Source organism: Lissotriton helveticus, chromosome 11 (genome assembly GCF_964261635.1).
Source record: "Lissotriton helveticus chromosome 11, aLisHel1.1, whole genome shotgun sequence".
Classification (NCBI taxonomy): domain Eukaryota; kingdom Metazoa; phylum Chordata; class Amphibia; order Caudata; family Salamandridae; genus Lissotriton; species Lissotriton helveticus.
In genome coordinates, this window is record NC_136072.1 from 533,865,207 (window position 1) to 533,937,295 (window position 72,089).

Genomic DNA, 72,089 nt, shown 5'->3' on the forward strand with positions numbered 1-72,089 from the left:
CCGACGCCTCGAATGGTGAATCACGCATCCTGGTGTGCCACACATTGTTCTAATATGAGAATGTGTTGTAATTGTTTAAATGCATGGAGGTTCTATTTGTGTACTCATGATAGAATTGTGCGTACTCATGATAGAATTGTGCATACTCATATCACGGTTGTATGTCAATACAATGCGGTGTTTACACCGCACTACCATTACAACGCTGGTTTTACAACGCAAGTCGTTACCACGACTTGCGCTGTAGGGTGCCGAACTTAGGAATAGTAAGATTTACTATTCCAACACCAGCCTACGTACAGTAGGGAAGGTGTTGGAATAGTAAATCTACTATTCCTTAGCCTAGAGCGCCCTCCAGCGCAAGTCGTGGTAACGACTTGCGTTGTAAAACCATTGTTGTAATGGTAGTGCGGTGTAAACACCGCGTCGTAATGGATGTTCCCCTCATATGACATGTCATTTGTTTCCATCCCAAGGTACACGTCGAACATACTGAACAGTGAACAATTCCTGGTTCAGTATTGTATATTTTACCCTATCACGTTTTCATCTTGCGTTTGGTGCACTTAGTTTTCACTTGTTTGCAGTAGCTACATCACCGACCCTGACAAAAGCTGTGACACTATTTTAGGTCTACCAGGCTGAAACATGTTGGTTTTGTAAGAGCGCAGTGGCCTTAAATCCTGGCACCTAAACTACGAGCATTATTTTGGTTTTAATCCAGACACTGGGCAGCTGCATAAAGGTAGCAATATAGCTGACCCTTTAGCCAGTTTTAATCACTTTCAACCACTTGTAACATAGCACTGCACCTTTTTCACTTGCACTGAGTCTTCATGGGGTTTTAGTACGCCCACCCTCCCTATCAAAACATCCCTGAGCTCCTCCCTCGCAGAGGGGGTCGTAGCCCGCCTTAGGACTAGGGCTCACGTGAGGAGGTACCCCCATGATGAAGCATGACACCTCTTGTGTGTGAGGGGAACTGTCCTTAAAAAGAGAACCCCCCCAGATATACACTTCGATACATTGAGTCACATGCTAGACCTCCCTACCGACTCGGAACCGGGATTTCTTTTGTGGTGTGATACCAAACATGACCAGGTTCGGTGCAGCCATTTGTATAGTTAGACAGCACGCAATGACCGATATCCACTATGTCTTAAATGGCTGACCGCACTTACAAAGCCTGGAGATTCAACTCCAGGGTTTTTAGGGGTGTCCAGATCATGTAGGGCACCCTCACACATATAACCAAGCACCCTGCCCGTATGACTGTAAGGCCTACAATAGGGGTGACTTATGGGTCTTAAGTGCAGTGATCTCAGATATAAGAAAACGTATATCTGTCATGAGAGGTGCAAGCACCTTCTCACACAGGCTGCAACAGCATACCTGTAGTCAGATTTCAGTGTACTCCCTTGGGTGGCACAATACATGCTGCAGCCCATGGGAGACCTCTGGTATACCTATGCCCTGGGTACCTTAGTACCATATACTGGAGACTTTAGGTTACACATGTAGCCACCTGTGGAGGTACCAAAGTACTTACCAAAGCCATTGTGGGAGAGAGAGCACGGATGCTGGGGTCCTGGCTAGCTGGATCCCAGCAAACTACAGTCAAAACATACTGGCACCAGGCCAAAAATGAACAATAAAAGAAAGCTCCTACTGTCTTACACATGGCCAGATGGCAGTGGTGGCCCGGAAGCCTTTTGTTTAATAGAAACAAAAGGTTTTTTTCTGAGGGCAGGTGAGGGAATGGAGTACTCACAGCACCTTGACCCGGCGGAAGATAATGTGACTCCAAATCGATCTCCAAGTCGGAGTCCGAATCTTGAACCGAAAAGGATCCTTCCTCCTCGGCAGCTGAAGCTTCCTGATCTTCTTCTGGTTCAATATCTTGTGGTCCGAAGATATCGGGCATGTGCTCGATTTCACGCCTCTGCATCTCTATGCATTGTGCCAGAGGGTCCTGCAAGGTCTTTTTGGATCGAAACGACTGACAGGTCTCACAATCTTCTTTGTGCTTGGGAGATAAGCACAGAGTATAGACCTTGTGAAGGTTGGCCCAAGGGTACTTGGAATGGCACAGAGGGCAGAATCAAAATGGAGACTGTTCGTTCAGCAGAGTACCATCTGACTACCTGACAGATCTGACAACTAGAGGGCAAGAGTATGCAAAGCATGTGTATTGACAGCCACACATGCCTCGAACCATTACTTACCTATGAAAACATACCTTTGCGATATTTTTGTCCTCGATACTCGACAATATTTTGTCCACACAATATTTTGTGTAAATACCCCTCGGAACTGGCCTGGATGTGCTATAGCGAGAAGTGAAAATGGCTGTAAAGCATCAAGGATCACACATGGAAACCATCTCATCCAATCTAGGTCTTCATTGCCCCCAGATCTTCCTGGGAGGCTTCCATCTACATTGGAATGACCCGAATGACCTAGTCGTGAACAGTCTTAAAAAATTCCTACTTGACCTCAACCTGACTCAATTCTGCGATAGCCCAATACACAACTTGGGCTTGAGCCTTGATCTAATCGTCTCCAACCCCGACACCATTCGGATTGAATTGAATTGATAACCCGCTGTGACTGGTCAGATCACTTTATCACCTTCCTCATACTTGAACGAAGGAACACCCAAAAACTTCAACCCAAGAAATTGAAACACTGGAAAAGATTAATGCAAAACGCTAACATAAACAACCTCATATCACGCAGCAATCTGTCCCTGTCTCCACACATGCTCATGGCAGATGGCCATGAACTCACCAATCACTACAACAACTCCATGCTAAACGTTCTGGATGCAGTTGCCTCCCTTCAACTAAAAAAAAAATCCAACAAAGACTCCAATCCTTGGTTCAATGACTGCCTAAACTCAGACAGGCGCAACTTAAGACTAGCGGAACAAGCTTGGATCCTCTCCATCTACTAAACTCCTCAAACTTTTGAGTGTAAGTAGGAGTCTGTACAACAAACATCAGAACTGCAAAAGCATTCTTCTTCAGAAGCCAACTAGACAGAGCTAGAAATCGCCCCAAAATGCTGTTTGAACTGATCAAACGGCAATCCAACAACACACCCATTCAATCGACAATCACCGCCAGTCCCCAACCTAATTGCGAGGACTTTGCTGCCTTCTTCATTGAAAAATCCAACAAAATTGAATCTGATCTAAGGTCTGCCTTGCTCGAATTATCATCCTTAACAGACTCCCACCTAACTCCTCTTCCTACCTACCATTCCCCTAAAAACAATGTGCATTGGAATCAATTCTCAACCTTCAATGACACTTCCATTCTCAACATTCTCTCCACCCTGAAACCCTCTAATCACTTAAACAATCCCCTTCCCTAACATTCCTTTAAATAAATGATGAGGCCTCTAGTGCCGCTCTGGACGAAGATCATTAATGCCTCCCTACTTCAAGGTGAGATCCCAGACTCCCTAAAGTTCGGACTAGTTCTCCCCATCCTCAAGAAACCTAAGGCGGACCCTGAAGATCTGAATAACTTCCGGCCAATCACGAACACCCCTACTCTGGCAAAGCTCATTGAGAAATGTGTACAGGTACAACTATGTAACCACATTTAGGAATTCCAGCTACTATATCAATTTCAATCGGACTTCCGTCAAGGCCACAGCACCGAAACAGCCATCACTCACATAGTTGATGACGCGCTTACCATACTTGACCGGAACAAATCCTGCCTAAAATGATTTGCCTCCTTTCTCCATAATAGAACACAGAGAATTAAATCCAACCAATCCCTCTCCCATCCCAGTCCCTGCACCCTGGGGGTGCCCCATGGCTCCTCGCTTTCACCCACACGTTTTAACCTATTCATTGAACCCCTCACTGAAATCCTTAAAGCATCTAACATCCAATACCACATGTATGCAGACGACACCCAGCTGTACATGAAAATCTCCTCGCCTGACGATATCAAGTCACTCAACGGAACCTTACACAAAACCCTCAACTGGCTTACCTTCAACCACCTCAAACTTAACACCCTCAAAACGGAATTCTCCTTATTTCCAAGCCCAAGCAAGCACCCATCATTGAGGAATACATGAAAAATGTGTCTGCTCTCAACTGCACAACACCTATCATAGACTCTAGGAAATCCTTGGGTATAGTGTTGGATAGGAACTTGAGCTTGCAGGATCACATTAGTGCTTCTTCAAAAGGAGCGAACTTCAAACTGAGCATCCTAAGGAAACTAAAACCTTTCCTCCCCCCCCCCCATGACCTCAAGTCCGCAGTACAAGCATTAGTCATATCACGATTGAAATACGGCAGTGCAACACTCTGCGGTCTGCCTAAGTACAGACTGGCACCCCTCAGAGCCTCATTGAATGCGGCAGCCAGGCTTGTCACAGGCTCCAAGAAGTACAATCACATCTCCCCGGACCTGAAAACACTCAACTGGCTACCTTTGGAAGCAAGGATACAGCTATAACTTGCCTGCATGATCCACAAAGCCCTTCACTTCAACACACCTTTTACTCGCAAAAAAACTCAAGCTGTTGGGTGGTGCACATACCTCCAGGAGCACTAGAACCCTCCTACTTAAACCAAAGAAATTTAAAAAAAATCAAAAACATACAACCCGTTCATTCTCAGGAATCGCCCCAAGAATCTGGAACGCCCTTCCAACGGAAATGAGACTGATTCCATCAACAGTGTCCTTCAAAAAGGAAATGAAAGTGCCACTGATGAATACTTGCCTGTCCTAAAGTCCAGTAGGAGTCCTGAGTCACCTCATATACTATCACGCTGATGACTTTCTCGCCTTATCCTACTAATTCTTTTGCGCACTATTATCTCGTTATGTAACTATTGCTATTTTTATCTATCATGTCGTCATGTAACTATTGTTATTTTTGTCTGTCATGTAACTGCTATTTTTGTCTATTGCTATGATTCTGCCATGATTGCCCCCGCTCATTATGTGTCGCATCACTCTGTAAAGCGCTCTGATACCCTCTATGGTCATGTTCGCGCTATTCAAAACTTTCTAAATAAATAAAACATGAAAGACTCATCTTGAACTATGATTTCCAAGTAATCAAAAAAGTGACAATGAGCTGTTAGAGAGGTCCAGCACCCATTCTCATAGAAACAGGACACACAAAAGAGGGGTGCTGTACCCAAGTGGAAGGGGAAAAACCCAACTGCACAAGGGTGGATTAAAGGAACTAAACAGAAGAACTCGGGAAAGTGGGTGGGGGAATCCCAGTAATCAGATCTGAATGGCCTCGTACACCCCAGGGGGTGTAATGCTTCATCCTACGCCGCTCCTAGTCGAGCCGGTGCTGCAATGCTCAATGGGTCCCTCAGTGGGGGGCTCTTTAGCGGAGATCTTTTGATCAAGCTGTATGGTAAGTGCAAGTGAGGGGGTATGGGTGCTCAAGTGAATTAAAAGAGTCTAAAGGAAACCCGACAGATTTAATCTAATGGTCCCCCTGATGCAGTAAAAACAGTGAGGCCATCTGTAGTAATAATGTACTGAGATAGCTCAAAAGGTCCACATGTTTCATGCCTCGATGCCAGGAGGGTCACTGCCATTTCTTCAGGACTCTTAGCCACTTGGGTGCTCATGACGAGGTCAGCTCGTCATGAGCCACGGCGCTTCGGTGCTCATGATGAGCTGAGCTCGTCATGACCGCGCCCGTTCCGTGGAAAGCTCGCATGCTGGGCTGATTCCCCTGCTGTGCTGAGTGTTCTATGGGAACAGGTGTGGCCATGACGAGTCATGAGCACCGAAGCGGCGTGACTCATGACGAGCTCACCTCGTCATGAGCACCGGGGCGCTTTACGCCCCCTCCCCCTGCCCCCCAGCACAGCGGGGAGAAACAGCCCGCACGGAAGGGGTTAATTCACTTGAGCACCAAACTACACCCATACACTTCCATTCACCATACGGCTAGATCAAAAGATCTCCGCTAAAGAGCCCCTACTGGCACGTCAAGCATTGCAGCACTGGCTTGACATGGAGCGGCCTAGGATGAAGCATGACACCCTCTTAGGTGTGTGACGACATTCAGATCTGATCATTGCGGTCTGCACTACACTTCTATCCACGTTTCACCTCGCTACTGAGACTAACATTTGTGGCATCAGTGTTTTTACGGAAGAAAACAGTTTAATATCACACCCACAACTAGCGAACTAGGTACAAGATCTACGAGACTTTTACAACCCTTCAAAATGTGTAGTGCTGTGTGGAATTCGTTGTATCCCGTTATGAAGATATTCCTCTGAGACGTTAATGGAAAAAAAACACAAATATATATGTAAATCGTGGGGGAAAAAAAGACACAAGATGATGTTGGAAATATGGAGAATTTATTTTTACGTCCATTAAGATCCAGGTGTTCACTACGGTAAAAAGAGGAGTCGGACATGCAAGGACAATGTACAAGCTGTGGGGGGGGGGGGGGGTGAGGGCGGGTGCGTGCGCGCGAGGGGCAGCGAACCCCTCCGTAAAACGTCAGCTCACGCTGAAACGATGAAAAACTGAAATAACACTGAAAAAACATGAACGAACGTGTGGCACAGACTGAAGCCCCCTGGTGGTCACGTCGCGCACTGCACCTTAGTGTTTGAGGCCAGCAATGATTTTTGGAAGAATGAACAGTTCACATTTTTGGAGAATTGTAAGGCCAGGCTTCACTTGGGTTCCATCCTCTTGGCTTCATTTCCGGAGAGGGGTCGGGAGGTTCCAGAGCACGCCGTGCGTTAAACGGCAAGTTCAAATCCCAAACCGACCTTGTGGCCGCCGGCAGTGACGTTCTTCCCTTCCACAAGGGCGGACAGAGTCAGCTTCACACCTGGAAGCAAGAAACAACGTTTAGACAGCAGTCGAAACACGACAGCGTAAGAACAGTCTAACTCTTGAAAATATCTGGGCAAATCACACTTAAGATTGCAGTAAGACACAATGACTCCTAGAAGCACATTTGTGGATCAGTTCTCATGTGCGTGCCTGCTTTTACCTTTAACAGGCTTTCACACCCTTCGGGCTATGGCTCGATGTGTTGTAAAGTTATACCCGGGTTATTAAATATATGTAAATGATGATGCAAACGTGGCCAACCTTTGGAACTCATTATGTTTTCTGCTCTCGAGAAGTTCACATTCCAGCCATGTATAACACTTACAGATTATATGACTGCCTTTATAATGCCTCAAGGTGATAAACGCTGCACCTATAATCTGACACTACCCTTTTAAACTCGGGATTGTTATATTTCCGCCTCTATCATCTTTTGTCCCTCTTAACTTTTTTAAAAGAAAGAACGACTGACCAATTGAGCATTTACTAACTGGCCATTGCATGCAATAAATGCTTGCCATTTCTCACATTTACTTAGAAAATGCAACAAAGAAATCAGAGTAGCACAATTACTAGAATTCATAATAGCAGCAAGGATTTGCAAGTTCGAGTATGGTGCAAACGTGTTATGAGCCTCTAATGACATTAAAGAAATTACAATGTACGAGAACGTGACTCAGATTCCAGGCCACAAAAAAAGCCAATTTTGACTTAATAGAGAAGCACTACTCCACCCTCTGATACAGTCTAGTGTGGGAACATATGGCCAGAGCGAAATGAACAGCTATTGTTAACATAACGTGTAATTGTAAAGCGCACGTTCAACAGATGTCTACTCATTTCATCGACCTCGGAAGAATGATAGGCTGAGTGGACCTGCCGGGATTTGAACCTGTGACCATGAGGTCAAACACAGGCTCCTACAGTAGACACCTTTGTCCACTAAGCCACCACACTCGACACCATTCAGTTTTAAAATACTGCAATACCTGGAATAAAAGGTGTTCGACTGCAAACTGGGTCGCTGGCAACACATGCGGATTGCTAAACTAGATAAAACACTTATTTCTTAAAACTGGGGGCAGTGGTCGAGGACTCCCTAACATTTCAGGGAGAACAAACTTTATTTGAATCATAAGACAGGTGTATCTGTACATCTTGACAGTCTACCAAAACTGTGGCCGAATAGTATAAACTATGGCAGTTTGATCCATAGCATAAAGAGTAATAAGTCTGACGGCTGCAGAGAAAAAACGACAGCTAATAAAAGGCAAGTGAATCAATAATTCACACTCTTAAGCGCTGTCAAACGTCAGATCCGATTGTAACAATCAAATAACATTAACAGGCTATCATCGAACTTCGTCTTCCCATGTGTGGCACTACGAGTTGAGATGTGCAAGTAGTGTCCCAGGTCTCTCGACCCATCCAGGTGACATGGACATGGAATGGGGGTGGGGGGGCATTTGATAAGTAAATCCTCTTATATGCTCAGTGTAATTTGTTTTCTTGGATTTAAGTACAGCACTCAAAAAGAGCTTTTTTTGTAAAAAAAATAAGGTTCCCTAACAATGGTAAGTATAGACCAGTTTTTATGATTTTGTGGGAAATTGATGTGAATTCTTGGGCAAATTCACATTTTTCACAGGATTCGTATCCAGTTACCAAATTTGAAAATGAAAAAAGAAATGCCGGTGAGATGAGCATGCAGTTCTACACTCACGATTCAACTTTATAATTTCCATTACTTGGGCAAAGGCAGCTACACCCTGTAGCACTCCTTAAAGGAGCTTTCCTAGCAGCTCCTGATAAGGTTTTTTCTACAGTTCGTTACACCTGAGGCTTATCTTCATAGGCAGCTCCTGAATGCTATCAGCAGCCAACAAGGTAGTGATTTGCGGGAGTATCCGAACTCAGTTAATTAAATGCTGTGCTGTGGGGGCGAAGAGGACTTGGCACAAAGTTTATTGACTGACACCTGTGATACTAGAAACCATGCCAAAACCACCTTTTCCTGGAATCCGCCTGCGGAGTGAATACTGGACCCAGAAATCGCTCCCCAGGCAAACATTTTTTTATAAAAGCAGATTTTTCCTGTTAGAATTTCGTGGAGAAATTTTAGCCAACCTCAGTGGAGACTGAGTCGAGGCCAAGTGCCCAAGTACCTTAAATCTTGATGTCCTAGTTATAGCACAGTCCTTATAATGTCTATCAGGTTACAATCCTGCCACTGTTCCAGTATTGCAGCCCCTATATCATTTTAGAGGTTATAGTCCCACCCTTGTAACCCACCCACACAGGCTACAATTCTGCCATATAACCTTCAAAGTTGTATTCACGTGTCTATTATCTCGTACATGTACATTCCTACATCCTCCTCTGAAAAGACATTTAATAAAGAATTGCAGGCCATGAAAGGTGCACAGATTATCCACAACTTACATTTGTCAGTATGACCAAAGACACACAGAAAAAAGCAGCCCACACAGGGTACTCATGCTGAAGGAACAGCGTGTTTCACAGTCACATTGTCCGTTATGGGGACTATCCCCATGTTACCCATACCCTAAAAGAAGAGTTACCACCAACCCAGTCTACCCCAAGAATGTAAACTTCACCTGCTGCCAGCTGTATTCTTACCACCCAAAATAAATGTAAAACAATCCTTACCTGGCCGCAAGACCCGAGTGAAGCCGATTCCAATAAGGCTGGCGTTGTTTACTTTGGCCTACAGAACAAAAGAAATAAATAAAAATAAGAAACGCTTACAAAGGAACCGAACAAGCACACTCTTAAGGCATGTCCCAACTCACCTGAGTGGCGGGAGGAAGATAAATTTAGAATTTGTTGACACAAGTAGTGAATGAGATGCAAGCAGGCCTCCAGGGAGAGGGAGAAAGGACAAGCAGACATGCCAAGCTAGCTGTGAGGGCTTCAGAGATCTGTACTATCCCTCAATGCTATGGAGGCTACTGTTTGTGGCTTCATTTCTAGAACGCTCAGTGCCTTACAAAACCACTCCTTAACTCTTCCATTCCGCTCCTCTCCTCCCAGCAACACAGATGTCCACCCGCTACAAGTGCTCAACTATTCCCCTCAAGAACTTAAGCTGCAAGGTGACCATCAGTGCGGTCCCAGAGTCTTCATCTAAGCCCCACTCAACAGTTATCTATCAAGGCACACAATGATTGGCCAAATGCTGTACAGCCCCACGTTGTGCTTACAGAAATGGAGGTGTCTGCATCCAGATGGTATTTGGCTGCGATGCCAAAGCGGGTGTTGTTGCTTCCGGCCGTCCACGCCAGATTCACTGACGTCTCAATTTGGTCGTTAACCTTCTGGTAGATGGAGCCTCCAAACTCGGTACCGTCGTTCCTAGTTCAGAGACAGTAGGACAGAGTTAGGCAGTCTGAAAAGATAATCTGGTCTCTCAATGGCTTGACGCAACTAGTAGGCGCAAGCCCTGCTGGGATTCCCAGATGAACTGCTTTAAACAGATACCCAAGAGTGGTTGAATATAATAATTGCTTACTAGAGACTTAAAATACAGCAAGAGCACAGTCCGGACCAGTGTACACATTCAGCTCAATGCACCATACAGGGCCTGGGGAGCAGTTTATCACATGCCCCCACAATCCAAAGGGCCAAATGCATAAAAAGAAGCCAGTACAAGCAAACATACATCCAAAACCCAAAGAAGCAAACAGCACACTGTCAGCAGGGCCCAACATACATTACATCACCAACCCAAAAGAACAAACACAACACAAGGACAGCATCGCCCAGCACACATCGCAAAAACACAAAGAAGCAAACACTGCATGGCAGAGGCAGGCCCATGCAACACCGACAAAAGCATCAACAGGGCACAGACCAGGGCTGTAGACCAGGTAGGCATCTAAATACAAATTGACTAAACACAAACCATCAAACGCAGCATAGCACACATGATCAGTCGGGCCTGGCAGGCATCCAAAGACAAGATCAAGCTAAAAGTAAAAGGCAGCAAGTCCCAGCAAACACTCAGAGACCAAACGACCAGACGCAGCCCAGGGGCGTCAGGGCCTGACAACCACCCACACAGCCACTGAAGACATTATAGCCAGCCATCCTCTAATATACATACTAAATAGACAGCAAGAAGCTACAGGACCCAAGAGATGCTCTCAGGCAAACACACCATAATGAGCAGCGTGAAAACACATTAGCTCGGCATAATCAGACAAAAGAAAACAAGGAAATATGGGTTGCCACAGTCTTGGACAACAATCTGCCAACCAAACATTATGCAGGCTGCAGGCTAGGTAGAATTTCTCCAACCAAAGCAACAACATAGCTATACACAAGCTGCAGAACCGACCGACAGCAGATGGTTCACCAAAGGCCAGCGATGCTTGCCGGCCTTTGAGGAGTGTGTGAAACCGTTCAGTTGTATTTATTTAAAAACACACGCCGTCCTGATGTGTCTTGGCCCTTTGCAAAGTCACTATGAACTACATAATAATAAAAGGCCAAGATCAAACAATGAGATGCAAGCAAGTGATCTGTATGTTGTGCACACATCACTGCAACAGAAAAGCAAGCAAGCATTGCAAAGTCAATAGGTTTGGTGTCTGTCAGCCAGCCTTTTGGCAATGCTTGTTTTGTTTAGTCATTGTTTTTGTAAAATGTTATTTCTCGGTGAAGCTACTGGACCCCCTCGTCCATCAATCCAGAGATATGTCTAAAACCAAACATATTTTTCGTTCTAAAAAACACACATTGTGAAAGAGCAGAATGCTCCCTACTCGCAGTGAAGTTAGCTACAGGCCTAACCCACTGCCCCAGGCTGTGGTGGACGGAAGCAGCATGGGAATGACACGAAAGGAGCGGAGATAGATATATATATATATATATATATATATATATATATATATCCAGACCTGATGGGATATCTTATCTCTCCGTCTCAAGAAAGAGCAGGGCACACCCTAGTGGAACTGAACAAGACCTTTCCTGGATCCCAAACTTGAGTCACACAGAAGACCACTCTGTGACCCCATAATTTAATACTATCTAACATCTGCCCACATCACCCCATCCGCGTCTTCTCATCCTCGCAAGGCCTGCCGTGGCCTGCTTATCATTGTGTCTCACACTAGCACTTCAGACATCCCATTCCCCCACATCGATAAACCCCAGATAACTCCGTCAGTCTTTCCATTGATGAATCCTGATCATTACACCCCTTTCACTCCTAGCTCTATGTCTTACTCACACATTATGAAACAGATCATGGTGCTCTACTCATATGAGACAATCCTGGGACAGAACCGGTTTGCCTCTTTCCTGGATACAAACCTAAAATCCTAGGTGTCTCCAGCTCCATGGCTCACTATCTCCACAGCCCCCGATACCAGATCAATGTCGCAAATCATGCTACATAAACAGAGGCTGTGTACTCTCCAGACTTCAAAACAATACCCCAGTCCCATACCTACCCACTGATAGATGGACACCTCTGCTCGATGCCTCACTCCTCACACACACACCCAACATCCCTTGACCCCAGCTCTACGCCTTATTCCTTCCGCACACCCTCACCAATAGACAATGCACTGCATATCAACCGGCAGTTATGTGGTATTATCACACGAGGGAAGTTCTGTGCACCCAACCCCCCCAAACTGTGTGCTCTACGTCCCTCACAGCCCCAGACTATCTTCCATGCCTTATGTCCCACCACATCAAACTGGACCCACAAGTCTGTGTAATGCCAATACTCACACGTTGGTGTGCAGCTGGAAGTCTCCAGCCTTGTAGCCCAATGCAACATTATTCTGGGCCAACCTGGATTTCGCCGTATCAAAGGCCACCTGGTAGCCAGCCAACCACCCTTCATAACCCAGAACAGCCCAGCCATGGACGGTGGGGCCGGCCATGTCGAGGTCGATGTCACAGCCCAGGTTGGCATAATCCCTCTTGTAGGAGGTCTTCAACTTGCCGCTCTTCTTCCTGTTGACAGAAAAAATGTGTTACTCTGCAGTGCTCCACACAGACCCCATAATATTCCCAACCATGGTATTTTAAAACATTCTGCAGTAGTAACACAGGACACAGTTTTGTGTCAAACAAAAGAGAAGGTCGGGGACCAGGAAGTAGCCCCTTAATGAACAAACGATGGCTTAAAACATGGAAGGAGCCAGCAGGCTGCCTCTTCTCTACAGGGGACGGTACTGTACCATTGTGTATGTAGGAGACTAGACAACGATGGCGCACAACAAGTATGTAGCTGAGACTGACAGTCAGTCATAGGCATCCACATCAAGAGTAGATGTTCCGCAGGAGTTCCTCTGGCATTGTCACAATGCAGGTTCCCAAACAATGCCAAGGAATACCAAATGGCACAGAAAAACACCGCCCAACGCAGCACACCATCGTCTTGCTTTTGGCACTTCAGTGTTCTTGTTAAGCAGTCATAACAAATGATATTCAACAGTTCCCCAAACATTTAAAACCCAACAGTCCTGAGGCAAGTTTAAGCAAAATGACACCTGGTCCGACTCAGACTTTCCTGCTCTCAAGCCTCATCCACCAAACGTATAAGGTGCTGCACTTCTACCTATACCTAGTTTGGTGTAAAGTGCCACTCTTCATTGGATACTGCAGTCCTGTTAGCACCAGCTTCGAAGACAGTGTTCCCTTGGATGGACATGCAAACAAGATGCATGATCTGGCAGCTCATCTGCCTTGGCAAAGCCTAGTCTACTTCCTACACACAAGTTTCATGACGCAAACACAGCCTAGACCATGTGAATGGGTCATGAGGGATCAGAAATGCTCGGACACTGATGAGGTGATGCTGCTACTTGCCTGACCAGCTCCAGATGCGGTACCATTGTCCGACACAAGTCGCACTTTCAGCATGGGGTGGTTCCTCTTTTGCGGTGGCGCCATTACTCCACAACACTCCCCATAACAGGTTGAGCCCAACCTGGGGCATTGTGTGACCCAAGATGCCGGAGGAAACCCTATGACAGACCAGGCCACCAATGGTGGGTGAGGGTCCCACATCTATAACATCTATACAAATTGAACAGCATAGAAATTATTTCCTAGTGTGAGTCGTTTGAAGGCATGGGCAAAGAGGATCTAGCCCAGGGCCCCCGTTTTTGATCAGGGCCCCCTACCAGAGGCTTCTCATCTCTTTGCCTGAACTATCCGCCTCATTCGGACAGTTCTGCCTTGATAATCTGGATTGTTGCAGAAACATAAATGTCCATTTCTTTTAATTTGTGTTTTTAGCAAGTGGAGACTGGGTGCTGTGGGAGTTCATTACAGATATTTTGCAGATACATGTTTTCAGCCCCATGCAACATCTGTATCAAGTTTTTTTTTAAACTAAATGTTTCATTCAAGAGTAATAGAAGGGGACTACAGATACTATTCTTAATAACACTACTAAGCTGCAGTTGTACCACAACATTGAAAACTCAAATGGTACCGTCTTGTCGGCCCGTACATGTATTCTGAACTTTAGGGGCCAGACTTACTAACACTTTGTGCTGGGTTTGTTTTACCTTTATAATGCAAGCCTAGCACAAAGACTTGTGGTTGCATTTACTTTCAGAGCATATCAGGATTTGCAATGGAAAGATGGAACCAAAGTAACTCAAATACTTGGTGTAAAGGCAACATACCATGGGTGGTACATGGGCGTTCCCATGCAGCCATCCATGGTTTTTGATGCAAATCGCTACCTACTAACAATTTTACACACTGACTTGCACCAAAACATTTCTACTTCCTCAAGACAGGAGTAACAGAGGAGAGATGTTTTATTTATTCATACCTTTTAAACTGAATGCTACATTGTACATCACACAAACAAAAGCAGGACGAGTATTACAGCATCGTTGTTGTACTGGAAGGATTGCCTTCCAGTACAAAACCTATACTTGATAGAACCCACACATTCTTGCTCTGTAGTGCAAGGGTGTGTATGTTGGCGCGCAACAGTTGGAGAGAGAAAAATAACACTACATCTTATTAGATATGGTGCTGTTTTTCGCACTCCCTTTGACACGACGCAGCGCAACTTTAGTTGCGGTTCTGCGTTGTATCATACTTTAGTAAATTCCCCTATAGATGTAAACACATTTTGAAATATGGAGTGGCGTTTGGCACATATTTATACTTGTTTTTTGTGTACTACTCGTCACACACTACATATTTCACCACATTTATAAAATGACATATACAAGCCTCCATCAAAAGAGCTTCTTGAAAAAAAGCTGTTAGAGGGTTGAGTGTCAGATCCAGTTGATTTGAAGAAAGTTGACGCTGTCAGACATCTAAATTGATAGACAGATGTAGCCTAAGAGATAGAATTAATGCTCGAGTCTGGAAGATCTGTGCAACATGTGCAGTAGGTTTGCTCTTTGGGATCTTGTTTTGCACAATTGTTGTAACCAGAGGGATGGATTACAGTCTTGAGTTTAGATCTTTACAACCTGAGGGATTGCTTCCAAGACACATGTAAACTTGTGGAATACATTATTTTGTCATGCCTGCGTCTGCATTAATGTGTGTGTAACTGGAGAATTGTTTTTATGACAAAAGCTGGAAGGTGTAGGATCTGTGTTATGTAAGAAAAAAAGCTCAGTTTTCTAATTTTGGAATCTGTGACATCTGTGCCGATCCAAACTAGTAAGGTCTCAAAAAAGGTGCAGAATATTAGCAAAATAAAGAAACTAGCACAGTTAAGAGTAACATCTTCCTGAAACTATTGCAATACACACCACATCAATTACTTTAAAAAAATCCTTAATGCCTCTCTTGGTTTTAATTCACGGATTTTTAAATCTCTCTCCTATATTTGAGGAGCTATAATTGCACTATTACAATGACTTTTTCAAATGGTATTCCCTCTGGATTAACCAGGAACCAGTACGGGGAACTGTACCTCTTATTTATACCTCTTATTATGTGTTAATTGTTCTGATGTGAGCCCCCAAAATATGTTTTTGCCCATGGCCACAATACTTATAAAGATGCCACTATCTATTAACTATCCAAAGAGGGCATGTGGAAGCAGAAAATTGATGATAAATTCAAAGTTCTTTTGAACAGGGGCCCCCAAAATAATTCTGGTACAGGGCTCCTAAAGATGTGAAGAGAACCCAGAGTGTTGATTCACTATACTCTATTGATATACTGTATATTCTCTAGTGAGGATCTATGGTAGGAACCATAATCTTCTCTCACCCAGTCTATATACATGTAGTTTAGACAATGCACAGTGGAACATGAATCCAAACTCCCTACTTGAGTGTCAAAACAATGGTTGCGAGCAGTTGGTCGCTACGTGGGATCTTCAGTTGTGAGTCAGACTCGTTGTCATTAGTAAAAGCAAGGGCATTAGATTAGTGACTAAAATGTACCTGATTGGCTCACACATAGAGCTATCTCAGACATGCTCTTTCCAGTTAGAAACAGTATATATAGAACACATTCAGTAATCAACATTCCAAAAAAAGAAGGGAACATTGTCACTCACTTCCAAGCTAGCTCCACTCAGTACAAAGAAACAGAGCCATACTTTGAAACTACCTGGTCAAGATTTAGTTAGCACGGAGACCCCCTACCCATAAGTATGCCATCTGGCATCAGAGAGGTGTGGTTTAGAGTCAGGTCAAACGTGAATTTAAACTGCAATAACTTAGAGGTTAGCAAGAAATTGCAAAGGTTTCTCTAATAACGAATGTGGGATCAGTCAAAAGTCAAACTACTAAAAGACCTGGGTTTATAACAATTCTGTGCATCTATTGGGTGGCAATTGATGCATACTTGCTCCGGTAAATTCAAGGACGTTAAGGCATAGCTCAGAGACGATGCAGGCTCCTCACACCTGAAGTGCTGGAATGCACTCTGCAGATTTCCAATAACCTAGATGGCCAGCCCACCTGCTATTTTTTGGGTACTGGCCCTGTAAAGTGAAAGAACCTTGTGGCTCTTGTGCATCTCAATCAAGAGTGCCATTGCACAGGCTATAGTTCGCTGCGCCTTGTTTATCCTTTTAATGAGACGGCTGCTCCTCTCCACACTTAGCAGCATAGCTTTCACAGTTTTAGAGAACAGGACTCCCCAAGAGGGCTTCCAAAGGTATGGCCTGAGAAGTAGTAATGGGGGAAGACTGCTAGAAGGATGGTGTCAACTACTGAAGCTATGTGTATTGGCTTTTCGGAAACCATAGGAATTCGGCTCAGGCCTCTTGTTGGTGTCGACAACCAGCACAACACAAGGATTGAGTGGGTGAGTTAGATAATCTCAGGCAGAAGTAGGCAGCAAGATAAAGAAGAACATTGTCCCAGTAATCTACAATGACCTTAGGTCGCAGAGACTGGAGCTTAGTGACAGAAACAGACAGGCTCGCACTCCCACAGGGAATGAATGAGACTCCATGAATGGGAACCACCACCACCAAGTCCTGAAACAGTTCTACTTTTTACAAATCAACAGATATCAACTCGTAAGGCTTGTAAGGCTAGTCTTTGCAACAGCGGTACTGCTAAGGGCTGGATCTTAGCTACCACAACCTGTATATTGAGCCATGAAGTTCATCATTTGAGGAGATGAAGGTTTCAGTTGATCAACATGACAAAAAAACGTAACTTAATAACTTCTTCAGGCAACAACGTAGTTACCATTTGCTCTTGTGTTACGAAAATTCAAATGAGTTCAAATTCAAATTCAAATAAGCTTTATTCGGTTATTAAATTTAAAACCATAAAAGCAACAGAAAGAAATACATACATGCAAAACTAACTCAACAGTTCATTACAAGATTAAAAGAAAACTGACTATTTAAAACAAACTAAAATAATTTAATCAAATCGACTATTTCAAAATAATAACCCAAGATACACAGAGTCCCCTTTTTCACCAGGTATTATGATTCGGTGCTCGGGGGCCAGGGTAAAAATCATACAGGTCCCAGATACAGATGGGACCATCTCCAACTGTGGGCTGGGTAGATCTTAAATAAGTGGCAATGTTCCTGTGTTTAAATTTAATTAATATCAAGTCCCCTGGAATATCTTTAGGCAGCAAACCTAGCCACCTCACCCTCCTAACGCTCAGGATCCCGCCATCTAGGGCAGGTGGTAACGGTCTATTGTTTTTGAGCCAGAAAATGCCTTTATTTAGCAGGTCCTGGTGTAATTCACGTTTGCCCGGAGTGAGTGCAGGGACCCCAGAGAGAACGGTGACATATGGGGCGGCTTCAGGGGGTAGATCAATTCGATGCCTTCTTTCTCGAGAAATCCTAGGAACTCTGTGAAGGGCATGTCCGGGATTAAAAGTAGCATAGCGGCCACTTGGAATGGGTGTTATAATGGGGGAGTCAGAAGTTTGAACTTTCCTGGGAGCATTGTTCATCGGCTTTTCATGGATGTTAGTGAGAGTAGAGCATATGGATGTAATAGTATTTTCAGTTAGTGGATAGGTCCTTGTTACAATTTTTTCAATCCTGGTCAACCTATCCCCCAAATCATTGATTTTTGCAACCAGCGGTGATAAAGCAGAGTTTAGCAATCGCTCGATTTGAGCTAGTAGGGTCGATTGGAGGGGGGATGCAGAATCATTTGTTCGAGTCCCAGCCTTATCCGACGCTAATAAGGTTGGGTTGGGGGGGGGATAATAATGGGCTACAGCACATTTGATCGGTGTTTGATAGAATCTGATTGGTATTGTCTATTTCCTCGTCATGATTACTTTTACCGGTTAAGCCACGGGGCAGTATATTAACTTGAGAGAGGATTGTTTCGGGGGATGAAGGTACATCCAGGGGCGTACAGATTATTTGATCAGTGTCTCTGCTCGCTATGGGGGGGGGTTGGTGCATCCGGGACATAATTTGTGCCACACAGGGCATTCAGCTCTTCCCAGATGGACATAATAGTTGGGAAACAAAAGCCCGGAAACAACAGTAGCAAGTTCAAACAGTTCAAAACGGTAAAGATTAACAGAATTAAACGTCTCTGTACCTCCTCTTTTGATGAAGCCAAGTGGGATAGCCCGGCCCGTCCTCCTCGGGTCCTCTGAGGGCCACAGAGGGCCCGCCCTTTGCCCGGGCTTAGCCCGGCGTCCCGCGAGGCGGAGCAGAGCGCAGCTTTGAAGCGCCTCCTGGCGCACTGGTGACGTGTCAATGCAGCGCCGCCGCTGAGGCTGCCGGGAGGTGTAGTCCCGGGGCGGCGGCGCTGTGGTCAGCAAGAAATGACTCCTGGCGGCGGCGGCTGCAGTGGGGGCCTCCTCGCCTCCCCCCTTCCTCAGGTAAGTGTCTCCCCCCGCTCCGCCGAGCAGAGCGCAGCTTTGAAGCGCCTCCTGGCGCACTGGTGACGTGTCAATGCAGCGCCGCCGCTGAGGCTGCCGGGAGGTGTAGTCCCGGGGCGGCGGCGCTGTGGTCAGCAAGAAATGACTCCTGGCGGCGGCGGCTGCAGTGGGGGCCTCCTCGCCTCCCCCTTCCTCAGGTAAGTGTCTCCCCCCGCTCCGCCGAGCAGAGCGCAGCTTTGAAGCGCCTCCTGGCGCACTGGTGACGTGTCAATGCAGCGCCGCCGCTGAGGCTGCCGGGAGGTGTAGTCCCGGGGCGGCGGCGCTGTGGTCAGCAAGAAATGACTCCTGGCGGCGGCGGCTGCAGTGGGGGCCTCCTCGCCTCCCCCCTTCCTCAGGTAAGTGTCTTCAAATGGGTTTAACCTGCACAAAAACCGAGTTCTGTCTTATTACAATGAGAATTAAATATTACTGCTTACCCTCACCTAAGATGAGCTAAATGCATAAGGGTTTTCGCCATCTCTCTCCAACTAATCTCTAGGTTCTACTCTGGGCTTCAACATCTCACTTTCCCGCGCAGAATAGTTAAATCTGTCAACTGTCACCTTCACTCACTTATAAAGATGAGACACTTACAATTGTCTATCCATCTGGAAAAGGCAACACCTGCTTTGTCATTTCTCTACTAAACTTTGGAAATATCATACTAGTAGGCAGACCTCAGTTTCCACACGCCCACTAAACGCAGATCTACAATTCCACAACCAGTCTTATTTACAAAAGATAATGTGATCACGTCTCATCTATACTAGCAAACTTGCACTGGTAAGTCATGGAAATTAGGATCCAATTCCAGATCTGCTGACTGGTGTATAAAACTATTCACCTAAACAAATAACCCTATTTAGCCTAATTACTCACCAACTCAGTTAAAGAGAACTCTGGAGCAAGAACTCCTTATAGCTGGTAAAATCGACATTTGTCAGACTTTGTTCGAGGGGCCACGGAACAGACAGGAGCTACTGAGCCCCAAACAAGATGGTTGGGGTTGTTTGCCCCTGGGGTCCACACCACTACCTGCAAACTGGTAATCGTTCTCCATCCTGCTATTGAGCGATCCTGCTATTACCATTCACCAACCCTCTAAGAGTTCAGCCAAAGATTAGACTCTGGTGCAGAAGACTCAAAAGTTGTCACTGGTTCCTGGGGCAACTCATTTAATTGTCTTTAATGTTCTTGTTTCACATAATCTCAAGCAGGCCTGCCTGTGCCTTAGTCTATTGCCCCCTTTGTAGGCCCAGTTTACTTGCTTTGTTCTCTGTACTCAAGGCAATGTGATGGATGCAGATTTAACAATAGCCCTCAGGGCTTGAATCTTTTCTCTTGGCCAAGCCATTGCAGCAGCCTCACTCAGGACAAGGTTTACAAGGCCGCCTCAGGAAGGCAGCTTGGGCAGCGGCACCAGAGTACAGCAGCACGGCCATCATGTTCGACTGCAGTCCGGCGCTGGACTGTGGAAGCATCCACATAAAGTTCTTTGCGGTGGTGATTTTAGGGGCAGTTGCAGCCTCTGGGATGAACAGGATTGCCCACTTCAGCTTCGACTCGTATATGTCCTTGTCCTCGGCACCAGCAGAACCATTCTCTCGAGCTTGTGGCGGACTGCCTGCCTACATGGTAGGACATGCTCTGGTAATGTCTTGGTGCAGTTCATGCCTGAACTGCGCAGAGACCACATTTAAAGCACTGATCTCTCCTATATTGCTCTCATGGGTCGTCCATTTTCTCTGGGGCTCCTCAATCCAGGAACACACCTGGCCTCTCCTCACCAGTCTCTCTTCCTGCAGGGTCAGGCACACTTCCTATCAGGGTCAGGCACACTTCCTATCTCATCAGGCAGGCTTCTAAGTTCTTTAGGCAGACTATCATCTTATCCAACAAAAAGTGTTGATTTCCGGTGATGTCCACACACATCTGGGAGACAGGCTGTCAGGCAGACACTAGTCCTGGCTATAGAGCAGCTCTTAAGAGTACTCTGTGGAGCACTCGCTTCCTTGGTCAAGAAGAACTTGGACTGGAATAAAGTGGGATGGTTTGGTTCCCAATTTAATACACCTTTTCCAGACAGGGGAGGTGGATCCAGTGTCTACGGCTTCAGGACTGGTTTCGGTTGTTCTCTTTCAAATGTCCTTTCCGGGCTGCACTCTAGGCATACACTTTGAGCTAAAGCGATTTTTCTCACAGCAGACAGTAAGGGGATGGCTCAAGCAGGAGTACTCAAAATAGGGGCAACATGCACCTGGCTGTCACAATCCTTCCTGCAGCAGTAATAACTATAGGCAAAAGGATAGGCTCTCCCAAGAAATGTCCTTACCACGCACAATGGAAAATGCATTTCTACACCTCACTCCTACCATTCACCACATAGCAGTGCTCACAAAGGATTAATGAGCAGTTCTTTGCTAACAAGGTCCTTGGGAAATTTCTAAAGGTAAGCTGGTCTTCATGCTTTTCGCTTCAGTTTTAGGGTCTCCGCCCACAATAGTGCAGGCAATATACTTTAACCTTCTGAAGAAACTATATTCACTCTCCATCTTGTGCCATGCTGAAATTAGGGGCATTCAAAATAGATCCCACTAATCCCAAAACAGAGACAGACAGACAGACACACATTAAACACAAATGGTTCATATGCACACGGAATGTCAGAGCATGGTTCTGAGTTTCACATATAAGCAGTACTTTACATGAGAGTGGTTAGTAGGCTACACAGACAGAGAAAAAAGTCTGGTTGTATTACAGGTTCACAATACACGGTGCACTACCATGACTGCTACTTGTCATGCACCCAGTGTATGGTCAGTAGGTCTCAAGATAGAACCTAGACCTCACATTGCCAGAGACAGGCCTATGCCTCTACACACAGACACACTAGATTAGCGTGACGTCAGAGCCAAAATAACTAAAGATACCAATTTAACACACAGCCAGGCATTCAGGGCAGGGGTACACACCTTTTTAACATGCAGAGTACAGTCCCTGTCCCAACAAGATTTACATCCTCATTAGCCCAAAAACCCTTTACAGAAGCTGCAACAACTCTATGGGACTAGCAGTTGGTTCATTTAGAAATTCCACACATTTTAATTCCCAGACACAATTATGATCTCGCCGTTTTCAGCCCTTCCTGAAATATCACAAGTATTTTGTTGTATTCAATCGAACCAGTAAATCATTGTTTTCAAATACTTGTTCTTTAACCTGCTACAAATTAGTGATAAGATACTTAGATCTCAATAAATCTAGTTATGATATTCTTATGCAGTGCTGCTATTTGAAATAGGTAAATAAAACTGTTCAGTCTTACTGTTTGGTGTGAGGAAACAGTGGCTACCCATGACTAGGGAAGGGGATACACTTTAGATGCACCCTCACGAATAAGCAGAGCCTTGTGCTTGGCTGCTGAACGTCAATAAAAAGGTGGAGTAGCTCCAGATAATTCAGATTGTTGAGTCCACTGGGTGGTGGTGAATCAAAGAAGGCCAGACACAGTCAAAGAGGGGCTGCAGGATACAACTTTCACTGTGCCGCAAGTACGTTTGTCCCTCAAATATGTTTTTGCTACTTCTTTGACATTTTTGGATTTGGAAGCAAGTTTTGGATGCAATGAGAATTAAAGTAAAGTAATGAATATGCTACTTACCAGTATGCATCTGTTCTTGGCATGTAGGGCTGCTGACATTCATATCTATAGCATAGATCGCCGCCTAGTGTTGGGTCCGGATGATTGCACATTGTTGTCCTGGAAGAGTCTTCGAAGTATCACAAGATAGGTGGCTCCTCCCCTGGACTACAGTGCGCATGGGCATCGACTCCATCCCCAGATTGTTTTTAGCCATTGTGGCGAAGATGGAGTGTAACAGTGTGAGCAATGACCATGCTAAGAGTAAGTGTAAATTCTGCAGCCGCTACAGTCGCCGGGGAGGAGGGTGGGCGATATGAATGTCAGCAGCCCTACATGCCAAGAACAGATGCATACTGGTAAGTAGCATATTCAGTTTGAGGCATGTGGGCTGCTGAATTCATATCTATAGCATAGAATATACAGCAGTCCCTCCATTAGCGGCGGCCGCCTGTGCCAGCTGCAGACGTTTGAAAAAGTGTTTTTAGAACAGCCTGCCCTACAGCTGCTTGGAGTGCACATCTACACAGTACTGTTTTGTAAATGTGTGTGGGGTAGACCATGTGGCTGCTCTACAAATGTCTTCTAAAGGGATATTTCCAAGGAAAGCCATGGAGGCCCCCAACTTGCGGGTGGAGTGGGCTCTTGGGGGGATTGTTAAAAGTGCGCTTAGCCTTGTGATAGCAAATTTGAATACACTTAACGATCCACCTGGCTATACCGGCTTTGGAAATGGGGTTGCCCTTGTGTTGTGCGGAAAAGGCAACAAAGAGTTGTTTCGTCTTCCTAAAATCTTTGGTTCTATCGATGTAGTACATCAAAGCCCTTTTGACGTCAAGAGTGTGGAGCATTCTTTCTGCCACTGACTCAGGATTTTGGAAGAACACAGGCAGTTCAATAGTCTGATTGACATGGAACTGTGAAACCAACCTTTGGAAGAAATTTAGGGTTAGTGCGCAGCACCACCCGGTTGGAGTGAATTTGTATGAATGGCTCCTGTACAGTGAGCGCCTGGAGCTCACTAACACGTTGCAGTGACATAATGGCTATCAGGAAAGCCAGTTTCCATGTTAAGAACTGAATTTCGCAAGAATGTAGAGGCTCAAAAGGTGGACCCATCAGTCGGGTGAGGACCACATTAAGATTCCATTCAGGAGCAGGTGGGGTCCTGGGAGGAATGACTCGTTTGAGCCCCTCTAGAAAAGCTTTAATGGCAGGCACTCTGAAAAGGGAGATAAGCCGCTATGGCGGATAAATGTATTCGAATGGAAGCATATGCCAGATTGCATTTGTAAAGATGTAACAGATAACAAATGATGTTGTGCGTGGACGCATCAAGCGGGTCAATGTTGTGGTCTACGCAATAAATCACAAACCGCTTCCATTTTGCTGCGTAGCATGCTCTGGTGGTGTGCTTTCTTGCCTCCCGTATGATATCCATGCAGTCAGGAGTCAAGTTGAGGTAGCCAAACTCTAAGACCTCAGGAGCCAGATCGCCAGATCGCCAGGTTGAGCTGTTGCGGATCTGGGTGCTGAATGTCGCCATGGCTCTGTGTCAAAAGTCTGGGTGTGAGGTGCAGCCTTTGATGCGGTACCACGGAAAGTTCTAGAAACGTGGTGTACCATGGTTGGCGTGCCCACGTTGGAGCAACCAGGATGAGCGTCATCGAGTGTTGCCATAGCTTTCGTGCCACCAGCGGTATTAGAGGTGTTGGGGGAAAAGCGTACGCAAATTTGCCTGACCAGTTCATCCATATCGCATTGCCCTGCGACTGTGGGTGCGGGAACCTGGCGGCAAAGCTTTGGCATTTGGCGTTTTCCCTTGTGGCGAACAGGTCTATCTCTGGATGACCCCACTGCTGGAAGTACGGGTGGAGTACTGATGGATGTATCTCCCACTCGTGCATTTGGTGGCTGTACCTGCTGAGCAGATCCGCCATCTGATTGTCCTTGCCTGGGAGGTGTTCCGCCATGAGGAAGATGTTCCTCTGAATGGCCCACTTCCACATGCTCTGAGCCAGATGAGAGAACTGTGGAGAGTGTGTACCTCCTTGCTTCTGAATGTAGTACATGGCTGTCATGTTGTCCGTCCGGATCAACACGACTTTGTTGCACAGATGTACCTTGAATGCCTTCATTGCCATGAAGATTGCCATCAGCTCTAGGTGGTTGATGTGCATCTTCCTTTGCTGCGTCGTCCATAGTCCCTGCACTGTGTAGTGGAGCACATGAGCCCCCCAACCCTGGAGAGAAGCGTCCGTCGTTAGGATGATCTGTGGAACAGGCTCCTGGAACGGTCGGCCCTTGCAAAGGTTGTGTGGATTCCACCAATGCAGAGAGTTGTATGCACGACCGGTCACCAACACTAGGTCTTTTAACTGTCCGTGAGCCTGATTCCACTGACGTGCCAAGCACTCTTGAAGCAGACGCATATGTAGTCTCGCGTGCGGGACTATGAAGATGCAGGAGGCCATCATGCCTATCAACTGCATGAACACTCGTGCTGGGAGCGAGTGTTGCGGTCTGAATTTCTGTATTAGCAATTGAATGCTGTTGATCCTCACAGAATTCGGCTGCGCTGTGGCCGCCAGAGTATCTATTATCGCGCCCAGATACTGCCGCACATGGGCTGGCTGAAGGTGTGACTTTGGATAATTTAGTGAGAATCCCAGATCGTGAAGAAGGTGAATGGTATGGGACATGTTGGCAGCGCACTGCTGGGCCGACTTTGCTTGGACAAGCCAGTCGTCTAGATAAGGGTAGACGTGAACTTTTTGCCTCCTGAGGTGCGCAGCCACTGTCGCTAGACACTTTGTGAACACCCTGGGCGCTGTGGTCACTCCGAAAGGGAGGACTTTGAATTGGTAATGCTGATTCTGAATGGTGAATCTTTTTATTTTCTGTGTGACGGATGTAGTGGAATGTGAAAATATGCATTTTTTAGATCTAATGTTGCGAGGAAGTCCCCCTGATTGAGCAACGGAAGAACCTGCTGCAGCGTGAGCATATGAAAGTGTTCTGAGAGAATGTACTGGTTTAGGGGTCTGAGGTCCAATATGGGTCGGAGGGACCCGTCTTTCTTTGGGATCAAGAAGTACAGGGAGTACACTCCCGAGCCTCTTTGTTCCACTGGTACGAGCTCGATTGCCCCTTTTTGCAGCATGACGAGCACCTCTTGCTGCAATAAGTGCAAATGCTCTGTGGACATAGGACGGTGTTTTGGGGGGATGTTGGGTGGAGTGGATGTCCAGACAATAACCGTACTGGATAAGCTTTCTGACCCACCTGTCTGTGGTGATGGATGTCCAGACTGGCAGGAACTGTTGGAGTCTCCCCCCGACTGGTGTTGTATGGTCGGGGAGCAGTGAGAAGGCGTCACTGTTTGTTGGCGGCGGAGGATCGGGAGTTGTTGTTTCCACGACCTCTGCCCTTGGCGCTGTTTCCGCGATAGCCACCTCTACTCTGTTTGTTGTATGAGGTTTGTTCACCACTTTTAGTGTACTGTGTTTGCTGGGACATCTGGCCTCTGGAAACACCTCTATTGCTTGAGCGACGAAAAGTACTACCCCTGAACTGCTGGGACTGGAGAGCCCCCATAGACTTTGCAGTCTCGGTGTCTTTTTTGATTTTTTCCAGGGTGGTGTCCACCTCAGGTCCAAATAAGTGATCAGGGTTGACAGGCTGATTTAGGATGGTGGTTTGTATCTCCGGCTTGAACCCGGAGATTCTGAGCCAGGCCTGACGCCGCAACATTACACTTGTGTTAATGGCCCTGGCCGCGGTGTCCGCTGCGTCCAGTGCACACTTAATAGAAGCATTTGAGATGAGTTTCCCTTCTTGAATGAGCATCTCTGCTGCCTCCTTATATTCATCTGGCAAGTGTTGTAACAGGGTTTCAAGTGTATCATAATGTGCCCGGTCATATCTGGCCAAGAGTGCCTGCGTGTTAGAAATGCGCCAGATATTGGCCGCTTGAGCCGCCACCCTCTTCCCTGATGCTTCTAGCACCTTAGATTCCTTGTCAGGGGGAGAAGCATCACCAGTAGTTTGTGAATTTGCCCTCTACCGGGCATTAGAAACTAGAGAGTCCAACAGCAACTGGCCCTTGATGTAGGTAGGGTCGCCAGGTGCCGGCTTGTACTTTTTTTTTCAATTCTGGGGTTTATAACCCTGGCACGTGTGGGTTCTTTAAAAATGTCTGCAGCATGTTTTAAGACACCCTTCAGCATTGGCAGAGTCTTTACGGTCTTTTCAGAGGTGGAAACGGTGTCAAACAGAAAGTCTACTTCAATAGGGTCAGCATGAAGCTGGACGTCATGATTCTTGGCTGCCCTCTCAATAAGCGCATTAAATGCTGCAGAATCCTCAGTAGAGGAGGTTTTGACAGTATACACTTGAGTGTCTGGGGCAGTTTGTGGATCCCCTGGGTCCGCAGCATCTGCCCATGTGTCATGCTGATCTTCAGGATCAGTGTCGGCAGGGTAGTTGTATTCATCATAGTCACCTTCCCCAGCCTCCACATCCGAGTAATTGGGCGAGATTGGAGCAGTGTCCCGAGCACGTGGATTAATCAGTTCAACAAGAACTGGGGAATCTGTGGAATCCTTTTTCTTCTACAAAGGAATTGTGTAGGACTCCATAGGCTGTGCCGGTGTGATCTTTCGCTTGTAGATGGAAAGTTTACCGGTGTCGGCGTCGATAAATTGTTCAGACTGCTCCTCCAGTAGGGGTTGTCGATGCTTTGTGCCTACAACTGCAGGGGTAGGCTTCGGCTCCGTGGATACCTTCATGGACGCCTTGACGACCTTCTTGGGCGCGAACGCCTTCGGCGCTACTTTTGGCGGCAGCGTGAACTGAATCGGCGCCGTCGACTTTTGCGGTTTGGCGGCAGGCTTCGGGGTGGAAGTATCCTTCGGATCGACTGCGGAAGCCTTGTCCTTAATGCACTGCAAGGAGTCCGACACCTGCTTCGTGAAGGATGCGGACGGTGTCGCCGAGCCAACAGGTGCTCTCGAGCAACTACTATGTGCGGACTCGACGGTAGCAGTACTTTTGGCCTTGTCCGGCCGACGTGGATGATCGACAGCTTTTGGAGCTCCGAGTCCTTTGTCTGTGTCGACGGCCTTTGGCGTCGACGGCCTTGACAAGCGCTTTCGGTGCCACAGACTTCGTCTCGACGCCCTTGAGTGACTTCACCGGTTCGACAACCTTCTTTGGCTTAGTCAGCACCGACAGGTCCGAAGACCTGGAGCCGACCAAGGCGACAGGCGCTTTCTGTTTCGACGGCGCCTCTATCACTTTTGGTTTTGTCGAGACCGAAGCTTTCACTTTCGGTTTCGATTTGACCAATGGCGGCTCCGTAAAAGTGTCCGTAGCCGGGCCCGGAGGCGAGACCGTGAATCTAGGTGCAAGATCTTGGGTAAGGCCATGTGGCGATCCCTCGACCTGAGCCTTAGTTATTGTCCGAACGGGGCATAGCTCTTCGCCTGAGCTATCTTCCGTGGCCCCATAGGCCTCATCGTCGTCTCTTACCTCGTCGACGATTTCTTCTGCATTGAGCATTTCTACGTCTGCATCGTAGTTGGAGTCGATCTCTGCCGCTGGATTGGAAATCGGCTCTCGATCTTCCTGCTCGTCTGCCTCTTCTCCCTCGGTATCGAAAATGTTCATCGGGTCAGGTGTCGTCTGCTGGGCCTCCTGGCGCGCCACGCGCCGAAGTCGAATCGTCTTCTTGGAGCGAAAACGAGAACAAGCCATACAGTTGGCTTCATCGTGATCCGGCGACAGGCACTTGTTGCACACCGGGTGGACATCGATGTGGGGATTCTTCGAGTTACACACGGGGCACCTTTTGAACGGGCTCCGTTCCATGATGTGTCGTCGAATAAGGCTTGTTGCGTTGGCCGGGCCTCGAGCACCGAAGAGCCACGCGACTCCTCTGGATGCCCGACTCGGGAACTGAGCCGGTACAGAGCTGGGCACCGAATGCAAGACAATACCGACGATATGGGAAAGGGCTTTGGGCCGAAAAGAAAGTTTTTATCGAATCCGAACTTGAGTGATCAAATATGCATCCGAACCCAATGGCGGAAAAAAACAATCTGGGGATGGAGTCGATGCCCATGCACACTGTAGTCCAGGGGAGGAGCCACCGATCTCGTGATACTTCGAAGACTCTTCCAGGACAACAATGTGCAATCATCCGGACCCAACACTAGGCGGCGATCTATGCTATAGATATGAATTCAGCAGCCCACATGCCTCGAACTTTAATGTTAGCTCATGGTGTTCTTTACAGGTGGTGTGAGAAAATGTCTCTTTTGACATGGCTAGCTTCCACTTTTTGCCTGGACATTTATGTGGTTTCCATTTTAGTGCTCAGGTACCTACCAACCAGGTACCCTTTGCCAGTGCTTCTTCACTAAAACTATTTCCCAATTGCCCCTTCAGTCCCCTGTAAGTCCCTGGTAAATGGTACCCAAGTTATTGGGACTGCATAAGGTCCCACTAGGCACCCCTAACCTAGGCCAGGCACTGCCCACAGCATGCTTGGCCCGGTGCAGACAAAACCACAAAGTCAACATGGCACACTGCCTGTGTGCCATGCCAACAAGCACTGTCTAAGGTATAGGAAAGTCACCCCTCTAGCAGGCCTTACAGCCTAAGGCAGGGTGCACAATACCCCAATTAAGGGCATAGCTGCACGAGTCCATTCTTAGATATTGGAAGTGCCAGGGAAGTCATAGGGTACATGGGCTGGAAACTCGACAACTCTAGTTCCCCAGCACCATAATGGCTTTTCTGAACCCAGGAGTGTTTGGTACCAAACAACTCCGCTCAAAAAACCCACACCGATGGCAGTGTGGGATTTACTGAACTATGTACTCAGAGGCGATTCCTCCTTCAGTGTGTGTTTTTAACACATTAGGGATCCCGAAGAATTAGTGTATATTTCTGGAGAGGGATTCACAGCGATCATGGGTAATCTCAGCAGACTGCAAGCAACTTAATAATCAGCCAATTATTTCTAGCCAATATTACAAGTGGAGTAAGGGCTTCTTATAAGAAATCCTTCCGATTCATGGCAAAAGTGGCCTTCGGAAATCGCAAGGTTACCTGGGTTTGCGCGGTCAAAAAGATTCACATTTGAAATCCTAGGCTCTGGTGCTGTAACAGATACCAAAGCTCAGAATGGAACTGGATGGGGAGAAGTTTTCCTCTTTAAGCTTCTAGGATTATACACCAATGCTACAACATTCTGTCAGCAACTTAATTACCTTGAGCTGTACTTCAGACACAACTAGTTAATTACAAAAGTCAGGTCTAGACCTAGCACAAAGAATCATCTGTCATTCTCAGTGTCTAATATACTATTCTGATGACTTTCAAGGGACTACGTGAATCAACTCTCAAGAGAGTCACAATACGGTAGAGATATAGGCAGCATACATCAAAAATTAGCAAAACAACATTTAATTGGACGCTGTCCAGCTGGTCCAGTATCTCATGTGGAAATCATGCACTAGAGCTGAAGTTCAGTCTTTCTGCCTCAATCATAATGTTCTTTGCAAAGCTGGTGGCATCAAGTATGAAGACTCACCCAGTGTTGGGAACAAATGTTGCATCAAAGGCCAGCTTTAATCCATTCGCCAACTACAGAGAAAAGATAGTCTGTTACACTGTGTTTCATCTCATTACAATCTGTAGCTAGCATACCCTGTCACACCTAGATCACACACTGCAAGAGTAGCCCCATAATCCAAACACATTACATTCAAGGTATTCCCTATGACCGTGCAAATCTTCCTCTTATCGAGCTGCCAGCGGCCATGTTCCACGCTTAACTCACTCTTCCGTTGCCCTCCCTAATATTATGTTCCCCCACGGCATGCGTTTGCCTGCTCCTCTGCAAATATACCCACCCCTATGGAGCACAGTACTATTCAGACATGCTAATCCACAGAACTCTCTATTCTCCACGTGCCTGATGACCATCAAGCGATTGTCACATGAACTGTTGATATCTCAGTCCTCACGGACTAGTTTGCTTTTCTGACCTGCTCTTTCCCAGTTCTTTATTAATGCTAATCTAATTCACTCCTCTCCATCTTGATGGACTGTCAAATGCGCTACAGTGGCCATCTTCTTGCCCAATGGCTGACAATCTATTCTCAACACATTCCCAAGATTTCCCCACACTCCCCACTATCAATCACTGCAGTACTTTTTTTTGCTTACTCTCCAGGGTCTCTTTTTCAACCAATAACTGCAGGGACGTTTTTGCTTGCTCTTCTGAAGCTTTTCTCCCTAAATGCCAGTGACTAGCATGTGGTGATCACGTGTTACTTCATGATCCCATGCATCTCAATGGCTAACATGGTCTTCTAGCCTCGTCTTCCGTGACCCTGTGCATCACCAGTGCCCAGTGTGCTGTTTTGACCTGTTCTTTCTTGCCCTCCCAATCACGATAGCAATCATGCGGCTTTGGGCTGGTATTACATACGCTGCATCACAGCAGACTACAGTTCATGACTCACCTGATCTTCCATGGCTATCTCAGTGGCCAGGGTGTTGTCTGTGTTCCATTTCTGGGTGTAAGTCGTCCCCATTTTCTCGAATTTGTATTTGGTTTCTAGCTGGCCTGTGGCTTTGCCAGTTTCAATGTTAGAAGAACCAAAACTTGTGAATTCCTGGCAAAAAAACAACAAAAACAAATTAAACGAAGACAAGATGCTATTACACACCGATCATTGAAGCAAAAATCAACACAATCTTCACAAACATAAACTGGTTCACAGAACGAAAAACTGCAACAATGACATGCTTCTCACCTGAGTGATCTGAAAATGGGTTCCTTGCTAGCGGATAAAAGCTAGCATGATGCAATTCGCCATATATTCGCCTGGATGCAACATTATAGAAGAAATAAGAGCTTGTGTGGTGCTTTTTGGGAGTTCTGCATTGTGGTGCAAATAAACTAACTGAATCTCCACTCCTCCAGACCACACTGAGGATGTAGAGGGGCACTCTGACGAAGATGTGGATATATGGATTACAAATGGCAAAAGGAATCTGGACTTAGTGTGTTTTGCAACATACTGACAATCACTGGCCCGGGCACCTGTGTTGTAAATAAAACAGCGGTATTATTAAGCATTAGCTGAAGCCATAATGCATCAGTCCAAATATCTAGTATAGGGATTTCATTTTGTATTTCGAGTCCACCATTTTCATGCCCTACATTGCCATGTGCTCAATGTTCTGATTGTCCTACCTCTCTGCCAGTTACACTGTGGATTCTACCTAGCAACAGTTATTATTAGTCCTTCTTGAGAGTGTAGCGCATGCTCAGCAGAAGTAACAGTTGTTCCTTATTAGCATAGCCCTCCCATGTTCTAGAAATACTGTTAGCTCCACCCACTGATATATTTGGAAATGTCCTTACGTGGTTGTAACCTCTGTCTAAGCTGTAAACTGAACCCCTTCCACTGTGTATAAAAGGGGCCATGTGCTTGTATTCAGTGTGCTACTCTGTACAATACTGTAGAAGTGTTGTGGAGGTTGTATCACCACCTTTAAAGGTTTATTAAACTATGTTTTTGTATTTCCAGTTTCCTTGCCAACTTCATTTGTAAGTCTAAGGACTTTGTACACAGAAGGGCGAACCCTTTCGGTACCTTTGGGCCTTGCTGAGGCCTGAACTCATCACCTGTACGTTGTTCAAGAAAATTGGAAGACCATGACCAAAGTTTGGAGAATGAGGAATCAGACTGAAAAACCAAGGACTCTTGTTCAAATAAGATGAGCCCAGTTCATCCAATCAAAACAAAGTGAAGGTAGTCCTAGCACTTCTCACATGGGTGCTAGGCGGAACAGAGGAAAAAAACACAACAAAAACAGAAGAATTAAACTCCTCCCCTTAAGCTGAACTGTTTAAGGACGTGCTGAAGATTAAGCACTGGAAAAGGCAGAGTTGGAATTGTTAGTTGATCGGCCAAAGAGTTGTATACCAGTAATGGACCGGTATAGACTTGTTTTTTATGTTTATCATTCTTTTTAGGCTCTGTATGCGCACAAGAAAGGAATGTCAAAGCAAATTCTGATATTGTTTAAACTGCAGGGGTGTGGAATTTAATAACATATCTACTTGTCCATGGGACGGGTGGCTTCATAAATCTACTTGTCCTGTAACAAAATCCGTTAGCCCCTTTTCTGCCATGTAATGCTGTAACAGATTATGGCAGCAATCTTGTTATAAAAGAGCTCAGACATAGCCTCTCTGATTATGCCAGGATTCATGGGAATCATTCCCATATGTTGCCACGTTTCCGCAGATCTAAATACTGGAGCTGAAGGTAGTAGCAAGCAATCGTTCCAGGGTTGTAATGCACTTTTGAGTCTGTGCAAACCTACTAACTTGCATGTTGTAAGGGTTTTCACCAACTCTTTTCTAATCTTTTCCCATATTGAGAAGGGTTGGAACTTTACTTCTGACAATGGCAGATGTGAAACTTCTTCAGGGCTGGGCAAAAACTGGAGGAAAAGTGAACTTTCAAACACTCAGATTTTTGCATGAGCAAAACTACACAAGCATATTTGATCATGCTAAAATACAGGTCACAAATATTTTCTACGAGTACTATTTCTAGGCCTACTTCTGTAAATTCCTTTGAATTCGTGAAAGTTATCGATCTCCTCTTAATGCAAAGACAGATACCATGGGTGCGCGTTTGAGACTTTCTTTAATAATTGTACCCCTAATTAGATCTGGTGTTAACCATGACCTTTTGTGTGTACTAAAATGTTGGCTCTCTCGGTCTATCGGCTGGTTTCACTGTGAGTGAAAGCATTCTGCTCTTTCACAAGCAGCATATCTGCACACACAGTAGTTTTGTTCAGTGCCAGGAACTACTGTGGCAATGTGTGCTTTTTGAGACCAAAAACAATTTTTGCTTTTGCCAATGTTTGTTATAACTATGAGGCCGAGCAGCTCCCACACCAATAAGGTTTTACATAAACCATGCCAAAAGAAGTCGCACATTAACAAATCAAAAAGGCTGACCACCAATTTCAGACCTGTTGGCTTTGCAAATGTTTGTTTATTTTTTTACACTGATTTTCTGTTATGAAGATCTTTGGGAAATACTAGCAAAGAGCAACACATTTTACCAAACGATGCTGCGCGGAAATGGTACCTAATATTTTACAGTAGTTTAGCTACTTTATTTTGAAAGCTAAGACTCATCAATCTTGCTTTGGAGCTTCTGCAAATATTTGCATCGAATCAGAAAGCATTCTGGGAGAATTATACATAGCCTCATATTGCTAAACTTTCAAAATGTGTGTACACATTTTGATACTGGAACCACTGTCAGTGGTGCAGTCCGATCTTTCAACATTTACTTCGAGCGCTCATCCTAATATTAAAGGCTTTGCATTCATGAACCATAAATACAAGTTTGAACAGCTTTAACACATGGACACAAACATTACCTTAACTGCAGACAATGCCCTTCCCTTATCCATAATATGTTTACTGTAAACTGGAAGCCAAAGGAGTTGTGCTGTAGGGTTGGGCCTACTTGTCCCAAGGACAAAATACACATTAAAACGTGTTGCCTTTGACCCAAACAATATGTCCTGGGCGTCAGGCTATAGGAATTCCACATCCCTGAAACAATGGGTTTACTTTGAAAATTATGTTTTATCACCTCTTTACAGTGCCCCATTCAGAAACAAGAGCAACGTGGGATCCTAAGTAACACTGCTACTAACCAAGTGGTAGCAAGAACACAGAACACGACTGACTGAACTGCCAATTGGAGGATTTGGACAACAGCTCAACTATCTTTCTGGTCAAATGACTTTGGGAGTTTGATGAACTCCAGGGTGCTCTAATCTGGTCTAGTAGTTCTGAGGGACAACAGTCCTAGTGGCACCTTCCGCGTCTTGTCAGACCTAAAAAGTCCTACTGCTAACTGATCCCCCTTGCACTTTCCTCATTTAGATACTCATAATTCTATGTGCCCCGTGTGAGCAGGAGAAAATGGACTGGGTACTATGGTAGCGGGTATTGGCCTTGTGATCTGTACCAAGAGACGTTCCTGATTCAGTGCTTTTTGCCAATACCAAATGCACACCCTTCCATCCTATCACAAACTTTCAAGTATCCATATGTACCTGTACCTTCTAGGACATAGAAGACTATTTCTTAGTGACCCCTGACACAGTTAGTCACCAAAAGAACTGGCCATGTCCTTTGCAACGCTCGAAGCTCAATGCAAGCTGCTGCATGCCTAATGGACATCAAAGTTCCATTTTTAGTTTCAGGATTAGCTTCAATCGGGGAAGTACCAGAGGAATGAAACGCTGCATTCTGCCTGTTGGGGCGGAAGAACACTATTGGTATGGCTGGCACATGAAAGCCACTTGCGCAAACAGGGCATTGCTAAAAATGTTTAAGTAACAGGATAAGTTTAAGGTGTTTTTCTGCTGCTGGAGCAGGCATTTCCCAAACTGCACCAGGATGCAAGATATATATATATCTTCCTACAATTAATACATAGATTTGTAATTGTTCAGTATTGGACCACTATGCTGCATCCTTTGCACATTGGTGCAAGTAATAATATGCTTTGTACAAAAATGCAGCTCATCTTACTGTAAATGTAGGACATAACTTCTTTCAAACCTATATCTTTAAAGACACCAGATTAAAGAGGATTTATAAGAGAAAGTCAATTTCGATGATCCTTAGCAGGTGAACAAACTGTTTTTGTAAAATGTGTAGATTTTTGTATTCATGGCAGGCCACCAATGAATGTACCAATCTCTTTACAAATTAAATAAGTATATACAAGTATACAAAATTCAGTTAAAGAAATAAGAAAAAGTGGAAATGAAAATGAGGCTAAGTGAATATAAGTAGTAAAAAAGGGAAAAACAGGTGCATCAAAAAGCATTTTTGAGTTATTTTCTTACCATCTTAGTGAAGAATCCAAAGTCAGCATAAAAGGGAAAGAAAAATGTAATGTTTGGAAGAGACCAATTAAAAAAACCATACTGTTTATTTTGTGAACATTTTTGAATGCAATCTGGTCTGGTGGAAGACAAGATGGCACATGGCAAGTGCAGCACAGGATGCCACGTGCCATCAGGAGACGGGTAAAAACATGGACTGCTACAGTAAGTTCTTAGCAGAATTAGCACAGCACATGAAGGCATGGTGACTTCATCACACAGAGCAGACATAGCACACGATGACACTCTACCTGTCACTCAGAAAAGGAAAAGCATAGACAACCACTGCGCCTCATTCACACGAGAGCTCAAGAAAAATCAAGTACAAACTGAATCATGATCACTCAACTCAAGCAGCCATAGAGCCTCCAATGCACAGTAAAGGCTACACTAACAGGCACTCGGCCTGAGACTCTAAGATCAGACAGTACGGGCAGCCATAGCTGTTTTAAAGTACAGATTTGGCATTTTGGCAGGCATGATAGGTTCATCAGGCAAGGACCATAAATTGAATTAACTTCATAGGGATTCATGTTATCTTCACCATTGACCCCCTCCCTCCTTTTAGCTTGTTTGCGTACCCTCCTTATGGAATGCTGTATTGTAACACTGCTCCGAAAAGATGCTGTAGCATTAAGATCTTTGAGGACTTTCATTCTTACACCTGTCTCAGCATGCCAGGCTCGGAGTCCACTATACATCCAACTTTTTTAAACATTAAATAAATTTGCATGGGTTTCATACAAAGCCATAGGGCAACAAGGTGTATCATGGAGGGATGGCAAGGTGAGTGTTGTGAATCAGTGAGAGGAATATCGAAGATTACCTGAATCACCATCACAGTAATTTCACATTTGTTCTCACATTAAGCTCCCCCACAGGGCAACAAGGTGTATCATGGAGGGATGGCAAGGTGAGTGTTGTGAATCAGTGAGAGGAATATCGAAGATTACCTGAATCACCATCACAGTAATTTCACATTTGTTCTCACATTAAGCTCCCCCACCTTACAATTCTATAAATTTAAAGGGTCCAAGGCAGGCAGAGAATATGCAGAACCAAGTCAAACGAATTACGCACATTTTCCTAGGCAAACTGTATAGCCACATCTAGATGAAAGATCTCAAGAGAAGCCTTTGCATATGGTGTAGCCCAGAAGGCTGTCCTGAATATTTCCAAGACTTGTCTCAAGGCTACTGATGCAGCCTTTGCTCAGCTGGAATGAGACAGAAGTTCCTAAAATAAGTAAACTCCGCAAATGTTGTAAAATTTAGAAATGCGGTCCACTATTCATCAGACAGTAGTTGACCTGGATGCTTTGTCGGCAGGGTTAGAGAGGAAAAGTTACAAATGGTAAAAAGATAACAGTTATCTGACAGACTTAGTGCTTTCTAAGAAAGAGCAGGGTGCAAATATAACCCTTGTTGAGATAGAACATGTGGGTAGCTTGGGATATCTAGAAATTAGTTCTTGTAAAGATGGAGATCTGAAAACCAGATCTGATAAGGCCTAGCTGAAGAGGACAATATCAGTTTGGTAAAGTGAAGTCTTCTGAACTGGACTACAGTCTTGCGGATAGGTGGAAATGGGGATACTCTGCGGGGGATGCCCTGAACAGAAATGCTCCCCTTTGAACTGACTTTTGATTGGCAAAACAGACAGGAGGACAGTTTGGCTTGACTTTGGTGGTGAAAGTCTGCAAGTCAAAATCCCATTATGTGACTCAAGTGGCATTTTCAATCCGGGCAACATTGCACTAGAAGATGAACTAGTTGTACTGAAATTCTGACACCACAACCTAATTTGACTGCAGGCAAAGGGCGAAATTGTGTGTATTACCCAGTTTCTTCAAGTAAAATACTGCATTGTTGTTTGCTCAAATCAGAACAATGCTATATTCACGTTGGCAAGTGGGTTAAAAGGCTGAGAAAAAAGATTTTAGTTAAACAGTGTTTGTGTGTGGTTTCCAGACTTTCCTCTTTAGAATATATGCATTCTAGATGGAGGAAATGTCCAAGATCAGTTAAGGTAATGGACGTCTTCTGTGCGTCAGCTTCTGATGGAGACGAGTATTGGGATCTTGGGTGAATTCCAGTACAGAAAGTACTTGAATTTACCAAACGGAAGCTTCTTAACAGGCAACGTCAGATTAAAATGGGCCCGTATCGAAAAATGTCATGGAAGGATCCAAGTAATAAAACGAGAATGGAGGGCAAACCAGCCGAGGGAGGATTACATTGAAGAACACAATTATTCAGTTAGAGAAGAGTACTCCCAAAAAGAAGACAAAGGAAAGGTAATATGGTCTGAGACGCAGGGAGGCCCTGTAGGACCAACGTCACAGAAGAAAAAAATGGGAAATCTTTCTCAAAAGCGTGAAGAGATCCAGAATAGTTCAAGACCCGACTACAAGGTGGAAAAACGGGAACATGTGACATGGGTGAAGCTAGTACCGCATGGAGTGCAATCGCTCAGGCAAGAGATTTAGGTAACAAAAATCTTAAAGCTACAAAATCATTTCAGAACATGTTCTCAGCCTGGACTGCTCAAAGTAGGGTTCCCAACCACATTGAGAAGGAGAAACAGTTGGACAAACTACAGCAGACAATGTTTGGGCAGACTGTATGCCCCTGTATGTAGTACGGGTACAGGACATTTAGACTATCTGTGCTTTCATTGCAAAGAGAACAGTGGCATCACTGCAAAACATCTCACTGTCAGTGCACAACACATCGAATCTGCATCACAAGTAGACTCCTTCCATTTAATACTTACCACTCCACTAGAAGACTTTGTCTTAAGCTCCAGCTTCACGTGCCCAAAACCTACAAACCAAGAAAAAATATGCAATCATTTGATGTGTATTTGCAAAAAGCATGATTAAGGGTAATTAGAAGGGGTAAATCTGGCACTCAATAGGGCGAATAACTAAGTGTTAAACATAAAAGCACAGGTGCACCACAACATATAGCACAATAAAAATCAATATAGAATTCAATTCCAATAAATCACAGAAGTAGAAGTTCCTCGATTAAATTTCTTTATTTCAGTAGAAAAAAATGGAGCACCATACAGCCTAAGGGCGCATAGTTAAGTGTACGTGAAGAAGCAACCCTGGGAAGGACAAGCTAGGTTTATGCTAGGATATGATACTATCGGTATGGAGTACGCCTGAGCACACACAAGGGCGAATAGCTGCACAGGTACCAAGTTTCCCCAACTCTATGTGTGTTGAACTGCTCCAGTCCAGATTTATTTTCTTTGTATTCTGTGACTTCTAGTCCTGATTTATAAAGGAATAAACAAGAGTTAAAGTCCCACAATTCAAATCAAAGACAAAACCTGGACTGGAGCCATTCCTGGGAGGGGTAAGCTGAGCACACACTAGTTAGTTCCTGTATCAATGTGAATTACACTCACTGGCAGTCAGAATTCATACTAAGGTAGACCTCTATCTGTATAGAAGAAAGATTACTATTATAATCTTTTTAGCTTTTTGTAAGTAGTGAATGTCAACTAATCATACAATAAATGAATTCATTCACTCATTCATTCATTTTATCTGTATTCCAAACGCTTGGGCAAGACACCCTAGGTATACACTAGGATCTGTAAAGAGTACGCCGTCTGGGAGAGGCTTGGTACATAGTTCAGCTGGACTATTTGACTACAGCATGCCAGCTAACTTGGGTGCATACCTGCGTTGTCCAGCATCTCTATCAAGCATGGGACCAGTTGAACACAGACGAGGGTGAGTCACTGTATGCACATATAGCATGCATGTGAGCAGCTTGGCTGCACTCTAGGGATGGCCACCATATCTACTGAGTTTGTTTTACAAAATAGACTGAGCACACACCCGGGCGGGGCACTACAAATACGCTTGGGATGGATCTGCTGAACACCTACTAGGGTGGCGACTATAAAGAGGCTAGCTAGGAAGAATAGAGTCTGTTTATCTGCAGGGAGCATGACAGGGAAACACAGGCTGGTCACGCCAGTGACTAAATTTCTGAACGGAGTGAAACATGGGGGAGCTTATCGCTCAATTCTTACTCCGGTGTTAATCAATTTAAAGCAAACGGCAAGTAAACACCTGGTTTTATACTATATGTCCGTAGATCTATGGATTCACCCAAGAATCGAGGCACCAGCAAGATGAGGGACAATGCTCATTTACTATTGCCTCAAACTTCTAATATGCACACTGCTAATTATACATCTCCTTTACATCTGTGTAATCACGCTTGCATGAACCAAATGGTTCTTCTGCAGCTGCTTAGTGGCACCTTTTCTGCACCAAGTGATAGTGAAGAGTATAAGTCCTTGGTGTAAAATTAATAGTTAACATATTAGGGTTTCTGTGAATTCCTTGAGAGTAAAGTGCAATCTATCACTTCTTGGAGGAGATCTACTTTGTGAGGACAAGCACCGAACAGATCCAATGGGCTATTGGGATCCTGCGGATCTTGGTTGCATGCATGGCACTCATTGGAGTATCAGAAAGATTTTCTCTGTGTTGTAGTGTGTTAAAAGAGAAGGGTAGTATTCACACGTGGTAATATCGGTGAATATGATGTTAATGCACACCATGAAATGTGCAAGGCCAACATCAGCAATACCAGTAAATGCAAAGTCGATGTACGCCATAAACTATGCATGCATAAAAATGTCAAGAATAGTAAAAGTGATGTCGATGTATGCTACAACTGTACACACAATAATGAGAATGTTGGTAAATTTGATATCAATGACCGCCATGTTTTATGCAAAGGCCTCATATCATTGGTGCCGAATTCACCCAAGATGACCTCCCCATCAACCCAGAGTCAGAGATACGTGGTCAGACAGGCCCTACGACCGAAATCCAGGCCTACCGATTGATAGGTCACAGGTGGGGTTACATTCAGCCTGTAGACAAGCGCACAACCAGCAGAAACCCTGATAGATTCCAAAGATGGGCAGCTACACCACAAAGAGTTCAGAGGAAATTGGCCCCAATAAAGAACGTTTGGCCAAAAGCTCATGTTCCCCGAAATATACCGCAAAGTTAGATGCCACGTGTAGTTGAGAACACTCAGACAATCAGGACACAGCATGCACGCCACACGTAGTAATCACACGCTTCTCATGAAAGACATCTGGACACATACACACAGGCCCACACTAGTTGAAACGGTGTTCCAGCTCGATTAATTAAAATCAGTACATATCAAGACCATTTCATGAAATTAAAATAAAGTCATTAAGCGTTACAGCCAGGGAAATATTATAAGCATTATTTTAATTCAACTGGTATTAAAAGTTGGCAAAGATTCTGAGCAAATAAAATTACAGCCAGGGAAATATTATAAGCATTATTTTAATTCGACTGGTATTAAAACTTGGCAAATATTCTGAGCAACTAAATTCAACACTGTGAACTTTGTAACGACAATGTCCAGAGTTGCAAGATTAAGAGTATAAAGTGCGGTGTGCAGGATTTAAAGTTTGTGATCCATCTGCTGTTAGAGCCCCAACTGCACACATCTGTGTGCCATGAAAAGCCACTGCTTTTGAAGTAGCAATGTCCGAGGTTACAGGGGTGAAAGTGTAAAGTGCACTGTGCCAGCTACAAACTTATTAGTCCTCCTTCTGTTTGAGCACAGGCTGCACACGAATGGTCTCCAAGGCATGCTGAGTGCAATGTGCCCAATACTAGATTATTGATCCTCCTACTGTTAGGGGAGTAGCTGCACACGACTGGTCATCACAAGATGTTTGGAGGTTAGCTGGTAAGATATTCCTACACTGAAAGTATGCAAATTTCCTTAGGTACGTGGTAGTTCCAAGCCGGTGTCTGTCAAGTCCAAGGCTGCGTAACCATGTGAGAGACTTTTCATGACCAATGAAAGTGTCAGTTCCGGATTAACACAGCTCCTGTAGGCTAATTGAGGAGTTCAAGATCTATGTGGTATGGACTGTCGCTATTATTGCTGCTTCAGCTAGTGAGTGGCAAATGAGAGTGCCGAACTTCACCAATCTGGCTAGGGTTTGGGGTGCGTTTTCAGTGAAGCAGAGATCCGATTCTTTTCAGCCAAAACAAGGGAAGGGATAGGCGATGTAGTTCATCAGCCAGTTTGGAGCAACAACACAATAGATGAAGCCAAGATTCTTTACGATATGTGCATAGCCTGCAGGGGATTACTTCCTCTTGGTTAGCCCAGGCAGAATTGAAGTATGCGATTGGCAGGGCAATTAGCCTCATATAGAGAACTTTCTTGCAGGCCTGGGCAGAGAGTGCAAGTTGAAAACATGGCTGTGCCTTCCCTGGTTTATAAGATTGATCTAGTGCCTCTGTCAACGGGTTGTGCCGAAGACTCCCAATGCCTTGTTAAAAAGAGGTTAAAAGCACTTGCCTATTCACAACTTTTTTCTAGGCTGAGAATGGGATATCTTCCATTTGCAGGCTTTCAGTCCTGATCTTCGAGGATCTTATTGCAGTTGCTAGTTGAGATTGCTACAGGTACCCTACTTCGTAAAAATACTGCTCTCATATGGTGTTTGAGTCAAGACTCAGGGGCCCGCAGGACCCGGAGATCATACTTTATTGGGTCCCCCTGTCAAGAGTGATCAGGCCTCCCAAGGCCCAATTCCAACCTCAGCCTTGATCTTCTGCCCTGCCGAGGAGCAAGTAGAGTTGCCTTATAGGCCTTAATCTGGGAGTTTGTTAGAAACGTGTTAAGGGCGACGGGGAAGGTCTTATGGCCATAGTTACGACCCGGGATCAATTTCACTCTTAATACAGTCAACATGAGCTCGGCTATTAGACTTTATAGTTGATTGCTGAGACGCTTTAGCAGGTGAATAACTGTGGAGCCCTTTGTTTTGAGGTGCTTTAGGTGGACTGCTGAGATGGCCCTTTCCAATAGCCACACTATGAGGTAATTAAAAGATGGGGCGGTCGTTAGTAGTAGGTCCCCCAGCTGCCAATGATATTGTTTTTTATGAGGGTATTTGCCAAATACAATAACTTTGCTTTTATTCTGGTTCACATGGAGGTTGTTTGCTAGATTGTAGCGGTGAAGTGCATTGAGGGCTCTCTGGAAACCTACCCTGGTGTGGTCCATGATGGCAGTGTCATCAGCATACTGCAAGATTGGAACACGCAGCCCAGCCTTGGGCTAACTAAACTGGCTTCTTCCAGGGCTGCTCCCATGTCTGCTGGTTAAAGATTGAAAAACAGGGGGCAGCACATAGCCCTGTTTGAGAATGTTGTTGGTAGGCACTCTAGTTGTACCTGTAGTAGGGATTGCTTTTACCATCACCCAAGTTCCTTGGTATAATTATGTGACCGCCATGAGAAGCTGTGATGGAATCACCCAGGAGGTTAACTTCCTCCATGGCCTACCCCGATCCACGTTGTCAAAGGCAGTGCTGTAGCCAACAAAGCAGCAAAGAAAGAGGGGTTACTTCCTCCTAACGGCTTGTGTGGAACGATACACCAGGGCTAAGTTGATGTGCGTTGTTGAGCTGACCAGTCGAAAGACTGACTGGTGCAACAGGAGCATTCCTTCATCTGCAGCCCATGTTTCCAGCTCTTTTAAAAGGATACGTGCGTAGGCCTTTGCTTATAGATTTAGGAGAGCGTTGAGCCTGTAATTTGCGGGGCTGGAATGGTCTTCCAATTTTACGAATGGCAAACAGAATTGAGCCCCTCCAAAACACCAGTATTATTGTTGTTACAAACGCATAATTGAGGAGTGGCATTAAAATTGTTTGCCAATATTCATGCACTGTTTTAAACACAGCAGCCGGGATCCCATTAGGCCACTTAATTGTGGTAAGTACTGTACTTTCTGTGATTAATATACCCTGTTGGACCGCAGGGTCTGGGGTGGGGCGAAATTGAGAGAGCTACTCCATTTAATTGGTCAGTTGTATATAGCAGATTCATGTGACTAAGCCAATCCCTTTCTGCCACTCCATTCTCTTTGTTGGTCCCTGGGTTGGCAAGGCGATTTATGTACCTCCATAGTCATGAACGGATTTATCTTTTAATAAAGTGAACATTTTAAGCCACGCTCCTTCCTTAAACTACCTTTTCTACTGCCATACTTTCTTCTTGTAGTTTGCCCTAAGCAGGGTGAGGGTATGATCAATTCCTAATTTAAAACCTCTTCTCCTGGCGTAAAGAGCCCTGTTGAGGGCCCGCTTCCTGGCAATTATGTTCTTGGAATGAGGGGGTAGCTTAGTAGATTGTATTAGACAAGTGGATTTCGGTTGCCCATTGCCCAACACCTTCTGGAGGTCCACAACAAGGGCTTTCCAGTATTCTGATGCTGTATTGGGACTGATTCGGTTATTGGCTGTCTTCCTTTCTTCTATCCAGGCCGATAACTTGTCTCCTAATTTAATCGACCATTTGATTCTATGTATTTGTTTCTATGTAGAACTTTGTGAATTTGTAGAAGCTAGGTGCAATGGTGAGCGTAGGGATCTATGATCGCTTTCGTCCCAGTCGATTTCAAAGGTATGGAGAGTGGGAACCAGCCCTTCACTAACAAAAATATAATCTATTATCGAACTATTCCTGACGGTGGGTTTGGGCACCATGTGGGAGAGGCGCTTCTTTTATGGTTTGGGACAAGGAGAAGTGATGATTTACAAGGAGAGCGTGTAAGGGTGTAACCACCCCGGTCTGCTCTGGAAGACTGGTGTTTTTGCCCAAATCCCTGGCCCCGAAGTCAAGAACCACAGTGTCCCCCGTATCAGAGGGCTGTACTTATAAGTTATGACTAGGGCCGGACCCACATGCTCTACACGAATTTATAAATCGATTTAATATACTTCAAGCAACTGTATAAAATGCCCACCAAAACCTCATTACATTGAGACTCATCAGAAGCTACTCTTTGAATGCTCTCACAGCCGCTGCATCTTATCAAACCAACTTGTTCCTGTTTTGCCAAACGCCTTTAGTCTTTCCGTTTTTTCAAGGTAAATTCATATCCGGACAGCACACTCAATGAATAAGGAGGGGCCCGTGTCTCTAGACTGCATCACAGGAGTAAGAGAGTTTAGTATGTGCACTCAATGGACTTGGAAGGCTTTACATCTCTTGATAGCAGTGCATGGGGATCCTTTTAAAGAACATGCATTCAATACAATATAGAATCTCTTGACAGTACTGAGTGAGGCCAAAGTAGACACATAAGAATAAGAATGCAGAACTAACCAGAGAATTAGAAATAAGGAAAAAGAAACTGTAGACCAAGATTTTTTTTCTTCCATATCACTATGATGTTTCAACAGCAGAATAGCAGATTGTAGCCTGGGATTTTACTTCTTTGCATCATGTGGTGGCCACATGACTTAAGAGTGGAAGTTATTTTAAAAATAATGTATCTACATAACTTATGAAGAACAGAAGGTTAGTAATGCTTAAAAGGGAAGGAATAAAAGAAGAGTACGGCAGATTCATAGTGCACCTTCCAACCAAAGTCCATTCTAGACTACAAATGATCACAGGATGTTTCCTCTGTTGCTAAACGGGGAAGGGGAGACAAACATTGGGCAGAGAGGATCTTCTGTCTGGTTGTCACATTTTGTAAGGAAAAAGGATTTAGTGCACACACTCAATGGACCAAGAAAGCTTTGTTATTCTGTGTTACATTGCACTAGGACATGAGAGTATATGTGCTTGTAAGAAGGTGGAGTATTATGTGGTGATGCTGGTTAGGCTTCAACATGCAATGCTATCACAAAACCCAGAGATGGTCCTTGGATTCACACTAATAAATCCTTAACTCAGTCCTGGTAGTGTGGCAAAGAGCAGTCAGGCTTTACTAGAGGAATATCTGTTACGCATTTCAGAGTGCCAACATGGATGACAAGTAGTTGACATGACTATAGAGAAATCGGACACCAATTTACAAAAATAAAGCAGATTTGTATCTTAATTTAGACACCAAAATGAAGGGAATGGCATACATAAAACTGGAGTTACAAAATTTTCAAGCAAAATAAAATCAGTGCAAAATAATTCTGTGAAAATATATCATTGCGGGCAATAGTGAGAAAAAAAAACAACTAGTGGCAATCAGTCACTTGCAGGTCGAGTTACGTGGAACCCCTGCAGGATACAAGGTGACGCGGGCCCCAGGACCAAGCATCGACAGTCAGTTTAATTTTACCTGGCTCGTGAAACCCTGGTGCAGTGTTATCCTAGCTGTTCCTGGTGCTGAATGGGAGCCACGGGGAAGCTATTTTTACTGCTTACACTGTGCTGCAGAAAAACAGGGCGCAAAATATTGACAACTGCGCCGCTGCCGTCGGATGAAGGTTTTACGGAGTGTCCCCTAGGTGCAGAGTCGAGTGAAGGGGTCAGTTGCCGACCTGGCAACTAACAAGCCTTGGCAGTGGTAAGCTCAGCAGGGAGCTTCTTAGACATCCAGAGGAACACAGTAGCGGCCTGCAACTTTGTGGAAGGCAGGACTACAGTTCCCACAATGCCCTGGACCATCTGTTTCTGGCCGATCCCTTGGATGGCACGATGTCCAGCGACTGCTTAGATTTGGAGAGATGATTTACCTGCAGTTTGCAGGGGACTAGTCCCACTAGCACAAGGAAGTTTGAGGTTGCCTCTGGCTCTCACAGGGGTACTTCACCTTTAACCTAGGACGAGTCCCGTTCAGGCAGTTCGAAGAGTGTTGCCACAGCTGCAGAGTATCCCTGTTTTGCTTTGTGCGAGTCCTGGTGATGCAGACGCGGGTTTGTTTGTCCTCTTTTATGCAAGTTGGATCAGAACAGAGGTTCTGGTGTCAGGGGTGTCCCTTAAATCCTGGAGTTAGGGTTGTGGGAGTAAGTAGCCAATGGGCTACTAGTCCCTGCAGCTAATCCGCCCCTGAGATGCCCACATATGGAGGTGTAGGCCACTTTTTCTACCCAGAATGCACTGTTTCTACCACTTTTAAAAATGGTAGAAGTCTTCCTTAGGTGTACAAACCAGGCACCTCAACCTAGAGGTGTGGCTAGCCTTCTGGGCGTGTACCCTCCTTGATTACCAAATGTTTCCATCTGCCAGGGTGTAATTTGCCTAGTGCAGGTGAAGGAATCTTTACGCCTCTGGAAGAGAGTCTGGATGCATATCAGAGGCGGTGCACCCTTTGAAGCTTACTGCCTTCATATGCCACTTTACTAGACAGCCTGGGAGGGAAGCGGTGTGATCTCCTTCCTGCCCAGGCCTTTGTTCCGGACTCCTGGAAGTGTTCACACTGCCTAGCAGAAGGTCAGAAACCTGTCTTGGCAGCAGCAATCGTGAGCTGTCAGCCAAAGCACAGGAAATCTGGGGCAACCAGGTGTGCAACCTCTAAGGTAGCCACCTGGGTGCACGCCACATCGCTCCTGGTTATGTCAGTGGTGAGAAGGCATGCTGTTTGATACCAAACATTATACAGTTAGGCGGTATCATAATGGGGCAGTCAACCCCAGGTTTGCCTCGGTGCCAGCCCCTGTTACCCCATGGACAGTATTTCACTTATAGTGTCCTTTAAAGGCGAAGGGCACTATAGGGACATATAAGCGTGCACCTACATGTGCACACCTTCATTATAATGCCTCCTGGGCTTTAGGAGGTCTCCATTAGGGGCGACTGGCATATATCGAAGATAGTGCATTGACTTTGCCGCACATGGTGAGGACCAAGTCGAGTTCGAGCAGTTTGCTCTGCTCCTGCAGGCAGCATTGGTAGGCCTTCTGTCTGTAGTTTATTTATGCTGGAAATGGCCCTTTCTAGGGTGCTTTCCCGCGACTTTTTGCTTTTGTCCCTCAGGGTTTTCTACTGAACTATGTGCTAGCCTTAGGACTTTGAGCGCTTTGGACACTGCCATTCAGTGATGCTGTGCTGGTCATATACATACTGGTGATTAGTGTATACATGATTGGCGGATTGGAGTTAGCTGAAAGTCATATACCTAGGGCATGTAACTAAAAGGCTCCTCCTTTAGCCTGCAGCACGGAGACCTTCAAATGTGCCACAGGTTTGCCATGACAGGGCCTGTGTGCAGGTTACTGTTACTCTGCTTAGCTTTTCAAAAGCTACTTGTCAAGGTTCTGCATGTCTCTCGCTACATCGTAGTACTCCCTGGGGGCAGGGTGCAATGTCAGGAAGAGTAAGGGCATGTGTGTTACATGCACTGGTAGGGAATGGCACCAGATGGTGTGTCGGGTATGGTAGGGCCTGCTTCTAGCATTGGATTGACCTGAGGAATCGGTGGAAAGGCTACTGAGCTGTGTTTCCTAAGTGCAGAAGAGTGGCTGTATAGTGTTTGAGATCGATGAGATATTAATGGCAAATCCCCTCCTGTGGTGAGAGTGGATTTGACATTACTACTGTGGAAATACTACTTTGGGAAAGTGGGCATTTCTGTGCTCATGGGTCTGTCAGCCTGTCTCCAATCCACATCTGGTGGGGTGGGGGGGGGGGCAAGGGAGACAGCTAAATCTGTGAATTCCTGATAAGAAAGCCATAAACTATGGGCTCAAGGGAAACTGCAGAACTCTAACTCTGAGGGTCCTTCCTGGGACGGATAAGATGTGGTGGAATTGACACCTGTATTCCAAGGGGCAGGTTCTTGGCCAGCCTAAGGATATTGATCAAGCCTTCTGGGATAGGATGGCAGACAGGGCAAAATTTAGAGAGGGCCCAGGCATTTCAAAGGTGGCCTTTTGAACAGATCTCATCTTCAAAGGCCATTGTGGGTCTAATTACTGGGACTCTGCCATTAGGAGTTGCTGGCGCTTTGGGGATTCGAACTACACAATGCAGGTTCAACACTGGGACTTCGACAAGGGGAGCTATTGGGTTAGGAGTGACTGCAACTGAATTATCCACAGATCTGTAGTGGCCAGGGCTTGTCGTGCTTTAGGAAGGGTACTATCACTTGGTGGATTTTGCATGGATGTTGGTGGCCTGCAGCTAATTCCCAAGTGTCGTGGCCCGGGTCCCTAAGCACTTGCCAAGGGTCGGTTGGCTGGCCCCTGGAATTCTCTCCCCACCCACCTCCGCCTTACACAGAACCACCTCTCCTTCAGAAAACAACTAAAAACTTGGTTATTCGACAAGTAAAGTTCCCCCCCTCCCTCAAGCGCCTTGAGACCCTCTGGGTGAGTAGTGCGCTATACAAATTTAAACTTGACTTGTCCATGAGATCCCAGGGACAGAAAGGATCTCTCCATTTCCACAAGCTCATAAGGACCGCACAGGGTGTGGCGGAAACGGGTGTGATCGTCCGTTAGGACTAAGATCATCCTGATGCATGTAGTAATCACACTGTGCTGAGGAGTGTGTTTGTATTGGTTAGCGGCCCACCAGGGGGTGCTGTAACATGAGGAGTTTGACAAATGTGGGTACGTTTGCCGAGTTCAAGAGACCCGAGCTTACAATTGAAAACCTGTACTAGCTCGCACTCTGTAGAGTCCGGTGTCCGAGGGGTGTTTGGGGAAGTTTGTAGAGTCTGCGGGACCCGAGCTGGCAGACTATCTCCGAACTCCAGATCGGGAGGATCACAGTGCCTGACATAGCAGCCACAGACTGAGGTTGTCGGCTCCCTCTCCCCAGATCCACACCACAGGTACACTGTTGTTGAGAATACCATGATAGGACGGGAGGGGTCTCATTGTGCCTTGTGTGCACCCACGGCTGACTGACTGGAGCAACTGCAGCTCACACCTCGACCCGAGGGGGAACAACTCTCCAAATTGTAAGCGAACCAGCTACAGGTGTCACATTCTTTTGGCTTCAGGACGAGGAGGGTATGGAGGAGTAGTGATCCTGTACTTGTGAAGGTGCCACTGTGTGCCTATGGACCTAATCTGAATGGACGAGAACATGTAATGGTTTCCTTCCACTTTAGGTGGTCGTGAAAATCTAATCAAAGTGTTGCCAGTGGGTGCAACGTGTATCGTTGGCTGGTGGGGTTTGAGTGGCTGAGTGGGATCGGTCATGAGGAGTAGTCACAACCTATGATTTCTTGATCATTACAACTGTACAGTGTATGAGATATTGGGAATGTAGTGTTTTATACTAATGTGTTAGCTGTAAAGTGGAATAACTCTGAACAGCCTGCATACATATGTTTATAGCGCTTTTGATGTGGGAGGGATTGCTTGGAACGTGAACACCTTGGGGAAGTGCGCACATGGGGTTATGTTGCTCTTCGAGGCTGCGGGGATAACGGGATAAATGAATACCCATGTCTAGTACATGTATGTTCATGCTTGTCTGCTGCTAATGGAAGAGTTCAACAATTGCATATGACTCTAAAGTATATATTCAATGTGTATGCTGTTTTGATGTCAATGTGTGTATAATTAAAAAAACAGTGTTTTATACATATGGTATGGAGTCATTTTGTAGTGTACACAATGTGTTGGGAGGGTGGGGGTTGTGCCAATACTTTACACTTTGAGGATAAGCCTGACTGCTCTGTGCCAAGCTAACCAAGGGTGAGCACAGGCTATTAAGGACAGTGGATTCTGCCTGGCTTTGATGTGTCCCAACCAGCCGGAAATTGCTAGGTATAACAATTTGGGTCACTCGGGGAGGCAGCATCAGTGCTGCAAGCCCTGAGGATCCCTTTACCACACATGACCTGGGTACCACTGGTACCAAATACAAGGGACTTATAAGGGGTGGGGCGGGGGTAAAGTCCTTGTCAGCTGGGGGTTACCATTTCGCACATATCAGTTTTGGGGAAAGAGCACTGGGATCTGGTTAACAGGCTACAGTGCACCGTCAGAGTTGAAACCCTGCATCTAGTAATCTAACTATGGTCAAAGGGGGGGGGGGTCTGAAAAAGGGCCTGTTTTTTCACAGTGCTCATTAAACCAGGAGTGTATGTCGTCTCTGGGTCAGTCTGTGGAAAGATAGCAGGGAATGATAGGTATTCAACAGGCCCAAATGTTCGTTTGACCACATTTCCAACTTTAGGACAAGAAAGTGGTTTGTGTGATCAACAGACTAAAAGAGCCTTGTGTCTCGAAGTTATATTATGTTGGGACAGGAAATGGAATATGCAGTCAATGGACCAGGAGGACCTGGCACCTCTTGGTTACATTATGTAAGGAATGATGTGTAGGATAACTGATTAATAGATGAGGATGACCTGGTGCACTTAGGTTAAGCAATGAATGCACAGAAAAGAAGAATGTGGGTTTCCAGACTTTGAGAGCCTTGGGTCCAGAATATATGTGATGGATGTATAGGAAAGTAAGATACATGCTAAACAGATAAGGATGGCTTGTGTCTCTCGATTACATTATGCTAGGATGGGCATGTAGGATATTTGATCAACAGGCAAGGAGGGTCATTTGTATCTAGGTAACATAATGTTGAGACATGGAAATAGGATATTTTAGCAGCAAACCAGAAGGGACTTATGCTTCAAGATCATGTGATTGCTGAATGGCAGTGAGAAGAAGAGGTGCGCTCAATAGACCAGGAAAGTCTTGTGTCTCCAAGTTTTAACAGACCAGACTTTGTATCTTTACATTAATTACTGAAAGGACAGGACAATAGGCCAAGAGCAAAGCAGGATATTATGTCTCTCAATGTTGTATTGTTGAGGTATGATGAGAAGGACGCACTCTTACTGAGAGAGGAGTACTTCAGATCTTAAAGTGGCATTAAATGAGAACAGCAAAGTAAGATGTTCTCAATAGATGAGGGGACTTTTATTTTGGATAATGTGCACGGTGACAGAAGCCCACTGTTGATTTGTGTGTGGAGCCCAAGGGAATTACAAAATGCTATTCCTGCGGTCTGTTCCCATTCACATTCACACCTCTGGGTGATCGCACACTGATTGGTACCTCTTGCATCAGCCACTTCTTTGAATGCACAAACTTACCATAGCCCTTAACGAAAACATCTCTGGCAGATTTCCCAAGGTCCGAGTATGATGGTGGAACTGCCATTGTTTCTGAAAATAAAACAAAAGCTATTGTTACACTGAGAAATTCCCAGACCCAACAAAGAACCAATGATCAGTCAGAGCATTGGACTAAATGCTTAGCTATAACAGTTCAAAAGATCTATATGTTCCTCTTAATAAGAATTATCGCACTCTGTGCATCACTTGACACTTCCCTCATTTGTAACACTTTGGTTTACCTAAAATGCCTATGGAATTCAGTATGAAGCCATTATAAGGTCCCACCCACTTAACGTCCAGTGCTAGGGACGAGATTCAGTTAATGCATAGTCTGGCGTCAGGCTACAGCAATTGAAGAAATATAAAGCATTCAAATCAAATTAAAAATACTTTATTTCTAAGAAATATATTCTTACAGAAATATCGCAAATTACCCACTTCATAAGTAAACAATTCAGAATGTCATAAAATTAATAGTGAGCAGTACACATTTAGATCAATTTAACCACCACATGACTTCAGCTAATAGCTGTATATACACTTAAAATTACTGACGCTAAAAGACAACCCAAAGTCCCACATATATTAAGAACTCATTAAAAAGACAAAAGATGCCGAATTAACCATCAACTTGCAGCTCATTTTGCTCAGGTACAACATTGTAGAGTGCAGTGTGCATAGCAGCTTATCACAATCACATGGGTTCTCTTAATCAATCTTGTTAACATGTCGAAATTCCTTTGCGCGCTAGGCCTTGCCAGATCATCCTCTTGATGCAAACAAGACTGTTAGGTCTTCAAAACAGTCCCGCACATATACATTTAATAAAAAGGTAATAAAAAATAATCAGCTGCTTGTGAGACATTGCTTGCCAGGTCAAAACACCATTCTTCCAGCCTAAAGGCAAGCTGACCTTTATCTTAAAACACTAAGAGGAAGAAAGCCTAACCGTATGTTATAATTTTTCGCAGATATTGACCGGTGGCTATGGCTAAATCCTGGTATCTAAGATCACACCAATTTTAAGCCCATTTCTCCTGACTGTATCTTGTACTTTTCTGAATACAGGTCAGAGATTATTTTTTTTCCACAAGGAAGAGTACACAATCCATCTATAGGAGGCTCACTGAATATTTCCTACCCCACTTACAGGGGCATTGGCCATGACACTTGTCTACTTTGGTTATTAACCCCGATATTCTCCAACCCGGGTTGATTCCACCCTCAGCTACAGAATTTTGTTCCGTAATGACTTATACGGAATTGCATGAAGATAAGGGAATAAATATGTGGTGACGACATGTTAATGCATAGTCTGGGATCAGGCTACAGCGATTTGAAGAAATATAAAGCATTCGTATAAGGTCTGATCTTTGACTCATATGGTGAGGCAGACGAACAATGAGCTACAAAGATGTGTTTAGGTGGAAGACGATCAGAAGTGCTGATGTGATTCAATAAAGGATGTGTGATATAACGTTAGGTCGTTACTTATGCGGTTTAATAAGGATGAAAAGCAAATGGTTTGGGTCTCTGACTGCTGATGGGTCTCTTTAAGTCTTAGTTGAAGCTTATGTGACTGGGTTGCCAGACAGTATGTAGTCTTGGCTTGGCAGAAGTGGTTTGATGCAGGATGAGCAGTCTGCATGAAGTTTGGCTTTTATCAACGTGATTTTGTGGAGGATAGGCAGTATGAGATCAGTGCTGAACTACTGTGGTTTGGGAGTGCATGAGGAGACTGGGTTTTCACTGGCAATACGTCATAAGTGGTCTGGCTCTACCTGAAGATGAACCAAGTGAGGTCAGAGAATAACATGAAGATGGGTGTCATGATGTCTGGCTTTGACCATAAAAAGGTGTGAGGTATGGTCAAGCATGGGCAGCATTTGGTCTCGGTACTGGCAACGATTAGGGTGATGAGAGCTAGGCTTTGACTGAGAATGAGACGCACGAGTTCTAAGTGTTAGGCTTGGACAGGCCACATGTGTTCTAGGCCTTAGCTCACAGTATGCTGCAAGTAGTCTTGGCTTTGGCTAAGAAACATGAAGTCTAGGCATTGGGTGACGAAGACCTGAGATCCGGACTTAGGTGGAAGATGATCTGTGGGAAATCTGGGTTTTGGTTACGGATGGCCTCCATTAAGTTGTGCTTTTGAAGAGCATGGGCAAAAAGAAGTCTAGGATGTAGTGGATGAGGAGGCAATATGTGCTTTGGTATTGGCCAGGATGGGCAATATGTGGTCTGGGCTTTGGAGTATCTACTGCTCTTCTATCCCCCTTCTTCTCTTTTCTGCTGCCGACAGGATTTTGAAGCATTCTACAAGATGCAAGTCAGACACATGTCATTAGACGTTCCCAGTCTTCTCTTTCCTTCTCTGCGTCTCCCTTTCTCTACTGTGCTCGTCACCACTCCAAAGAAGCGAATCAGCAATGGGTTAATACTGTAGGTGGATAAACGTATTGTTTGGGAGAGATAACGTGCAAGTTTTAAATACAGACTGGAAGTGAGAGATAGCAGGGCTTCTTTAACGGGCCTCTCATCCAATATCTAGATCATGCCAAGGAGCATAGTTCTGTTAGGAGCACCTCCCTCTAAATTTCAGATCAACCTTTCTCCATTCAATCCCATTTCCTCTCCTTCCAACAATACCCGCTCACTTCTTCACGACCAACCCGCCAACATCCAAAAGGTGCATGCGTTCGTTCTGTGGAAGATCATTCCATTCAAAAAGCTATTTCGTCATTCTTCCTCTTGCACACTAATTCCTATTCTATTTGCCACTCCTTTCCCTCTCTGGTCACCCCTTAGAGATGATGTGAGCACAATTATGGCAGCATAAAGGCCTACGTGAGGAACCAATGTTACACTGGCTCATTAAAACCTTCAACACAGACCGTGGACATGTTGTGTGCATACTTTAACTCTTGCTGTTGGACAAGCGCGCAAAGCCCATCGGGCTAAAAGGGCTTCAGCCAGCCCCCCTCTTAACCCCCATCCCGTTGTGTGTCTCAGCCTGGGCTGCTGCAGCTTGAGCTTCTGTGGACTCGGCTGAGCAGTGTCTGGAGTCTTATCTCCGGCATGCCCGAGTTTTTCACAGGCCGTCAAGGACCATTTGCATATTTACATACCTTTGTAAATTGGTTACTGAGGCTTAGGTTTTTTTCTGGTTCCAGTACCCCTTGGGCCCCCACTCTGCCTTTTCCTTACATTTGTATTTTACATTTACTGCTGCAGTGTGAGAATGTATTTCATAAATAGGAATATAAAGTAGGAATGCCAAAAGAAAAATACCAGCCCTGTGTTGTTTAAAGAGCCTGCAAAGATCTTGTCTTGACACTGAATGGTTATAATTAAAAAAAAGTGTGTATTTATTTGTAATGTGACTTTTCTATTTTTCTTCCCTTTAATTATCAGTCATGGATCATTCAGACAGCCCTAGAACAGAATTAAAAGTGAATATATATATATTCAAAATGGCTAGTCCTCTTTCTATGTTGGGAGAAGGGCGGTAATAAAATGGTGCCTCTTACAAATGCACTGATTGACACTGAGGAAGCCAAATTGGTGAAACGCGTCTGTCGAGGGGGCAGGGGGTCTGCCAATAAAATCACTTTTGGAGAAACAACTTGGAGTGCCGTCTACTTTAGTTAAATAACGAGTGTGTTGCAGCAATATATATATATCTCCTGTTCAAAGTATGCACAGGTAAGTGCTGAAAATACGGCTTTAGGTGACTGCTTATTTTTTACCATATGGGACACCAAAATAATGAGCTGGCAGCCCTAATCAGAAGACTGGAAGATTGTTGCAGCAACAACACATTATTTATTTCCTCCCCGCTCAATCCCTGATTAATGCCATAATAGCAATAGTTTAACTTATATCTGAAACCTTACGCCGCCGTCAATAACATGTTGAGTTACTTCAAGTGCCTGGGAATGCACCCTGCATTCAGATAACTCACTCCTCCTTCTCGCCCTTCACTTTCACGCTCAGCCGGCACTCATAGGAATCACAATGCACTCACGCTGATCACTAGGCACTCACACCAGTCACCCGCTCACCCTGCACTCACAGTAATCACTCTGCACTTGCGCTGTTCATCCTGTACCTCACCCTGCAGTCACATAAGCACACTACTCACCCTGCACTCATGTGACACTTCACTCACCTGTCCCCCTCACTGCCCAATCTGCAATCTCACTTAAACAAGTCCATCACTAACCATGCATTCATCCGCACCCACATTCATATGGTCTCCTCACTCACCCTGCAGGCACTCCTCTTACCCTACTCTCATACTGTCACATCGCTCACCGTGCACTCACATGGGCACTCCTGTCACCCACACAGTGGAGAGGGTTAGTATGCCTACCTCAAAGAACGTGTACCATGCAGATCACAGAACTGAGTGTGAGTAAACTAGGAGTAGCGCTACAGAAAAATGAAATGTTTGCCAGAAAGGTGTTAGATGAGGGTTGGTGAGGGAATTCATGGACAAGGATGAAATGGGGGAGGGGCACCAAAAAAAGACTGCTGCGCCGTGTGCGACCAGTGCCAGCTCTGGCTGGGAGTGTTAGCGCCCCCACCACCCCCGAAGTTCGGGTCTATAGTTGCTCCCATGCTATTGGATGTCATTAGTCAGAACTAGTAAATACTGGCTGTGCCTGCTGAGCCGGGGCATTAAACGTTACAATATCTCACAAGTGCGGAAGATGAAGTCTGTGTTTTTCAAAGTCTTTATGTATTCACAATGACCACATGAAGTCAATAACTCAATTGCATTCACAAATAACCCACTGGCTGCGGTGATGAAACAGATCTGATTTTTCTTCAAGGAATTAACATATACCAAAATCTCCGCCAATTACAAACAAGGCACGAACAACGGAAAAGGGTCGAGGCTGCGGCCTTGGGAGGGAAGGGGTATAAATAGACGACACTAGACAACGTCAAGGTGCCCTTCAGGGGCAGTTAGAGATTCACATGGCCGCAAATGCACTGCACCTAAAAAGGTCACAACACATGCAGAGACGGACAACCAGAATGTCGGCCAACGGGCGACAAAAAGCATTATTAAATGTAAATGTTCCAAATCCTGCGTTGAGCTTCACGGATGATTGATGGTCTCTCCTGATAATTCCTAGAGGATAAAAAAAAAATCCAATTACCTCTGCTTTGCCTTCGACTCCGACCGACTTCTGTCTCTGAAGGACTCCTCTCCAACCGACTTCAATAAGTGAAGGGAGGGAGAAGCAATAGGAACGCTCGATTATTCTGATTGACGGGAAATAAGGCGGTACTAGCCGGGTCTGAGCGCCTGTAACTGACACATCAATAAGGCGATTGGTCATAAAACCTGACGGCCCACCCGCCCCGGAAGAAACCGCCCAGATGCTCCAAGGAAGACACTCTTGTGCTGAACCGGAAGTAATCGTTAATTTGCCTGCGGGCCGGTGTTTCTAGATTTGTAGGTTAGGGGGACGGTCAATTCAGACTCTTCCTCCAGAGAATAACGAGAGTAGCTGTCAGACGAGGTGTAATGGGGAAAGTAGAGGCATGCCTCATGTTGAGGTCGCAGGGCCGCGTCTGGTAGCTTCTCAGCCACTCCAAGGTGAGGGGCATTGTAGGCGTCGGGACAGACACCATCTTTTGAGTTGCGAGAGCTTGACGATCAAGGGAGGTTTTGGACCAGTGCGCGGAAACGGAGGGGCACGACGTGCTCATACTTTTTTTAATTCAAGGAAAACAGTTCCCCTATTTTTCGGGAAAAGATAACCGTACGGGACTGTTAATTCCGAGAGCTCAATGCTTCACCTGCAGTGTAAGGCGGCGAGTTTCTGTGCTGTGAAACCGAGGGAGAGACAGACAGCCAAGCAAGTCTTCTTGCCAGTGTGTCAGCTTATCTGAAAGAAATGTAAATGTGCCCCTAAGGTCAATCTGCAAATGGAAAGGGAGCTACGATGCCGGTATTGGTTAATTAATGGAATCACTTTACACTTTCCTATGACACAGATTTATTGTTTTTGAGTGTTATTGGTAAGGTTTTATCTGTTGAGCTGTGAAGTGTGTGCTTTTTAGGTCTCGGCCTGGCGCGTGTCGCGTAGCCGAGATTTTATGTTTTTCCTAGAGTGGGGCTTGAACCCGCCCCTCTTCTCCATTGGCTGGCTTCCTAAACGGAGGCCAGCCATTGGAGGAGAGGGGCATCACTCTGTTCAAGCCCCGTCTTTTTGGGATAGAGGGGTGTATTTTAGCTGTTCTTTCTCTCCCTGACGTCATTGGTTGAGAGCACGCCCCTCATCACGCTGCCTGCACGCGCAAGTCAGCTCTCTGATTGGTGTTCCTTATTAACCAATCAGAGGGCCGACTGGCGCGTGCAGGCAGCGCAAACAGACTGTTCCTCCTCTCCACACACGCTCTCCTCCCCCCTTCCCTCTGCCTGCAGCTCACCAACGTCCCGCTCTCGCCTCCCCCCTTCCCGCAGCCCACCAACGTTTCGCTCTCGCCTCCCCCTTCCTTCCCGCAGCCCTCCTCTGTCCCGCGCTCGCCCTCCTCCTGGGGTGTGGCGGCCGAGGAGCCCCCGAGGGCAGCCCGCGCCCCGCCACCAGCCCGAGCTGCTGCTGCACAGCGGGGGCGCCGGGGACAAGGTAAGCGATGCTGCGGACGGGTGACAATCTGCGGGGAATCTTGCTCCTGCCCCCACAATCAATCTGTTGCGGGAGACATCATGCAGCAACCCCCCAACGCCCCCCACCCCGTCCACCTTCAATCACCCAGACTTTCTTTTTGGATTCCTTCCTTGCACCTTCACCCCCTGCTAATCATTGTGAGAAGTTGGCCTGGTGTATGATGTTCACTATTCTAGTGAACTCCTTGCACCAGTCCAAACAACCCTTATGGTGATGGTTGTAAAGTCAACCTTATAGACCAGCTATCCTAGAGGTAGTGTGGACAGAACAGTCTTAGGCTAAAAGACTCTTGAGGGCGTGTAAAGCCAGCTGTTTTACCATATGTAACCCCTTGAATACCAGATGAAAGAGCACCACACAGGATATATATAAAATATATATGTATTTATTCACTAACACACTCCTCTGAAATCTTTATGAGGTCAGAGGCATAAGCACATAACAAGTTACACTTAGAAAATACTTTAAATAGCACAATATACAGTTAGGCTATAGGGGCGCGGAAAATCATATACTAAGTAAGTGGTATAAGGACCACGATTTGCGAAAGGAGCAGGCCTAGGGAATCGCTGGGGCTACACTATCTGACCCTTAGGTTAGGAGTAGGAGGCCCACAGGCGGTGCGTGCAGTGTCAGTACACTCACGCGAGAGTCAATAGGAATTTAAAAGGTAAGTAATTGAAGATTTAGGATACTTCCGGTCTAACTAGGATTACACAACTAACAAAACTAGACACTAAGATAGTCAATCCCTACTGGAGCACCGAAGTACTCGCATTACCTCACCCACGGGCTACGGGTGCATAGGTGTCAAAGTGTGTCGGGTTTTCTCGTTGTTTCCTATGAAGCCTTGAAGGAAGATGCTGCAGGCGACCAGGAGGAAGATGTCCGGGTGAATCCAAGGGTGGGTCGGAGTTGAAGAAGACCCGAAAGCAGAGGGGACAGAGTCTAGGTCACTAGCCAGTGACCGGGTGGAACCAGGAAGGAACCAGACGTCGTCGAGGAGCAATCAGGTGCTGTCATGAAGCTTGTCTTTGCAGCCACACGGATCAGGTGGTGTCGAGGACGACCAGGTGCTGGAGAGGAGCTGTCCCACGAAGGTTCTCGCAGATGGAGTGGTCGACTTCAAGATCGGACCCAACAAGCCTAAGCAAAGGCAACCCACGCAGGATACACAAAAGGCTTCTGGTGCAGACCAGGAGGGTCTGAGGTACTTCACCTCTTCAGGGAAGCAAGGGCCAGTCTGGAGAAACCAGACCAGCGATGGATTTTCAAAAGGATCGTCGTCACAGGGCTACTAGCCAACTGGCCAGCAACCGGGACAACGCGTCGAGCAGAACACAAGCAGAAGGGCCCCACGCAGATCTCGTGGAGTGTGGAGGGCTTGTCTTCGGTGCAGGTGGAGCTCGGTGTCTCAGTCCCCAGGGCACAGCTTCGAGGATGCCTCAGGAGCCGCGCTGTTAGCAAGTTGAAGACTTTCCAAGTTGCCTGGGTCCACGGGTTCCGAAGCCTTCCACGGGGCCCAGCTGTGCTGGAGTCGTGCAGTAGGGTCAGAGAGGTCCGGGAGTCGAGGTTTTGTCAGGCTCTGTGCTTGGGTTCCGGTGGGAACGGGGACAAAGCAAGCCGTCGAGTTGCTGGATGGTGCCTGGTTGCCCAGGGTGGTCACTCCTTGGCCACAAGGGAGATTCTTCAGTCTTCAGCTCAGGTGAATGTCGAAGGGTCCAGAGTTTCGTCTCAAGTCGATTCCAGGATTAATCTAAAGTCCTGGGGTTCAGCTCCTACCTTTATACAACTAAAAGGGGCTGGTTTACTTTCTAGGTCCCTCCTATGGGTGGGACCAGGAAAGGGGGTGGTTACACCCCCTTTCCTTTGTTCAGTTTCGCGCCAGAGCTGGGGCTGGAGTGCCCCAGTACCGGTTTGAACTGGACTATGCATGGAGCACCTAGTGTCTCAATCTATTCAGCCCTCCCTGTCCCAATACACAAAGTCCTGTCTGGGGTGGTGCTCGCACCTCTCCAGGCAGGAAACCTATTGTCCAAACCTCCCAGCAGCAGGAGGTCAGACTTGTGTCTGTGGCAGCAGCGTCCATTTTGTGACGCTGGGGCTCTGGTTAACTTTAACCGGGATAGTCAGCAACAACATATCTTCTCCCTCTAGAAGGGTGGAATGCTACCCCCGTCGCCAGAATTGGCGAGGGGGTAGTATTCCAAAGCGTATGACACCTTACACGACATGTTTAGATAAAGCCAAACCAAAGTTGGCATACAACCGCAAGGATTATAATGCACTTAAGAGTATATGGTAATGCGATATCATAGAACAGCTATAAGGACATGGTTCCGCAAGCTGCAGACAGGCTCAGCTCATGCTAGAGCACCATCTCACACATAACCAAGCACTCTGCCTCCAGGATTGTTAAGGCCTGCCATAGGAGTGACTTATAGGTTACTGTGTGTCTATTTTTAAGGGTAGATATAGGAATACTATACCTAAGCAAGGGGTGATTACACAACCTTGCCCCAGCTGAGTGATCAGTCAGTTTGAGTGGCCAGCCAGGGGTGGCATAATACACGCTGCAGCCCCTGGTAGGCCTTGGTTACACCTATGCCCTGAGTACCTAGGGTACACTTCTACAGGGGCTGATAAGGTGAGCCAGTTCCCAATTGTGAATGTACCTAGAGTACATGGTGTGAATCTAGAGAGAGTGCATCTGGGCTGTGGGTCTGATTAGCAGGCCCACAGCCACTTCTAAGTCGAAAACCAGTAAAGCAAAAGCAAAACGTGGGGGTGACCATAGGAAGCAGACCCTACTCTCCTACAATCATCTCTATCTTTTTATACTCGAGGGGCCAATTCGCAGAAAGCATTTATGAGTACTGGAGGCACTAACGGAGTACTCTTTGCCATACTCTTAATGACATGTTCACTTCCCAAAAGTTCAAATAAGGCACTGTGCCATTATTTATACCAATTGTGCACGGAGAGTACCGTTTCATTCCTTTTTGGATGTTTTGGGGGCAATTAACTAAAACTACAGGATTACTCTGCTACATACTCTGACATCCCGATCGGAATCGTCTCCCAGTCTCTCCAATAAAAGAGTGCTCCATGTTACTCTTTACGTACTCCCAGTATGTCACTGCTGCATATTTTTGGCTGACTTTCTACGATGTGTTAAGCGGGCACGTTTCCCTCCCTTGCTCGCAGTGGGACCCACAACCCCCCTTTCTACCTACCCCACGGCCCCCATGAATTACCCCCTCTCGCCCCTAAAGCCCGCATCCTTACACACCTCCATCAGCCTCTCGTCTTTGCCCTTCCACACCCCTCTTCCTGCCCCCCCCTGCGCACTCCACTCCCTCGTGCCTCAGTTCCCAGGAATCTTGCTGTATAATATTTATTTTCGCTCTCAGTGCTGTCATGATGACCTCCCTGTGCCTCACTTCCTTCGGGCTCCGCTTCTTGGCGCTCAGAGGGTGGTGCCTGCAGCCCCTCTCCGTGCAGCAACGCAAAATGGCGGCACCCTATCTCTTCCCAAGTTGACTGGTCGCTTTGGCTCCCTTGTGCTGTCCCCTGCTGTCCCACTGTTGCTGTTACTCTTGTAATTCTGGTGTTGAACACCCCCCACCTACCTGATATACATCATCCTCTTATCCCCCAACGCGTATTCGTGCTCTGATTCTGCATATTCTTGCAGCTCATTGAAAACATTTGTATTAAGTATTATTTAATCTTTCTTTATGTTGCTATGCTTCTGTGCTGCACCATCCTCTTGGTTGATTTGTGTTTAGCGTTTGTATAGCGCTTCATATCACTGGCTTCTTCGCAGTACAGTTAGAGTATGCAGCGTGTTATGCATGGATAGTAAGGGATATGTTTTTAGTGTGAGCTATATGGGAAATGTTAGGCATAGTACCTCTGGGCTGCTCCATTTGAGTTTCTGTGGATTTGTCACTGCTGTGTGTGTGGGGCTCTGTGTGTGTGGGGGGGGGGGGCTCTGTGTGTGTGGGGGGCTCTGTGTGTGTGTGGGGGGGGCTCTGTGTGTGGGGGCTCTGTGTGTGTGGGGGGGGCTCTGTGGGTGTGTGGGGGGCTCTGTGGGTGTGTGTGTGGCATTTGCGAGAGATTAAGCTATTGGCATTGTAAATGACAATGCCATTTATTTATCTGTTTTTAAAACCAACACATAAATAAAAAAATTGTCATTTACAAGGCCAATAGCTCTCACTTTTGCAAAGGCGTGAGAGCGTTGCATTGTAAATGCTTGTTATAGGAGCTGAAGGGTCTGCGGACCTGTGTTATTCCCCTAACTATTCTCCACTGCTCCAACCAGGATTCAGTCCTGTGGTTCTCTGTTTAAAGACACAGACCTGTAATAGAGGTTTCAAAAACTACGATAGTGACTTTCCTACTGATTAATTTAACTTGTATTTGTTTTACATTTTAGCAGTGTGTTATTTTATATGTACATACATGAAAGTGAAATTCTGAAAAAATGTAAAGAATATTTTGTTTTTCTAGCCACTCCTTTGGCCCCACCCCCATGCTTACTCACCCTGATCCCATTGTGCACAGTCCCTTACGTTTTTTTTTAATGCTCTTCAACCGCTGTCTTGAACTCATTCCCGCCCGGAGCACTACAGCACTTACCCAGCTTCAGTCTGGTTTCCCCAGGGCTGAATTTCATTGGGAGGGGTCGCATTACCCCAGTAGTGCATGGGGTGCAAAATTAAGTTTTACCCGTTCATAACAGCGAGGCACAAAGCACCCCAGATCTACTGTAACTGTAGCCAGCCCCCCCACCCTGGAGCACCCAAGGGCCGTGCAGGGATGACACGTAGGGGTGTTATGGTGCCTCTTGAAAGGTTGTTTTCTGTGTTATATCCTACACGAGAGCCCCCCTGCACAGGTAAGCCATACACTCCTTGCTCGCCGAGTCGTGGCCGGAAGGCAGACATACCGACAGACACCATGCATCGGTTCAGGGGCCTGCATCGCGCTATTGCTTCCTCCGTGGGTGTGTGCGCCCATAAGGAGACCGTGTCCCAAGCACGGCTGAAGCACGGAGCCCATCGAATGGATGCCGCGGCCGAAGCCTGCCCAGCCGGGCACCAGGCACAGCTCCCCTCTCATCTCCGCTGCCTGTCTTTCTCCTCCCCGCCTCTTTCTGGGTTCCCCTGGTGACGGGCGTTCGGCGGGTCCTGATGGGACGTTGCCGATGCCTCTGTGTTTTCTCTGGATGGCCGTGGATGAGTCGGGCTGGGGCTCTCTCCTCCTGACCCTCCTGATTCTACGGCCGCTGCTTTTCGCTACCGCTGGCCCGCCTGCCTCGCTGGAGGCTTTGGCAGGGTTAGGAACTGCTCTCCGGGATTTTCTGAGCCTATCTGTTTCCATCCCTGCCAGTGAGGCGCCCCCTCTGGCTCGGACTCTGCGGTGTCCCGTTTTCTAGACTGCTGCCCAGGAGCCTGTGTCGATCTCCCTCCAACCTGGGAGAATGGATTAGACACTGTTGCCACCGCTGCCCGTGACCTCTGCACATGGACGGCACGGCTGTGCTTCGGATACCGCCTGCCCCCCTTTTGTCTGTCTGGCTCCTTTCCCCTTCTTGTTCCTTCTCCGTTGGTTCGGCTCCCTGGTTTTCTTTGGACTTGGCCTTCGTAACTTTTGGACTGGAATCACATGTGCGCCCCGCCATTTTGGGACCGTCTCCTGTTGTCGCTCTTGTCCTTGGTCCACCATCTTGCGAAACAGCAGACATTCTACTGCCCTCCCTTGGTGCTGTGACTGCATCCCCCCTCCGACCCCACTTAATGGAACTCTGCTCTCATGGTTTTTTTGGTCCTGACCTGAGAAAATCTACTATTTGTATTTATATGTATATAGAGATAACTCTAACCACTAGTATATGTAGTAGACCTTTCTATTCTCTACCATTCCTATGTGACTCTTAGAGTTTATTCATTTGTATATCTTCCTTGAGTGACTTTACAACTTGTACATTTGCATTTTTTTTCTGTTTCTATATCTTCCTTGTGTGACTTTACAACTTGTACATTTGCATTTTTTTCTGTTTGTATCTTTTATGTAATCCTTAGTTCTTATGTATCGCAACTGGTTCTTATGTAAAGCGCTCTGACACCTTCGGGTAATGTTCGCGCTATATAAAATCGCATAAAATAAATAAATAACTTGCACAGGAGTGCCTTAGCGCCCAGCATTACTTCCCATGTCTAAATGGTGCCATACTGGATTTGTTAAGTTGCATCAGAAGATAAAAGAGATCAGCAGTAATCCCTCCCCTGCAGAAAGTAGGGAGATATTTTTGGATAGGCACCTCTGTATTTGTAAGACCTTATTGTTTCAGATTCCAACCAATGCTCACAATGATGCTAGTGCTGTGACTTTACTTATATCGGGGAAGCATTGACGGAGCAGTTCGATGTATGTACTAACAACCATAACTGTGTTTTTTCCAGAAAGTTGGGGGTGGTCAATGGAATACCCACTACCCATTTTTAACTCTCCCCCCTACCCTACGCCACAGCCTGCCAAGTCACAGTTTACAAGCACCACTATTTTCGTGACTATACCATATTCTGGATGCCCTAAACGTTTATATTGCAATCTTAGCCCCCAAGGGGTGTATAAGCAAGTCATTTTTCATTGTAATATTTCACACATTTGCGTACCCGTGATGAGCACACCTGCTGCTCCCCCATTTTCGTATGTGACTTCTCGTTAGTTAATCCTTCTGTTAGACCTGGCATCATTGGCATGAGTCTCTCCTCCATTTTTTTTCTGTTTGCCTCCTCTGTTTACGATGTTTTTGCTGGTATATTGCTTTGGGCACTGTGCCACTGCTGATCAGTGTCACAGTGCAAGTGCTCCCTATATGAAATTGCTGTATTGATTGAATTCCATGTTTGGCTTATTTGGTTTACTGTCAGTCCCTAGTAGCGTGCACCAGGAGTGCCAGGGCTTGTAAATACAAATGCTGCTAGTGGGCTTGCAGCACGTGTTGTGCCACCCACAAGAGCGGCCTAGTAAAAGTATGTCTAAACGTCTGCCATTGCTAGACCTACATGCAGTCTGGTACTGTCACGCAGACTGCGCAAGTACACCTACTTGCCAGTCCCTAAACCTTCCCTTAACTTCATGTTAATCACCCCTATGGTAGGCCCAAGGGCAGGGTGCATTGTAAGCATAAGGTAGGACAAGCCTGACAAGGTTGGCATGTCCTAATAGTGAATTACAGCCATATTCATTTTTCACTATTGTAAGGTTACCTGCTCTCCATCAGTTAGAATGGGCTGCCAGGATTATTAATGCTATAATCCTAGCGGGCTCGGGGAGCATGGTGCAATGTCGAGTTTGGTATCCCTGAACTCAGGGTTTAATAACGCATCCGTTTGGGTGGATGGTTTTTGGACTCTGTGTTTGAAAATAGCACTTTTAGAAAGTAGCTATTTTCTTGTCTAACTGTCTACCGGTCTCTGCTGGTTCTCGTGTGCGTGTGACAGGAGCTGGGTGGCTCCAGATGTCTGAATGAGTCAGTGTGGGATGAGTGGGGCATTTGCATTGAGAGTAGGGGAAGAGTAGCTCCTGATAGCCTGCCCTGCCTGATACAATGCTGGCTCTGCCCCCCTGCCAGGCGACTGATGACTCTGTGCCTGCCAGGGACTTTCCTGGCCCACCTCCTGCCGGGCAACTGATGGCCCTGCCCCTGCCAGTGACAATGCTGGCTCCGCTCCTGCTGGGCGGCTGAAGACTCTGCCCTGCACAGTGAATAGGCCAGGTGCCTCGGCCTGGCAATACCCACAACAAACCCAAGATGGGGGGAAATTCCCCTGCTTGGACAAAGGGATCAAAGCCAAAAAGGGGTATAAGAGAAGGACCCCTGAACCAAGAATTTAGATCGCTTCTGACAAGGAAACCTGAACCAAGGACAAGAAGCCTGCTGATCCAAGGACTGCCTACCCCTTCTGCCAGAGTGCTATTTGTTGGGGGAATCCTGCAGTTGCTTCTTTATTTTTGCCAAGGAACCAGGGGAGAGGAACTGAGTGTGTACTCTCAAACTTGCTAAAGAAAATCTCCAAGGGTTGGAAGAGTGCCAGCCTCCTGTTGAAGTCACAGGGTCAAAGGACTTCATTTATTTGCTAAAAGTGCTTGTTGCTGGAACCTGAAATCCAGCACCTCTGAAGAATCCAGCAATCTCGACGCCGACGGGCGCCGCCGAATCCAGCTCGACATCGTGAGTAACGGCTCCAGTGTCCCGCACCTTCGACGCCGGCCGCCGGGCCCGATCGACGCCAGTGAGTAGCGAGTTCGGCTCCAGCTCCAAGTGACCCTGTGTCGACGCCGCCGCTGATCGCATCGACCTCGAGCCCTCTCGACGCCGTGAGCACTGCTCACTCTTGCAACATCATCATCGACATCGACGACGCCGTATCCTGCTTCGCCTTGTGAGCGCTGCTCCTGCCTGACTTCGGTCGACGCCGCTGCAGATCGCCCCGACTCCGAGGCCCGATTGACGCCGAAGACGCGACGCCGGACATCTCGACGCCGCTGATCATCGAGTGCTTCACTTTTCCAAGGTACTGTGTTGTGGGGGTCTGTGCGACTCCGGGCTCGACGTAGCGCTCCTCGCGGTCGACGCCGAACCTTTGGATTAACTTTGCCTCGACGTCGTGTGACTCCCGTGTGGGTTACATTGTTGCCAAGAACTGTGTTTTAAAGAAGAAGAGTTGCTTTTGATACTAAAGACTTTGTGCTAAGAAGAAACTACGCTTGAACTATTATTTTTCCTAACAAGAGTATTTATTAAGATTGTGGTATATTTTTGTCGTTAGTTGGTCTTGTGCTAAGCCTTATATAAACATCCTTATTTTTATAATACTACTGTGTCGTGTCCATTTGTAGTGTATTCACTTTATTACTGTATGTGGTCATAAATGCTTAACGCACTGCCTCTGAGATAAGCCTGTCTGCTTTGCCAAGCTACCAAGGGGGTGAGCAGGGGTTATCTAAGTGTGTGATACCCTTGCCCTGACTAGAAAAGGTGTGTCCCTATTTGTCAGAAGTGTATACCTCTGCCAACTAGAGACAGCCGCTTCTAACACCTTCTCTAAGTGCCACCGATTTCAGAGCCCCGCTAGATTAGTCAAAGGGATTTGGAGCACCCTGCTGACACGTCACAGCTGAATTACCTCATGCATCATGGTCGATGTGGTTCAATGTTGCTCGCTTCACACACAGTTCTCACAGTTTGTTGGCCAGTGCCAGTACCAGTATTCTTCTCAAGTGTATCCCCAGACACGTGTTTCTAGATTCCTCTTTCATCAGTGGTGAAAATGTTCATAGGTCGCTGGACGTGCTGCCGCAGTTTCCTCAGGGTTAGTGCCACTCTCAGCGCGCAGGTGCTCACAGAGCTCGTCAGCTCACGGCCCACGGGAGCCATCTTAAACAGTCAAAGGGATTTGGAGCACCCTGCTGACACGTCACAGCTGAATTACCTCATGCATCATGGTCGATGTGGTTCAATGTTGCTCGCTTCACACACAGTTCTCACAGTTTGTTGGCCAGTGCCAGTACCAGTATTCTTTTCAAGTGTATCCCCAGACACGTGTTTCTAGATTCCTCTTTCATCAGTGGTGAAAATGTTCATAGGTTGCTGGACGTGCTGCCGCAGTTTCCTCAGGGTTAGTGCCACTCTCAGCGCGCAGGTGCTCACAGACGGAGCAGTTCGATGTATGTACTAACAACCATAACTGCGTTTTTTCCAGAAAGTTGGAGGTGGTCAATGGAATACCCACTACCCATTTTTAACTCTCCCCCCTACCCTACGCCACAGCCTGCCAAGTCACAGTTTACAAGCACCACTATTTTCGTGACTATGCCATATTCTGGAGGCCCTAAACGTTTATCTCATTAAAACCTTCAACACAGACCGTGGACATGTTGTGTGCATACTTTAACTCTTGCTGTTGGACAAGCGCGCAAAGCCCATCGGGCTAAAAGGGCTTCAGCCAGCCCCCCTCTTAACCCCCATCCCGTTGTGTGTCTCAGCCTGGGCTGCTGCAGCTTGAGCTTCACACACGCTCTCCTCCCCCCTTCCCTCTGCCTGCAGCTCACCAACGTCCCGCTCTCGCCTCCCCCTTCCCGCAGCCCACCAACGTTTCGCTCTCGCCTCCCCCTTCCTTCCCGCAGCCCTCCTCTGTCCCGCGCTCGCCCTCCTCCTGGGGTGTGGCGGCCGAGGAGCCCCCGAGGGCAGCCCGCGCCCCGCCACCAGCCCGAGCTGCTGCTGCACAGCGGGGGCGCCGGGGACAAGGTAAGCGATGCTGCGGACGGGTGACAATCTGCGGGGAATCTTGCTCCTGCCCCCACAATCAATCTGTTGCGGGAGACATCATGCAGCAACCCCCCAACGCCCCCCACCCCGTCCACCTTCAATCACCCAGACTTTCTTTTTGGATTCCTTCCTTGCACCTTCACCCCCTGCTAATCATTGTGAGAAGTTGGCCTGGTGTATGATGTTCACTATTCTAGTGAACTCCTTGCACCAGTCCAAACAACCCTTATGGTGATGGTTGTAAAGTCAACCTTATAGACCAGCTATCCTAGAGGTAGTGTGGACAGAACAGTCTTAGGCTAAAAGACTCTTGAGGGTGTGTAAAGCCAGCTGTTTTACCATATGTAACCCCTTGAATACCAGATGAAAGAACACCACACAGGATATATATAAAATATATATGTATTTATTCACTAACACACTCCTCTGAAATCTTTATGAGGTCAGAGGCATAAGCACATAACAAGTTACACTTAGAAAATACTTTAAATAGCACAATATACAGTTAGGCTATAGGGGCGCGGAAAATCATATACTAAGTAAGTGGTATAAGGACCACGATTTGCGAAAGGAGCAGGCCTAGGGAATCGCTGGGGCTACACTATCTGACCCTTAGGTTAGGAGTAGGAGGCCCACAGGCGGTGCGTGCAGTGTCAGTACACTCACGCGAGAGTCAATAGGAATTTAAAAGGTAAGTAATTGAAGATTTAGGATACTTCCGGTCTAACTAGGATTACACAACTAACAAAACTAGACACTAAGATAGTCAATCCCTACTGGAGCACCGAAGTACTCGCATTACCTCACCCACGGGCTACGGGTGCATAGGTGTCAAAGTGTGTCGGGTTTTCTCGTTGTTTCCTATGAAGCCTTGAAGGAAGATGCTGCAGGCGACCAGGAGGAAGATGTCCGGGTGAATCCAAGGGTGGGTCGGAGTTGAAGAAGACCCGAAAGCAGAGGGGACAGAGTCTAGGTCACTAGCCAGTGACCGGGTGGAACCAGGAAGGAACCAGACGTCGTCGAGGAGCAATCAGGTGCTGTCATGAAGCTTGTCTTTGCAGCCACACGGATCAGGTGGTGTCGAGGACGACCAGGTGCTGGAGAGGAGCTGTCCCACGAAGGTTCTCGCAGATGGAGTGGTCGACTTCAAGATCGGACCCAACAAGCCTAAGCAAAGGCAACCCACGCAGGATACACAAAAGGCTTCTGGTGCAGACCAGGAGGGTCTGAGGTACTTCACCTCTTCAGGGAAGCAAGGGCCAGTCTGGAGAAACCAGACCAGCGATGGATTTTCAAAAGGATCGTCGTCACAGGGCTACTAGCCAACTGGCCAGCAACCGGGACAACGCGTCGAGCAGAACACAAGCAGAAGGGCCCCACGCAGATCTCGTGGAGTGTGGAGGGCTTGTCTTCGGTGCAGGTGGAGCTCGGTGTCTCAGTCCCCAGGGCACAGCTTTGAGGATGCCTCAGGAGCCGCGCTGTTAGCAAGTTGAAGACTTTCCAAGTTGCCTGGGTCCACGGGTTCCGAAGCCTTCCACGGGGCCCAGCTGTGCTGGAGTCGTGCAGTGGGGTCAGAGAGGTCCGGGAGTCGAGGTTTTGTCAGGCTCTGTGCTTGGGTTCCGGTGGGAACGGGGACAAAGCAAGCCGTCGAGTTGCTGGATGGTGCCTGGTTGCCCAGGGTGGTCACTCCTTGGCCACAAGGGAGATTCTTCAGTCTTCAGCTCAGGTGAATGTCGAAGGGTCCAGAGTTTCGTCTCAAGTCGATTCCAGGATTAATCTAAAGTCCTGGGGTTCAGCTCCTACCTTTATACAACTAAAAGGGGCTGGTTTACTTTCTAGGTCCCTCCTATGGGTGGGACCAGGAAAGGGGGTGGTTACACCCCCTTTCCTTTGTTCAGTTTCGCGCCAGAGCTGGGGCTGGAGTGCCCCAGTACCGGTTTGAACTGGACTATGCATGGAGCACCTAGTGTCTCAATCTATTCAGCCCTCCCTGTCCCAATACACAAAGTCCTGTCTGGGGTGGTGCTCGCACCTCTCCAGGCAGGAAACCTATTGTCCAAACCTCCCAGCAGCAGGAGGTCAGACTTGTGTCTGTGGCAGCAGCGTCCATTTTGTGACGCTGGGGCTCTGGTTAACTTTAACCGGGATAGTCAGCAACAACATATCTTCTCCCTCTAGAAGGGTGGAATGCTACCCCCGTCGCCAGAATTGGCGAGGGGGTAGTATTCCAAAGCGTATGACACCTTACACGACATGTTTAGATAAAGCCAAACCAAAGTTGGCATACAACCGCAAGGATTATAATGCACTTAAGAGTATATGGTAATGCGATATCATAGAACAGCTATAAGGACATGGTTCCGCAAGCTGCAGACAGGCTCAGCTCATGCTAGAGCACCATCTCACACATAACCAAGCACTCTGCCTCCAGGATTGTTAAGGCCTGCCATAGGAGTGACTTATAGGTTACTGTGTGTCTATTTTTAAGGGTAGATATAGGAATACTATACCTAAGCAAGGGGTGATTACACAACCTTGCCCCAGCTGAGTGATCAGTCAGTTTGAGTGGCCAGCCAGGGGTGGCATAATACACGCTGCAGCCCCTGGTAGGCCTTGGTTACACCTATGCCCTGAGTACCTAGGGTACACTTCTACAGGGGCTGATAAGGTGAGCCAGTTCCCAATTGTGAATGTACCTAGAGTACATGGTGTGAATCTAGAGAGAGTGCATCTGGGCTGTGGGTCTGATTAGCAGGCCCACAGCCACTTCTAAGTCGAAAACCAGTAAAGCAAAAGCAAAACGTGGGGGTGACCATAGGAAGCAGACCCTACTCTCCTACAATCATCTCTATCTTTTTATACTCGAGGGGCCAATTCGCAGAAAGCATTTATGAGTACTGGAGGCACTAACGGAGTACTCTTTGCCATACTCTTAATGACATGTTCACTTCCCAAAAGTTCAAATAAGGCACTGTGCCATTATTTATACCAATTGTGCACGGAGAGCACCGTTTCATTCCTTTTTGGATGTTTTGGGGGCAATTAACTAAAACTACAGGATTACTCTGCTACATACTCTGACATCCCGATCGGAATCGTCTCCCAGTCTCTCCAATAAAAGAGTGCTCCATGTTACTCTTTACGTACTCCCAGTATGTCACTGCTGCATATTTTTGGCTGACTTTCTACGATGTGTTAAGCGGGCACGTTTCCCTCCCTTGCTCGCAGTGGGACCCACAACCCCCCTTTCTACCTACCCCACGG

The 72,089-nt window shown here is 46.3% G+C and overlaps 1 protein-coding gene across 1 annotated transcript; it reads right to left on the reverse strand.

Annotated features, from left to right (window-relative positions):
- Positions 1–6,357: 6,357 nt before the first annotated feature.
- On the reverse strand, positions 6,358–57,145 carry VDAC3 (voltage dependent anion channel 3). Its single transcript, XM_078666223.1, has 9 exons — positions 56,963–57,145; positions 51,768–51,839; positions 38,653–38,702; positions 31,395–31,547; positions 30,458–30,510; positions 12,633–12,860; positions 10,091–10,241; positions 9,537–9,594; positions 6,358–6,861 (listed from the first exon to the last, which is right to left on the reverse strand). Exons 2-9 carry the CDS (start codon positions 51,832–51,834, stop codon positions 6,770–6,772), a joined length of 852 nt encoding a protein of 283 aa, XP_078522349.1. The 5' UTR covers positions 51,835–51,839; positions 56,963–57,145; the 3' UTR covers positions 6,358–6,769.
- Positions 57,146–72,089: the final 14,944 nt, after the last annotated feature.

What these genes read in the sequence shown, in the direction of transcription:
- VDAC3 (XM_078666223.1), bottom strand. Translation starts at nt 51,834, where the DNA reads ATGGCAGTTCCACCATCATACTCGGACCTTGGGAAATCTGCCAGAGAT. An exon ending in TGTTTTCGTTAAGGGCTATG is followed by an intron (nt 38,703 to 51,767) that starts GTAAGTTTGTGC and finishes CTTGGTTTGTAG; the next exon opens with GTTTTGGGCACGTGAAGCTG. An exon ending in ATGCAGACACCTCCATTTCT is followed by an intron (nt 9,595 to 10,090) that starts GTAAGCACAACG and finishes TTTGTTCTGTAG; the next exon opens with GCCAAAGTAAACAACGCCAG.